Source organism: Rhineura floridana, chromosome 1 (genome assembly GCF_030035675.1).
Source record: "Rhineura floridana isolate rRhiFlo1 chromosome 1, rRhiFlo1.hap2, whole genome shotgun sequence".
Classification (NCBI taxonomy): Eukaryota; Metazoa; Chordata; class Lepidosauria; order Squamata; family Rhineuridae; genus Rhineura; species Rhineura floridana.
Genome location: NC_084480.1, coordinates 147,822,514 through 147,892,392, shown reverse-complemented (window position 1 = coordinate 147,892,392; position 69,879 = coordinate 147,822,514).

Sequence of the window (69,879 nt, the reverse complement as noted above, 5' to 3'; positions counted from 1 at the left end):
ACGATTTTTTCAAAAAAATGAAAAGTATCCAAAGCGTCTCAAACTCGCGTCATATGATGCCCGAGATCCGAAAGGGCAGAAAAAGTTTGCGGAACCTGTTTCCCTGCTCTAGATTCTGAACAAGCTGCAGAAACCTGAGTGCAGCTCAGGAAAGAAAAAGCAGGCAAAAAGTGTGACCCGCGGGTCAGGATTTTTTCAAAAAAATGAAAAGTATCCAAACCGTTTCAAACTCGCGTCATATGATGCCCGAGATCCGAAAGGGCAGAAAAAGTTTGCGGAACCTGTTTCCCTGCTCTAGATTCTGAACAAGCTGCAGAAACCTGAGTGCAGCTCAGGAGAGAAAAAGTATGCAAAAACTGTGACCCGCGGGTCAGGATTTTTTCAAAAAAAGGAAAAGTATCCAAAGCGTCTCAAACTCGCGTCATATGATGCCCGAGATCCAAAAGGGCAGAAAAAGTGTGCGGAACCTGTTTCCCAGCTCTAGATTCTGAACAAGATGCATAAACCTGAGTGCAGCTCAGGGAAGAAAAAGCAGGCAAAAAGTGTGACCCGCGGGTCAGGATTTTTTCAAAAAAATGAAAAGTATCCAAAGCGTCTCAAACTCGCGTCATATGATGCCCGAGATCCGAAAGGGCAGAAAAAGTTGGTGGAACCTGTTTCCCTGCTCTAGATTCTGAACAAGATGCAGAAACCTGAGTGCAGCTCCGGGAAGAAAAAGCAGGCAAAAACTGTGACCCGCGGGTCAGGATTTTTTCAAAAAAATGAAAAGTATCCAAAGCGTCTCAAACTCGCGTCATATGATGCCCGAGATCCGAAAGGGCAGAAAAAGTTTGCGGAACCTGTTTCCCTGCTCTAGATTCTGAACAAGCTGCAGAAACCTGAGTGCAGCTCAGGAGAGAAAAAGCATGCAAAAAGTGTGACCCGCGGGTCAGGATTTTTTCAAATAAATGAAAAGTATCCAAAGCGTCTCAAACTCACGTCATATGATGCCCGAGATCCGAAAGGGCAGAAAAAGTTTGCGGAACCTGTTTCCCTGCTCTAGATTCTGAACAAGCTGCAGAAACCTGAATGCAGTTCAGGAAAGAAAAAGCAGGCAAAAACTGTGACCCGCGGGTCAGGATTTTTTCAAAAAAATGAAAAGTATCCAAAGCGTCTCAAACTCACGTCATATGATGCCCGAGATCCGAAAGGGCAGAAAAAGTTTGCGGAACCTGTTTCCCTGCTCTAGATTCTGAACAAGATGCAGAAACCTGAGTGCAGCTCAGGAGAGAAAAAGAAGGCAAAAAGTGTGACGGGCGGGTCAGGATTTTTTCAAAAAAATGAAAAGTATCCAAAGCGTCTCAAACTCGTGTCATATGATGCCCGAGATCAGAAAGGGCAGAAAAAGTTTGCGGAACCTGTTTCCCAGCTCTAGATTCTGAACAAGCTGCAGAAACCTGAGTGCAGCTCAGGAAAGAAAAAGCAGGCAAAAAGTGTGACACGCGGCTCACGATTTTTTCAAAAAAATGAAAAGTATCCAAAGCGTCTCAAACTCGCGTCATATGATGCCCGAGATCCGAAAGGGCAGAAAAAGTTTGCGGAACCTGTTTCCCTGCTCTAGATTCTGAACAAGCTGCAGAAACTTGATTGCAGCTCAGGAGAGAAAAAGCATGCGAAAAGTGTGACCCGCGGGTCAGGATTTTTTCAAAAAAATGAAAAGTATCCAAAGTGTCTCAAACTCGCGTCATATGATGCCCGAGATCCGAAAGGGCAGAAAAAGTTTGCGGAACCTGTTTCCCTGCTCTAGATTCTGAACAAGCTGCAGAAACCTGAGTGCAGCTCAGGAAAGAAAAAGCAGGCAAAAAGTGTGACCCGCGGGTCAGGATTTTTTCAAAAAAATGAAAAGTATCCAAAGCGTCTCAAACTCGTGTCATATGATGCCCGAGATCCGAAAGGGCAGAAAAAGTTTGCGGAACCTGTTTCCCAGCTCTAGATTCTGAACAAGCTGCTGAAACCTGAGTGCAGCTCTGGAAAGAAAAAGCAGGCAAAAACTGTGACCCGCGGGTCAGGATTTTTTCCAAAAAATGAAAAGTAACCAAAGCGTCTCAAACTCGCGTCATATGATGCCCGAGATCCGAAAGGGCAGAAAAAGTTTGCGGAACCTGTTTCCCTGCTCTAGATTCTGAACAAGCTGCAGAAAACTGAGTGCAGCTCAGGAAAGAAAAAGCAGGCAAAAAGTGTGACCCGCGGGTCAGGATTTTTTCAAAAAAATGAAAAGTATCCAAAGCGTCTCAAACTCGTGTCATATGATGCCCGAGATCCGAAAGGGCAGAAAAAGTTTGCGGAACCTGTTTCCCTGCTCTAGATTCTGAACAAGCTGCAGAAACCTGAGTGCAGCTCAGGAAAGAAAAAGCAGGCAAAAAGTGTGACCCGCGGGTCAGGATTTTTTCAAAAAAATGAAAAGTATCCAAAGCGTCTCAAACTCGTGTCATATGATGCCCGAGATCCGAAAGGGCAGAAAAAGTTTGCGGAACCTGTTTCCCTGCTCTAGATTCTGAACAAGCTGCTGAAACCTGAATGCAGTTCAGGAAAGAAAAAGCAGGCAAAAACTGTGACCCGCGGGTCAGGATTTTTTCAAAAAAATGAAAAGTATCCAAAGCGTCTCAAACTCACGTCATATGATGCCCGAGATCCGAAAGGGCAGAAAAAGTTTGCGGAACCTGTTTCCCTGCTCTAGATTCTGAACAATCTGCAGAAACCTGAGTGCAGCTCAGGAGAGAAAAAGAAGGCCAAAACTGTGACCCGCGGGTCAGAATTTTTTCAAAAAAATGAAAAGTTTCTAAAGTGTCTCAAACTTGCGTCAAATGATGCCCGAGATCCGAAAGGGCAGAAGAAGTTGGTGGAACGTGTTTCCCTGCTCTAGATTCTGAACAATCTGCAGAAACATGAGTGCAGCTCAGGAAAGGAAAAGCAGGCAAAAAGTGTGACCCGCGGGTCAGGATTTTTTCAAAAAAATGAAAAGTATCCAACGCATCTCAAACTCGCGTCATATGATCCCCGAGATCCGAAAGGGCAGGAAAACTTTGCGGAACCTGTTTCCCTGCTCTAGATTCTGAACAAGCTGCAGAAACCTGAGTGCAGCTCAGGAGAGAAAAAGAAGGCAAAAAGTGTGACCCGCGGGTCAGGATTTTTTCAAAAAAATGAGTAGTATCCAAAGCGTCTCAAACTCGCGTCATATGATGCCCGAGATCCAAAAGGGCAGATAGAGTTTGCGGAACCTGTTTCACTGCTCTAGATTCTGAACAAGCTGCAGAAACCTGAGTGCACCTCAGGACAGAAATAGCAGGCAAAAAGTGTGACCGGCGGGTCACGATTTTTTCAAAAAAATGAAAAGTATCCAAAGCGTCTCAAACTCGCGTCATATGATGCCCGAGATCCGAAAGGGCAGAAAAAGTTTGCGGAACCTGTTTCCCTGCTCTAGATTTGGAACAAGCTGCAGAAACCTGAGTGCAGCTCAGGAAAGAAAAAGCAGGCAAAAAAGCGCGGGTCAGGATTTTTTCAAAAAAATGAAAAGTATCCAAAGCGTCTCAAACTCGCGTCATATGATGCCCGAGATCCGAAAGGGCAGAAAAAGTTTGCGGAACCTGTTTCCCTGCTCTAGATTCTGAACAAGCTGCAGAAACCTGAGTGCAGCTCAGGAGAGAAAAAGTATGCAAAAACTGTGACCCGCGGGTCAGGATTTTTTCAAAAAAAGGAAAAGTATCCAAAGCGTCTCAAACTCGCGTCATATGATGCCCGAGATCCAAAAGGGCAGAAAAAGTGTGCGGAACCTGTTTCCCAGCTCTAGATTCTGAACAAGATGCATAAACCTGAGTGCAGCTCAGGGAAGAAAAAGCAGGCAAAAAGTGTGACCCGCGGGTCAGGATTTTTTCAAAAAAATGAAAAGTATCCAAAGCGTCTCAAACTCGCGTCATATGATGCCCGAGATCCGAAAGGGCAGAAAAAGTTGGTGGAACCTGTTTCCCTGCTCTAGATTCTGAACAAGATGCAGAAACCTGAGTGCAGCTCCGGGAAGAAAAAGCAGGCAAAAACTGTGACCCGCGGGTCAGGATTTTTTCAAAAAAATGAAAAGTATCCAAAGCGTCTCAAACTCGCGTCATATGATGCCCGAGATCCGAAAGGGCAGAAAAAGTTTGCGGAACCTGTTTCCCTGCTCTAGATTCTGAACAAGCTGCAGAAACCTGAGTGCAGCTCAGGAGAGAAAAAGCATGCAAAAAGTGTGACCCGCGGGTCAGGATTTTTTCAAATAAATGAAAAGTATCCAAAGCGTCTCAAACTCACGTCATATGATGCCCGAGATCCGAAAGGGCAGAAAAAGTTTGCGGAACCTGTTTCCCTGCTCTAGATTCTGAACAAGCTGCAGAAACCTGAATGCAGTTCAGGAAAGAAAAAGCAGGCAAAAACTGTGACCCGCGGGTCAGGATTTTTTCAAAAAAATGAAAAGTATCCAAAGCGTCTCAAACTCACGTCATATGATGCCCGAGATCCGAAAGGGCAGAAAAAGTTTGCGGAACCTGTTTCCCTGCTCTAGATTCTGAACAAGATGCAGAAACCTGAGTGCAGCTCAGGAGAGAAAAAGAAGGCAAAAAGTGTGACGGGCGGGTCAGGATTTTTTCAAAAAAATGAAAAGTATCCAAAGCGTCTCAAACTCGTGTCATATGATGCCCGAGATCAGAAAGGGCAGAAAAAGTTTGCGGAACCTGTTTCCCAGCTCTAGATTCTGAACAAGCTGCAGAAACCTGAGTGCAGCTCAGGAAAGAAAAAGCAGGCAAAAAGTGTGACACGCGGCTCACGATTTTTTCAAAAAAATGAAAAGTATCCAAAGCGTCTCAAACTCGCGTCATATGATGCCCGAGATCCGAAAGGGCAGAAAAAGTTTGCGGAACCTGTTTCCCTGCTCTAGATTCTGAACAAGCTGCAGAAACTTGATTGCAGCTCAGGAGAGAAAAAGCATGCGAAAAGTGTGACCCGCGGGTCAGGATTTTTTCAAAAAAATGAAAAGTATCCAAAGTGTCTCAAACTCGCGTCATATGATGCCCGAGATCCGAAAGGGCAGAAAAAGTTTGCGGAACCTGTTTCCCTGCTCTAGATTCTGAACAAGCTGCAGAAACCTGAGTGCAGCTCAGGAAAGAAAAAGCAGGCAAAAAGTGTGACCCGCGGGTCAGGATTTTTTCAAAAAAATGAAAAGTATCCAAAGCGTCTCAAACTCGTGTCATATGATGCCCGAGATCCGAAAGGGCAGAAAAAGTTTGCGGAACCTGTTTCCCAGCTCTAGATTCTGAACAAGCTGCTGAAACCTGAGTGCAGCTCAGGAAAGAAAAAGCAGGCAAAAACTGTGACCCGCGGGTCAGGATTTTTTCCAAAAAATGAAAAGTAACCAAAGCGTCTCAAACTCGCGTCATATGATGCCCGAGATCCGAAAGGGCAGAAAAAGTTTGCGGAACCTGTTTCCCTGCTCTAGATTCTGAACAAGCTGCAGAAAACTGAGTGCAGCTCAGGAAAGAAAAAGCAGGCAAAAAGTGTGACCCGCGGGTCAGGATTTTTTCAAAAAAATGAAAAGTATCCAAAGCGTCTCAAACTCGTGTCATATGATGCCCGAGATCCGAAAGGGCAGAAAAAGTTTGCGGAACCTGTTTCCCTGCTCTAGATTCTGAACAAGCTGCAGAAACCTGAGTGCAGCTCAGGAAAGAAAAAGCAGGCAAAAAGTGTGACCCGCGGGTCAGGATTTTTTCAAAAAAATGAAAAGTATCCAAAGCGTCTCAAACTCGTGTCATATGATGCCCGAGATCCGAAAGGGCAGAAAAAGTTTGCGGAACCTGTTTCCCTGCTCTAGATTCTGAACAAGCTGCTGAAACCTGAATGCAGTTCAGGAAAGAAAAAGCAGGCAAAAACTGTGACCCGCGGGTCAGGATTTTTTCAAAAAAATGAAAAGTATCCAAAGCGTCTCAAACTCACGTCATATGATGCCCGAGATCCGAAAGGGCAGAAAAAGTTTGCGGAACCTGTTTCCCTGCTCTAGATTCTGAACAAGCTGCAGAAAACTGAGTGCAGCTCAGGAAAGAAAAAGCAGGCAAAAAGTGTGACCGGCGGGTCAGGATTTTTTCAAAAAAATGAAAAGTGCCCAAAGTGTCTCAAACTCACATTATATCATGCCCAAGATCCGAAAGGGCAGAAAAAGTGTGCGGAACTTGTCTCCCTGCTCTAGATTCTGAACAATCTGCAGAAACCTGAGTGCAGCTCAGGAGAGAAAAAGAAGGCCAAAACTGTGACCCGCGGGTCAGAATTTTTTCAAAAAAATGAAAAGTTTCTAAAGTGTCTCAAACTTGCGTCAAATGATGCCCGAGATCCGAAAGGGCAGAAGAAGTTGGTGGAACGTGTTTCCCTGCTCTAGATTCTGAACAATCTGCAGAAACATGAGTGCAGCTCAGGAAAGGAAAAGCAGGCAAAAAGTGTGACCCGCGGGTCAGGATTTTTTCAAAAAAATGAAAAGTATCCAACGCATCTCAAACTCGCGTCATATGATCCCCGAGATCCGAAAGGGCAGGAAAACTTTGCGGAACCTGTTTCCCTGCTCTAGATTCTGAACAATCTGCAGATACCTGAGTGCAGCTCAGGAGAGAAAAAGAAGGCCAAAACTATGACCCGCGGGTCAGAATTTTTTCAAAAAAATGAAAAGTTTCTAAAGTGTCTCAAACTTGCGTCAAATGATGCCCGAGATCCGAAAGGGCAGAAAAAGTTTGCGGAACCTGTTTCCCGGCTCCAGATTCTGAACAAGCTGCATAAACCTGAGTGCAGCTCAGGAGAGAAAAAGCATGCAAAAAGTGTGACGGGCGGGTCAGGATTTTTTCAAAAAAATGAAAAGTATCCAAAGCGTCTCAAACTCGCGTCATATGATGCCCGAGATCGGAAAGGGCAGAAAAAGTTTGCGGAACCTGTTTCCCTGCTCTAGATTCTGAACAAGATGCAGAAACCTGAGTGCAGCTCAGGAGAGAAAAAGAAGGCAAAAAGTGTGACCTGCGGGTCAGGATTTTTTCAAAAAAATGAAAAGTATCCAAAGCGTCTCAAACTCGTGTCATATGATGCCCGAGATCCGAAAGGGCAGAAAAAGTTTGCGGAACCTGTTTCCCTGCTCTAGATTCTGAACAAGCTGCAGAAACCTGAGTGCAGCTCAGGAAAGAAAAAGCAGGCAAAAAGTGTGACCCGCGGGTCAGGATTTTTTCAAAAAAATGAAAAGTATCCAAAGCGTCTCAAACTCGTGTCATATGATGCCCGAGATCCGAAAGGGCAGAAAAAGTTTGTGGAACCTGTTTCCCTGCTCTAGATTCTGAACAAGATGCAGAAACCTGAGTGCAGCTCAGGAGAGAAATGCAGGCAAAAAGTTTGACCCGCGGGTCAGGATTTTTTCAAAAAAATGAAAAGTATCCAAAGCATCTCAAACTCGCGTCATATGATGCCCGAGATCCGAAAGGGCAGAAAAAGTTTGCGGAACCTGTTTCCCTGCTCTAGATTCTGAATAAGCTACAGAAACCTGAGTGCAGCTCAGGAGAGAAAGAGCAGGCAAAAAGTGTGACCCGCGGGTCAGGATTTTTTCAAAAAAAGGAAAAGTATCCAAAGCGTCTCAAACTCGCGTCATATGATGCCCGAGATCGGAAAGGGCAGAAAAAGTTTGCGGAACCTGTTTCCCTGCTCTAGATTCTGAACAAGCTGCAGAAACCTGAGTGCAGCTCAGGAGAGAAAAAGCAGGCAAAAAGTGTGACCCGCGGGTCAGGAATTTTTCAAAAAAATGAAAAGTATCCAAAGCGTCTCAAACTCGCGTCATATGATGCCCCAGATCCGAAAGGGCAGAAAAAGTTTGCGGAACCTGTTTCCCTGCTCTAGATTCTGAACAAGCTGCAGAAACCTGAATGCAGTTCAGGAAAGAAAAAGCAGGCAAAAACTGTGACCCGCGGGTCAGGATTTTTTCAAAAAACTGAAAAGTATCCAAAGCGTCTCAAACTCGCGTCATATGATGCCCGAGATCCGAAAGGGCAGAAAAAGTTTGCGGAACCTGTTTCCCTGCTCTAGATTCTGAACAAGCTGCAGAAACCTGAGTGCACCTCAGGAGAGAAAAAGAAGGCAAAAAAGCGCGGGTCAGGATTTTTTCAAAAAGTGAAAAGTATCCAAAGCGTCTCAAACTCGCGTCATATGATGCCCGAGATCCGAAAGGGCAGAAAAAGTTTGCGGAACCTGTTTCCCTGCTCTAGATTCTGAACAAGCTACAGAAACCTGAGTGCAGCTCAGGAGAGAAAGAGCAGGCAAAAAGTGTGACCCGCGGGTCAGGATTTTTTCAAAAAAAGGAAAAGTATCCAAAGCGTCTCAAACTCGCGTCATATGATGCCCAATATCCGAAAGGGCAGAAAAAGTTTGCGGAACCTGTTTCCCTGCTCTAGATTCTGAACAAGCTGCAGAAACCTGAGTGCACCTCAGGAGATAAATAGCAGGCAAAAAGTGTGACGGGCGGGTCAGGATTTTTTCAAAAAAATGAAAAGTATCCAAAGCGTCTCAAACTCGCGTCATATGATGCCCGAGATCCGAAAGGGCAGAAAAAGTTTGCGGAACCTGTTTCCCTGCTCTAGATTCTGAACAAGCTGCAGAAACCTGAATGCAGTTCAGGAAAGAAAAAGCAGGCAAAAAGTGTGACGGGCGGGTCAGGATTTTTTCAAAAAAATGAAAAGTATCCAAAGCGTCTCAAACTCGCGTCATATGATGCCCGAGATCGGAAAGGGCAGAAAAAGTTTGCGGAACCTGTTTCCCTGCTCTAGATTCTGAACAAGATGCAGAAACCTGAGTGCAGCTCAGGAGAGAAAAAGAAGGCAAAAAGTGTGACCTGCGGGTCAGGATTTTTTCAAAAAAATGAAAAGTATCCAAAGCGTCTCAAACTCGTGTCATATGATGCCCGAGATCCGAAAGGGCAGAAAAAGTTTGCGGAACCTGTTTCCCTGCTCTAGATTCTGAACAAGCTGCAGAAACCTGAGTGCAGCTCAGGAAAGAAAAAGCAGGCAAAAAGTGTGACCCGCGGGTCAGGATTTTTTCAAAAAAATGAAAAGTATCCAAAGCGTCTCAAACTCGTGTCATATGATGCCCGAGATCCGAAAGGGCAGAAAAAGTTTGTGGAACCTGTTTCCCTGCTCTAGATTCTGAACAAGATGCAGAAACCTGAGTGCAGCTCAGGAGAGAAATGCAGGCAAAAAGTTTGACCCGCGGGTCAGGATTTTTTCAAAAAAATGAAAAGTATCCAAAGCATCTCAAACTCGCGTCATATGATGCCCGAGATCCGAAAGGGCAGAAAAAGTTTGCGGAACCTGTTTCCCTGCTCTAGATTCTGAATAAGCTACAGAAACCTGAGTGCAGCTCAGGAGAGAAAGAGCAGGCAAAAAGTGTGACCCGCGGGTCAGGATTTTTTCAAAAAAAGGAAAAGTATCCAAAGCGTCTCAAACTCGCGTCATATGATGCCCGAGATCGGAAAGGGCAGAAAAAGTTTGCGGAACCTGTTTCCCTGCTCTAGATTCTGAACAAGCTGCAGAAACCTGAGTGCAGCTCAGGAGAGAAAAAGCAGGCAAAAAGTGTGACCCGCGGGTCAGGAATTTTTCAAAAAAATGAAAAGTATCCAAAGCGTCTCAAACTCGCGTCATATGATGCCCCAGATCCGAAAGGGCAGAAAAAGTTTGCGGAACCTGTTTCCCTGCTCTAGATTCTGAACAAGCTGCAGAAACCTGAATGCAGTTCAGGAAAGAAAAAGCAGGCAAAAACTGTGACCCGCGGGTCAGGATTTTTTCAAAAAACTGAAAAGTATCCAAAGCGTCTCAAACTCGCGTCATATGATGCCCGAGATCCGAAAGGGCAGAAAAAGTTTGCGGAACCTGTTTCCCTGCTCTAGATTCTGAACAAGCTGCAGAAACCTGAGTGCACCTCAGGAGAGAAAAAGAAGGCAAAAAAGCGCGGGTCAGGATTTTTTCAAAAAGTGAAAAGTATCCAAAGCGTCTCAAACTCGCGTCATATGATGCCCGAGATCCGAAAGGGCAGAAAAAGTTTGCGGAACCTGTTTCCCTGCTCTAGATTCTGAACAAGCTACAGAAACCTGAGTGCAGCTCAGGAGAGAAAGAGCAGGCAAAAAGTGTGACCCGCGGGTCAGGATTTTTTCAAAAAAAGGAAAAGTATCCAAAGCGTCTCAAACTCGCGTCATATGATGCCCAATATCCGAAAGGGCAGAAAAAGTTTGCGGAACCTGTTTCCCTGCTCTAGATTCTGAACAAGCTGCAGAAACCTGAGTGCACCTCAGGAGATAAATAGCAGGCAAAAAGTGTGACGGGCGGGTCAGGATTTTTTCAAAAAAATGAAAAGTATCCAAAGCGTCTCAAACTCGCGTCATATGATGCCCGAGATCGGAAAGGGCAGAAAAAGTTTGCGGAACCTGTTTCCCTGCTCTAGATTCTGAACAAGCTGCAGAAACCTGAGTGCAGCTCAGGAGAGAAAAAGAAGGCAAAAAGTGTGACCTGCGGGTCAGGATTTTTTCAAAAAAATGAAAAGTATCCAAAGCGTCTCAAACTCGTGTCATATGATGCCCGAGATCCGAAAGGGCAGAAAAAGTTTGCGGAACCTGTTTCCCTGCTCTAGATTCTGAACAAGCTGCAGAAACCTGAGTGCAGCTCAGGAAAGAAAAAGCAGGCAAAAAGTGTGACCCGCGGGTCAGGATTTTTTCAAAAAAATGAAAAGTATCCAAAGCGTCTCAAACTCGTGTCATATGATGCCCGAGATCCGAAAGGGCAGAAAAAGTTTGCGGAACATGTTTCCCAGCTCTAGATTCTGAACAAGCTGCAGAAACCTGAGTGCAGCTCAGGAAAGAAAAAGCAGGCAAAAAGTGTGACCCGCGGGTCAGGATTTTTTCAAAAAAATGAAAAGTATCCAAAGCGTCTCAAACTCGTGTCATATGATGCCCGAGATCCGAAAGGGCAGAAAAAGTTTGCGGAACCTGATTCCCTGCTCTAGATTCTGAACAAGCTGCAGAAACCTGAGTGCAGCTCAGGAAAGAAAAAGCAGGCAAAAAGTGTGACCCGCGGGTCAGGATTTTTTCAAAAAAATGAAAAGTATCCAAAGCGTCTCAAACTCGTGTCATATGATGCCCGAGATCCGAAAGGGCAGAAAAAGTTTGCGGAACCTGTTTCCCTGCTCTAGATTCTGAACAAGCTGCAGAAACTTGATTGCAGCTCAGGAGAGAAAAAGCATGCAAAAAGTGTGACCCGCGGGTCAGGATTTTTTCAAAAAAATGAAAAGTATCCAAAGTGTCTCAAACTCGCGTCATATGATGCCCGAGATCCGAAAGGGCAGAAAAAGTTTGCGGAACCTGTTTCCCTGCTCTAGATTCTGAACAAGCTGCAGAAACCTGAATGCAGTTCAGGAAAGAAAAAGCAGGCAAAAACTGTGACCCGCGGGTCAGGATTTTTTCAAAAAAATGAAAAGTATCCAAAGCGTCTCAAACTCGCGTCATATGATGCGCGAGATCCGAAAGGGCAGAAAAAGTTTGCGGAACCTGTTTCCCTGCTCTAGATTTGGAACAAGCTGCAGAAACCTGAGTGCAGCTCAGGAAAGAAAAAGCAGGCAAAAAGTGTGACCCGCGGGTCAGGATTTTTTCAAAAAAATGAGTAGTATCCAAAGCGTCTCAAACTCGCGTCATATGATGCCCGAGATCCGAAAGGGCAGAAAAAGTTTGTGGAACCTGTTTCCCTGCTCTAGATTCTGAACAAGCTGTAGAAACCTGAGTGAACCTCAGGAGAGAAAAAGAAGGCAAAAAAGCGCGGGTCAGGATTTTTTCAAAAAAATGAAAAGTATCCAAAGCGTCTCAGTTTCGCGTCATATGATGCCCGAGATCCGAAAGTGCAGAAAAAGTTTGCGGAACCTGTTTCCCTGCTCTAGATTCTGAACAAGCTGCAGAAACCTGAGTGCACCTCAGGAGAGAAAAAGAAGGCAAAAAAGCGCGGGTCAGGATTTTTTCAAAAAAATGAAAAGTATCCAAAGCGTCTCAAACTCGCGTCATATGATGCCCGAGATCCGAAAGGGCAGAAAAAGTTTGCGGAACCTGTTTCCCTGCTCTAGATTCTGAACAAGCTACAGAAACCTGAGTGCACTTCAGGAGAGAAAGAGCAGGCAAAAACTGTGACCGGTGGGTCACAGTTTTTTCAAAAAAAGGAAAAGTATCCAAAGCGTCTCAAACTCGCGTCATATGATGCCCAAGATCCGAAAGGGCAGAAAAAGTTTGCGGAACCTGTTTCCCTGCTCTAGATTCTGAACAAGCTGCAGAAACCTGAGTGCAGCTCAGGAGAGAAAAAGCAGGCAAAAAGTGTGACCCGCAGGTCACGATTTTTTCAAAAAAATGAAAAGTATCCAAAGCGTCTCAAACTCGCGTCATATGATGCCCGAGATCCGAAAGGGCAGAAAAAGTTTGCGGAACCTGTTTCCCTGCTCTAGATTCTGAACAAGCTGCAGAAACTTGATTGCAGCTCAGGAGAGAAAAAGCATGCAAAAAGTGAGACCCGCGGGTCAGGATTTTTTCAAAAAAATGAAAAGTATCCAAAGTGTCTGAAACTCGCGTCATATGATGCCCGAGATCCGAAAGGGCAGAAAAAGTTTGCGGAACCTGTTTCCCTGCTCTAGATTCTGAACAAGCTGCAGAAACCTGAATGCAGTTCAGGAAAGAAAAAGCAGGCAAAAACTGTGACCCGCGGGTCAGGATTTTTTCAAAAAAATGAAAAGTCTCCAAAGCATCTCAAACTCACGTCATATGATGCCTGAGATCCGAAAGGGCAGAAAAAGTTTGCGGAACCTGTTTCCCTGCTCTAGATTCTGAACAAGATGCAGAAACCTGAGTGCAGCTCAGGAGAGAAAAAGAAGGCAAAAAGTGTGACCTGCGGGTCAGGATTTTTTCAAAAAAATGAAAAGTATCCAAAGCGTCTGAAACTCGTGTCATATGATGCCCGAGATCCGAAAGGGCAGAAAAAGTTTGCGGAACCTGTTTCCCTGCTCTAGATTCTGAACAAGCTGCAGAAACCTGAGTGCAGCTCAGGAAAGAAAAAGCAGGCAAAAAGTGTGACCCCGCGGGTCAGGATTTTTTCAAAAAAATGAAAAGTATCCAAAGCGTCTCAAACTCGTGTCATATGATGCCCGAGATCCGAAAGGGCAGAAAAAGTTTGCGGAACCTGTTTCCCAGCTCTAGATTCTGAACAAGCTGCAGAAAACTGAGTGCAGCTCAGGAAAGAAAAAGCAGGCAAAAAGTGTGACCCGCGGGTCAGGATTTTTTCGAAAAAATGAAAAGTATCCAAAGCCTCTCAAACTCGCGTCATATGATGCCCGAGATCCGAAAGGGCAGAAAAAGTTTGCGGAACCTGTTTCCCTGCTCTAGATTCTGAACAAGCTGCAGAAACCTGAGTGCACCTCAGGAGATAAATAGCAGGCAAAAGTGTGACGGGCGGGTCAGGATTTTTTCAAAAAAATGAAAAGTATCCAAAGCGTCTCAAACTCGCGTCATATGATGCCCAAGATCCGAAAGGGCAGAAAAAGTTTGCGGAACCTGTTTCCCTGCTCTAAATTCTGAACAAGCTGCAGAAACCTGAGTGCAGCTCAGGAGAGAAAAAGCAGGCAAAAAGTGTGACCCGCAGGTCAGGATTTTTTCAAAAAAATGAAAAGTATCCAAAGCGTCTCAAACTCGCGTCATATGATGCCCGAGATCCAAAAGGGCAGAAAAAGTTTGTGGAACCTGTTTCCCAGCTCTAGATTCTGAACAAGATGCAGAAACCTCAGTGCAGCTCAGGGAAGAAAAAGCAGGCAAAAAGTTTGACCCGCGGGTCAGGATTTTTTCAAAAAAATGAAAAGTATCCAAAGCATCTCAAACTCGCGTCATATGACGCCCGAGATCCGAAAGGGCAGAAAAAGTTGGTGGAACGTGTTTCCCTGCTCTAGATTCTGAACAAGCTGCAGAAACCTGAGTGCAGCTCAGGGAAGAAATAGCAGGCAAAAAGTGTGACCCGCGGGTCAGGATTTTTTCAAAAAAATGAAAAGTATCCAAAGCGTCTCAAACTCGCGTCATATGATGCCCGAGATCCGAAAGGGCAGAAAAAGTTTGCGGAACCTGTTTCCCTGCTCTAGATTCTGAACAAGCTGCAGAAACCTGAGTGCACCTCAGGAGAGAAAAAGAAGGCAAAAAAGCGCGGGTCAGGATTTTTTCAAAAAAATGAAAAGTATCCAAAGCGTCTCAAACTCACGTCATATGATGCCCGAGATCCGAAAGGGCAGAAAAAGTTTGCGGAACCTGTTTCCCTGCTCTAGATTCTGAACAAGATGCAGAAACCTGAGTGCAGCTCAGGAGAGAAAAAGAAGGCAAAAAGTGTGACCTGCGGGTCAGGATTTTTTCAAAAAAATGAAAAGTATCCAAAGCGTCTCAAACTCGTGTCATATGATGCCCGAGATCCGAAAGGGCAGAAAAAGTTTGCGGAACCTGTTTCCCTGCTCTAGATTCTGAACAAGCTGCAGAAACCTGAGTGCAGCTCAGGAAAGAAAAAGCAGGCAAAAAGTGTGACCCGCGGGTCAGGATTTTTTCAAAAAAATGAAAAGTATCTAAAGCGTCTCAAACTCGCGTCATATGATGCCCGAGATCCGAAAGGGCAGAAAAAGTTTGCGGAACCTGTTTCCCTGCTCTAGATTCTGAACAAGCTGCAGAAACTTTATTGCAGCTCAGGAGAGAAAAAGCATGCAAAAAGTGTGACTCGCGGGTCAGGATTTTTTCAAAAAAATGAAAAGTATCCAAACCATCTCAAACTCGTGTCATATGATGCCCGAGATCCGAAAGGGCAGAAAAAGTTTGCGGAACCTGTTTCCCTGCTCTAGATTCTGAACAAGCTACAGAAACCTGAGAGCAGCTCAGGAGAGAAAGAGCAGGCAAAAAGTGTGACCCGCGGGTCAGGATTTTTTCAAAAAAAGGAAAAGTATCCAAAGCGTCTCAAACTCGCGTCATATGATGCCCGAGATCCAAAAGGGCAGAAAAAAATTGCGGAACCTGTTTCCCTGCTCTGGATTCTGAACAAGCTGCAGAAACCTGAGTGCACCTCAGGAGAGAAAAAGCAGGCAAAAAGTGTGACCCGCGGGTCAGGATTTTTTCAAAAAAATGAAAAGTATCCAAAGCGTCTCAAACTCGTGTCATCTGATGCCCGAGATCCGAAAGGGCAGAAAAAGTTTGCGGAACCTGTTTCCCTGCTCTAAATTCTGAACAAGCTGCAGAAACTTGATTGCAGCTCAGGAGAGAAAAAGCATGCAAAAAGTGTGACTCGCGGGTCAGGATTTTTTCAAAAAAATGAAAAGTATCCAAAGCATCTCAAACTCGTGTCATATGATGCCCGAGATCCGAAAGGGCAGAAAAAGTTTGCGGAACCTGTTTCCCTGCTCTAGATTCTGAACAACCTACAGAAACCTGAGTGCAGCTCAGGAGAGAAAGAGCAGGCAAAAAGTGTGACCCGCGGGTCAGGATTTTTTCAAAAAAAGGAAAAGTATCCAAAGCATCTCAAACTCGTGTCATATGATGCCCGAGATCCGAAAGGGCAGAAAAAGTTTGCGGAACCTGTTTCCCGGCTCCAGATTCTGAACAAGCTGCATAAACCGGAGAGCAGCTCAGGAGAGAAAAAGAAGGCAAAAAGTGTGACCCGCGGGTCAGGATTTTTTCAAAAAAATGAAAAGTCCCCAAAGTGTCTCAAACTCACATTATATCATGCCCAAGATCGGAAAGGGCAAAAAAGTGTGCGGAACTTGTCTCCCTGCTCTAGATTCTGAACAATCTGCAGAAACCTGAGTGCAGCTCGGGAGAGAAAATGAAGGCATGCGCATCAGGATTTTTTCAAAAAACTGAAAATTTTCCAATGTGTCTCAAACTCACGTCATGTGATGCCCGAGATCCAAAAGGGCAGAAAAAGTGTGCGGAACTTGTCTCCCTGCTCTAGATTCTGAACAATCTGCAGAAACCTGAGTGCAGCTCAGGAGAGAAAAAGAAGGCCAAAACTGTGACCCGCGGGTCAGAATTTTTTCAAAAAAATGAAAAGTTTCTAAAGTGTCTCAAACTTGCGTCAAATGATGCCCGAGATCCGAAAGGGCAGAAAAAGTTTGCGGAACCTGTTTCCCGGCTCCAGATTCTGAACAAGCTGCATAAACCGGAGAGCAGCTCAGGAGGGAAAAAGAAGGCAAAAAGTGTGACCCGCGGGTCAGGATTTTTTCAAAAAAATGAAAAGTGCCCAAAGTGTCTCAAACTCACATTATATCATGCCCAAGATCCGAAAGGGCAGAAAAAGTGTGCGGAACTTGGCTCCCTGCTCTAGATTCTGAACAATCTGCAGAAACCTGAGTGCAGCTCGGGAGAGAAAAAGAAGGCATGCGCATCAGGATTTTTTCAAAAAACTGAAAATTTTCCAATGTGTCTCAAACTCACGTCATGTGATGCCCGAGATCCAAAAGGGCAGAAAAAGTGTGCGGAACTTGTCTCCCTGCTCTAGATTCTGAACAATCTGCAGAAACCTGAGTGCAGCTCAGGAGAGAAAAAGAAGGCCAAAACTGTGACCCGCGGGTCAGAATTTTTTCAAAAAAATGAAAAGTTTCTAAAGTGTCTCAAACTTGCGTCAAATGATGCCCGAGATCCGAAAGGGCAGAAAAAGTTTGCGGAACCTGTTTCCCTGCTCTAGATTCTGAACAAGCTGCAGAAACCTGAGTGAACCTCAGGAGAGAAAAAGAAGGCAAAAAAGCGCGGGTCAGGATTTTTTCAAAAAAATGAAAAGTATCCAAAGCATCTCAGTCTCGCGTCATATGATGCCCGAGATCCAAAAGGGCAGAAAAAGTTTGCGGAACCTGTTTCCCTGCTTTAGATTCTGAACAAGCTACAGAAACCTGAGTGCACCTCAGGAGAGAAAGAGCAGGCAAAAACTGTGACCCGTGGGTCACAGTTTTTTCAAAAAAATGAAAAGTATCCAAAGCGTCTCAAACTCGCGTCATATGATGCCCGAGATCCGAAAGGGCAGAAAAAGTTTGCGGAACCTGTTTCCCTGTTCTAGATTCTGAACAAGCTGCAGAAACCTGAGTGCAGCTCAGGAAAGAAAAAGCAGGCAAAAAGTGTGACCTGCGGGTCAGGATTTTTTCAAAAAAATGAAAAGTATCCAAAGCGTCTCAAACTCGCGTCATATGATGCCCGAGATCCGAAAGGGCAGAAAAAGTTTGCGGAACCTGTTTCCCTGCTCTAAATTCTGAACAAGCTGCAGAAACTTGATTGCAGCTCAGGAGAGAAAAAGCATGCAAAAAGTGTGACCCGCGGGTCAGGATTTTTTCAAAAAAATGAAAAGTATCCAAAGCATCTCAAACTCATGTCATATGATGCCCGAGATCCGAAAGGGCAGAAAAAGTTTGCGGAACCTGTTTCCCGGCTCCAGATTCTGAACAAGCTGCATAAACCGGAGAGCAGCTCAGGAGAGAAAAAGAAGGCAAAAAGTGTGACCGGCGGGTCAGGATTTTTTCAAAAAAATGAAAAGTGCCCAAAGTGTCTCAAACTCACATTATATCATGCCCAAGATCGGAAAGGGCAGAAAAAGTGTGCGGAACTTGTCTCCCTGCTCTAGATTCTGAACAATCTGCAGAAACCTGAGTGCAGCTCGGGAGAGAAAATGAAGGCATGCGCATCAGGATTTTTTCAAAAAACTGAAAATTTTCCAATGTGTCTCAAACTCACGTCATGTGATGCCCGAGATCCAAAAGGGCAGAAAAAGTGTGCGGAACTTGTCTCCCTGCTCTAGATTCTGAACAATCTGCAGAAACCTGAGTGCAGCTCAGGAGAGAAAAAGAAGGCCAAAACTGTGACCCGCGGGTCAGAATTTTTTCAAAAAAATGAAAAGTTTCTAAAGTGTCTCAAACTTGCGTCAAATGATGCCCGAGATCCGAAAGGGCAGAAAAAGTTTGCGGAACCTGTTTCCCGGCTCCAGATTCTGAACAAGCTGCATAAACCGGAGAGCAGCTCAGGAGGGAAAAAGAAGGCAAAAAGTGTGACCCGCGGGTCAGGATTTTTTCAAAAAAATGAAAAGTGCCCAAAGTGTCTCAAACTCACATTATATCATGCCCAAGATCCGAAAGGGCAGAAAAAGTGTGCGGAACCTGTTTCCCTGCTCTAGATTCTGAACAATCTGCAGAAACCTGAGTGCAGCTCGGGAGAGAAAAAGAAGGCATGCGCATCAGGATTTTTTCAAAAAACTGAAAATTTTCCAATGTGTCTCAAACTCACGTCATGTGATGCCCGAGATCCAAAAGGGCAGAAAAAGTGTGCGGAACTTGTCTCCCTGCTCTAGATTCTGAACAATCTGCAGAAACCTGAGTGCAGCTCAGGAGAGAAAAAGAAGGCCAAAACTGTGACCCGCGGGTCAGAATTTTTTCAAAAAAATGAAAAGTTTCTAAAGTGTCTCAAACTTGCGTCAAATGATGCCCGAGATCCGAAAGGGCAGAAAAAGTTTGCGGAACCTGTTTCCCTGCTCTAGATTCTGAACAAGCTGCAGAAACCTGAGTGAACCTCAGGAGAGAAAAAGAAGGCAAAAAAGCGCGGGTCAGGATTTTTTCAAAAAATGAAAAGTATCCAAAGCATCTCAGTCTCGCGTCATATGATGCCCGAGATCCGAAAGGGCAGAAAAAGTTTGCGGAACCTGTTTCCCTGCTTTAGATTCTGAACAAGCTACAGAAACCTGAGTGCACCTCAGGAGAGAAAGAGCAGGCAAAAACTGTGACCTGGGGGTCACAGTTTTTTCAAAAAAAGGAAAAGTATCCAAAGCGTCTCAAACTCGCGTCATATGATGCCCAAGATCCGAAAGGGCAGAAAAAGTTTGCGGAACCTGTTTCCCTGCTCTAGATTCTGAACAAGCTGCAGAAACCTGAGTGCAGCTCAGGAGAGAAAAAGCAGGCAAAAAGTGTGACCCGCAGGTCAGGATTTTTTCAAAAAAATGAAAAGTATCCAAAGCGTCTCAAACTCGCGTCATATGATGCCCGAGATCCAAAAGGGCAGAAAAAGTTTGTGGAACCTGTTTCCCAGCTCTAGATTCTGAACAAGATGCAGAAACCTGAGTGCAGCTCAGGGAAGAAAAAGCAGGCAAAAAGTTTGACCCGCGGGTCAGGATTTTTTCAAAAAAATGAAAAGTATCCAAAGCGTCTCAAACTCGCGTCATATGATGCCCGAGATCAGAAAGGGCAGAAAAAGTTTGCGGAACCTGTTTCCCTGCTCTAGATTCTGAACAAGCTGCAGAAACCTGAGTGCACCTCAGGAGAGAAAAAGAAGGCAAAAAAGCGCGGGTCAGGATTTTTTCAAAAAAATGAAAAGTATCCAAAGCGTCTCAAACTCGCGTCATATGATGCCCGCGATCCGAAAGGGCAGAAAAAGTTTGCGGAACCTGTTTCCCTGCTCTAGATTCTGAACAAGCTACAGAAACCTGAGTGCAGCTCAGGAGAGAAAGAGAAGGCAAAAAGTGTGACCCGCGGGTCAGGATTTTTTCAAAAAAATGAAAAGTATCCAAAGCGTCTCAAACTCGCGTCATATGATGCCCGAGATCGGAAAGGGCAGAAAAAGTTTGCAGAACCTGTTTCCCTGCTCTAGATTCTGAACAAGCTGCAGAAACCTGAGTGCAGCTCAGGAGAGAAAAAGCAGGCAAAAAGTGTGACCCGCGGGTCAGGATTTTTTCAAAAAAATGAAAAGTATCCAAAGTGTCTCAAACTCACGTCATATGATGCCCGAGATCCGAAAGGGCAGAAAAAGTTTGCGGAACCTGTTTCCCTGTTCTAGATTCTGAACAAGCTGCAGAAACCTGAGTGCAGCTCAGTAGAGAAAAAGCAGGCAAAAAGTGTGACCCGCAGGTCAGGATTTTTTCAAAAAAATGAAAAGTATCCAAAGCGTCTCAAACTCGCGTCATATGATGCCCGAGATCCGAAAGGGCAGAAAAAGTTGGCGGAACGTGTTTCCCTGCTCTAGATTCTGAACAAGCTACAGAAACCTGAGTGCAGCTCAGGAGAGAAAGAGCAGGCAAAAAGTGTGACCCGCGGGTCAGGATTTTTTCAAAAAAAGGAAAAGTATCCAAAGCGTCTCAAACTCGCGTCATATGATGCCCAATATCCGAAAGGGCAGAAAAAGTGTGCGGAACTTGTCTCCCTGCTCTAGATTCTGAACAATCTGCAGAAACCTGAGTGCAGCTCGGGAGAGAAAAAGAAGGCATGCAGATCAGGATTTTTTCAAAAAACTGAAAATTTTCCAATGTGTCTCAAACTCACATCATGTGATGCCCGAGATCCAAAAGGGCAGAAAAAGTGTGCGGAACTTGTCTCCCTGCTCTAGATTCTGAACAATCTGCAGAAACCTGAGTGCAGCTCAGGAGAGAAAAAGAAGGCCAAAACTGTGACCCGCGGGTCAGGATTTTTTCAAAAAAATGAAAAGTATCCAAAGCGTCTCAAACTCGCGTCATATGATGCCCGAGATCGGAAAGGGCAGAAAAAGTTTGCGGAACCTGTTTCCCTGCTCTAGATTCTGAACAAGATGCAGAAACCTGAGTGCAGCTCAGGAGAGAAAAAGAAGGCAAAAAGTGTGACCCGCGGGTCAGAATTTTTTCAAAAAAATGAAAAGTTTCTAAAGTGTCTCAAACTTGCGTCAAATGATGCCCGAGATCCGAAAGGGCAGAAAAAGTTTGCGGAACCTGTTTCCCGGCTCCAGATTCTGAACAAGCTGCATAAACCGGAGAGCAGCTCAGGAGGGAAAAAGAAGGCAAAAAGTGTGACCCGCGGGTCAGGATTTTTTCAAAAAAATGAAAAGTGCCCAAAGTGTCTCAAACTCACATTATATCATGCCCAAGATCCGAAAGGGCAGAAAAAGTGTGCGGAACCTGTTTCCCTGCTCTAGATTCTGAACAATCTGCAGAAACCTGAGTGCAGCTCGGGAGAGAAAAAGAAGGCATGCGCATCAGGATTTTTTCAAAAAACTGAAAATTTTCCAATGTGTCTCAAACTCACGTCATGTGATGCCCGAGATCCAAAAGGGCAGAAAAAGTGTGCGGAACTTGTCTCCCTGCTCTAGATTCTGAACAATCTGCAGAAACCTGAGTGCAGCTCAGGAGAGAAAAAGAAGGCCAAAACTGTGACCCGCGGGTCAGAATTTTTTCAAAAAAATGAAAAGTTTCTAAAGTGTCTCAAACTTGCGTCAAATGATGCCCGAGATCCGAAAGGGCAGAAAAAGTTTGCGGAACCTGTTTCCCTGCTCTAGATTCTGAACAAGCTGCAGAAACCTGAGTGAACCTCAGGAGAGAAAAAGAAGGCAAAAAAGCGCGGGTCAGGATTTTTTCAAAAAATGAAAAGTATCCAAAGCATCTCAGTCTCGCGTCATATGATGCCCGAGATCCGAAAGGGCAGAAAAAGTTTGCGGAACCTGTTTCCCTGCTTTAGATTCTGAACAAGCTACAGAAACCTGAGTGCACCTCAGGAGAGAAAGAGCAGGCAAAAACTGTGACCTGGGGGTCACAGTTTTTTCAAAAAAAGGAAAAGTATCCAAAGCGTCTCAAACTCGCGTCATATGATGCCCAAGATCCGAAAGGGCAGAAAAAGTTTGCGGAACCTGTTTCCCTGCTCTAGATTCTGAACAAGCTGCAGAAACCTGAGTGCAGCTCAGGAGAGAAAAAGCAGGCAAAAAGTGTGACCCGCAGGTCAGGATTTTTTCAAAAAAATGAAAAGTATCCAAAGCGTCTCAAACTCGCGTCATATGATGCCCGAGATCCAAAAGGGCAGAAAAAGTTTGTGGAACCTGTTTCCCAGCTCTAGATTCTGAACAAGATGCAGAAACCTGAGTGCAGCTCAGGGAAGAAAAAGCAGGCAAAAAGTTTGACCCGCGGGTCAGGATTTTTTCAAAAAAATGAAAAGTATCCAAAGCGTCTCAAACTCGCGTCATATGATGCCCGAGATCAGAAAGGGCAGAAAAAGTTTGCGGAACCTGTTTCCCTGCTCTAGATTCTGAACAAGCTGCAGAAACCTGAGTGCAGCTCAGGAAAGAAAAAGCAGGCAAAAAGTGTGACCCGCGGGTCAGGATTTTTTCAAAAAAATGAAAAGTATCCAAAGCGTCTCAAACTCGCGTCATATGATGCCCGAGATCCGAAAGGGCAGAAAAAGTTTGCGGAACCTGTTTCCCTGCTCTAGATTCTGAACAAGCTGCAGAAACCTGAATGCAGTTCAGGAAAGAAAAAGCAGGCAAAAACTGTGACCCGCGGGTCAGGATTTTTTCAAAAAAATGAAAAGTATCCAAAGCGTCTCAAACTCGCATCATATGATGCGCGAGATCCGAAAGGGCAGAAAAAGTTTGCGGAACCTGTTTCCCTGCTCTAGATTTGGAACAAGCTGCAGAAACCTGAGTGCAGCTCAGGAAAGAAAAAGCAGGCAAAAAGTGTGACCCGCGGGTCAGGATTTTTTCAAAAAAATGAAAAGTATCCAAAGCGTCTCAAACTCGCGTCATATGATGCCCGAGATCCGAAAGGGCAGAAAAAGTTTGCGGAACCTGTTTCCCTGCTCTAGATTCTGAACAAGCTGTAGAAACCTGAGTGAACCTCAGGAGAGAGAAAGAAGGCAAAAAAGCGCGGGTCAGGATTTTTTCAAAAAAATGAAAAGTATCCAAAGCGTCTCAGTCTCGCGTCATATGATGCCCGAGATCCGAAAGGGCAGAAAAAGTTTGCGGAACCTGTTTCCCTGCTCTAGATTCTGAACAAGCTGCAGAAACCTGAGTGCACCTCAGGAGAGAAAAAGAAGGCAAAAAAGCGCGGGTCAGGATTTTTTCAAAAAAATGAAAAGTATCCAAAGCGTCTCAAACTCGCGTCATATGATGCCCGAGATCCAAAAGGGCAGAAAAAGTTTGCGGAACCTGTTTCCCTGCTCTAGATTCTGAACAAGCTACAGAAACCTTAGTGCACCTCAGGAGAGAAAGAGCAGGCAAAAACTGTGACCGGTGGGTCACAGTTTTTTCAAAAAAAGGAAAAGTATCCAAAGCGTCTCAAACTCGCGTCATATGATGCCCAAGATCCGAAAGGGCAGAAAAAGTTTGCGGAACCTGTTTCCCTGCTCTAGATTCTGAACAAGCTGCAGAAACCTGAGTGCAGCTCAGGAGAGAAAAAGCAGGCAAAAAGTGTGACCCGCAGGTCACGATTTTTTCAAAAAAATGAAAAGTATCCAAAGCGTCTCAAACTCGCGTCATATGATGCCCGAGATCCGAAAGGGCAGAAAAAGTTTGCGGAACCTGTTTCCCTGCTCTAGATTCTGAACAAGCTGCAGAAACTTGATTGCAGCTCAGGAGAGAAAAAGCATGCAAAAAGTGTGACCCGCGGGTCAGGATTTTTTCAAAAAAATGAAAAGTATCCAAAGTGTCTGAAACTCGCGTCATATGATGCCCGAGATCCGAAAGGGCAGAAAAAGTTTGCGGAACCTGTTTCCCTGCTCTAGATTCTGAACAAGCTGCAGAAACCTGAATGCAGTTCAGGAAAGAAAAAGCAGGCAAAAAGTGTGACGGGCGGGTCAGGATTTTTTCAAAAAAATGAAAAGTATCCAAAGCATCTCAAACTCACGTCATATGATGCCTGAGATCCGAAAGGGCAGAAAAAGTTTGCGGAACCTGTTTCCCTGCTCTAGATTCTGAACAAGATGCAGAAACCTGAGTGCAGCTCAGGAGAGAAAAAGAAGGCAAAAAGTGTGACCTGCGGGTCAGGATTTTTTCAAAAAAATGAAAAGTATCCAAAGCGTCTGAAACTCGTGTCATATGATGCCCGAGATCCGAAAGGGCAGAAAAAGTTTGCGGAACCTGTTTCCCTGCTCTAGATTCTGAACAAGCTGCAGAAACCTGAGTGCAGCTCAGGAAAGAAAAAGCAGGCAAAAAGTGTGACCCCGCAGGTCAGGATTTTTTCAAAAAAATGAATAGTATCCAAAGCGTCTCAAACTCGCGTCATATGATGCCCGAGATCCGAAAGGGCAGAAAAAGTTGGTGGAACATGTTTCCCTGCTCTAGATTCTGAACAAGCTACAGAAACCTGAGTGCAGCTCAGGAGAGAAAGAGCAGGCAAAAAGTGTGACCCGCGGGTCAGGATTTTTTCAAAAAAAGGAAAAGTATCCAAAGCGTCTCAAACTCGCGTCATATGATGCCCAATATCCGAAAGGGCAGAAAAAGTTTGCGGAACCTGTTTCCCTGCTCTAGATTCTGAACAAGCTGCAGAAACCTGAGTGCACCTCAGGAGATAAATAGCAGGCAAAAAGTGTGACGGGCGGGTCAGGATTTTTTCAAAAAAAGGAAAAGTATCCAAAGCGTCTCAAACTCGCATCATATGATGCCCGAGATCGGAAAGGGCAGAAAAAGTGTGCGGAACTTGTCTCCCTGCTCTAGATTCTGAACAATCTGCAGAAACCTGAGTGCAGCTCGGGAGAGAAAAAGAAAGCATGCGCATCAGGATTTTTTCAAAAAACTGAAAATTTTCCAATGTGTCTCAAACTCACATCATGTGATGCCCGAGATCCAAAAGGGCAGAAAAAGTGTGCGGAACTTGTCTCCCTGCTCTAGATTCTGAACAATCTGCAGAAACCTGAGTGCAGCTCAGGAGAGAAAAAGAAGGCCAAAACTGTGACCCGCGGGTCAGAATTTTTTCAAAAAAATGAAAAGTTTCTAAAGTGTCTCAAACTTGCGTCAAATGATGCCCGAGATCCGAAAGGGCAGAAAAAGTTTGCGGAACCTGTTTCCCTGCTCTAGATTCTGAACAAGCTGCAGAAACCGGAGAGCAGCTCAGGAGGGAAAAAGAAGGCAAAAAGTGTGACCTGCGGGTCACGATTTTTTCAAAAAAATGAAAAGTATCCAAAGCGTCTCAAACTCGCGTCATATGATGCCCGAGATCCGAAAGGGCAGAAAAAGTTTGCGGAACCTGTTTCCCTGCTCTAGATTCTGAACAAGCTACAGAAACCTGAGTGCAGCTCAGGAGAGAAAGAGAAGGCAAAAAGTGTGACCCGCGGGTCAGGATTTTTTCAAAAAAATGAAAAGTATCCAAAGCGTCTCAAACTCGCGTCATATGATGCCCGAGATCGGAAAGGGCAGAAAAAGTTTGCGGAACCTGTTTCCCTGCTCTAGATTCTGAACAAGATGCAGAAACCTGAGTGCAGCTCAGGAGAGAAAAAGAAGGCAAAAAGTGTGACCTGCGGGTCAGGATTTTTTCAAAAAAATGAAAAGTATCCAAAGCGTCTCAAACTCGTGTCATATGATGCCCGAGATCCGAAAGGGCAGAAAAAGTTTGCGGAACCTGTTTCCCTGCTCTAGATTCTGAACAAGCTGCAGAAACCTGAGTGCAGCTCAGGAAAGAAAAAGCAGGCAAAAAGTGTGACCCGCGGGTCAGGATTTTTTCAAAAAAATGAAAAGTATCCAAAGCGTCTCAAACTCGTGTCATATGATGCCCGAGATCCGAAAGGGCAGAAAAAGTTTGCGGAACCTGTTTCCCTGCTCTAGATTCTGAACAAGCTGCAGAAACCTGAGTGCAGCTCAGGAGAGAAAAAGCAGGCAAAAAGTGTGACCCGCAGGTCAGGATTTTTTCAAAAAAATGAAAAGTATCCAAAGCGTCTCAAACTCGCGTCATATGATGCCCGAGATCCAAAAGGGCAGAAAAAGTTTGTGGAACCTGTTTCCCTGCTCTAGATTCTGAACAAGATGCAGAAACCTGAGTGCAGCTCAGGAGAGAAAAAGCAGGCAAAAAGTTTGACCCGCGGGTCAGGATTTTTTCAAAAAAATGAAAAGTATCCAAAGCGTCTCAAACTCGCGTCATATGATGCCCGAGATCCGAAAGGGCAGAAAAAGTTTGCGGAACCTGTTTCCCTGCTCTAGATTCTGAACAAGCTGCAGAAACCTGAGTGCAGCTCAGGAGAGAAAAAGCAGGCAAAAAGTGTGACCCGCGGGTCAGGAATTTTTCAAAAAAATGAAAAGTATCCAAAGCGTCTCAAACTCGCGTCATATGATGCCCGAGATCCGAAAGGGCAGAAAAAGTTTGCGGAACCTGTTTCCCTGCTCTAGATTCTGAACAAGCTGCAGAAACCTGAGTGCAGCTCAGGAGAGAACAAGCAGGCAAAAAGTGTGACCCGCGGGTCAGGATTTTTTCAAAAAAATGAAAAGTATCCAAAGCGTCTCAAACTCGCGTCATATGATGCCCGAGATCCAAAAGGGCAGAAAAAGTTTGCGGAACCTGTTTCCCTGCTCTAGATTCTGAACAAGCTGCAGAAACCTGAATGCAGTTCAGGAAAGAAAAAGCAGGCAAAAAGTGTGACGGGCGGGTCAGGATTTTTTCAAAAAAATGAAAAGTATCCAAAGCGTCTCAAACTCGCGTCATATGATGCCCGAGATCGGAAAGGGCAGAAAAAGTTTGCGGAACCTGTTTCCCTGCTCTAGATTCTGAACAAGATGCAGAAACCTGAGTGCAGCTCAGGAGAGAAAAAGAAGGCAAAAAGTGTGACCTGCGGGTCAGGATTTTTTCAAAAAAATGAAAAGTATCCAAAGCGTCTCAAACTCGTGTCATATGATGCCCGAGATCCGAAAGGGCAGAAAAAGTTTGCGGAACCTGTTTCCCTGCTCTAGATTCTGAACAAGCTGCAGAAACCTGAGTGCACCTCAGGAGAGAAAAAGAAGGCAAAAAAGCGCGGGTCAGGATTTTTTCAAAAAAATGAAAAGTATCCAAAGCGTCTCAAACTCGCGTCATATGATGCCCGAGATCCGAAAGGGCAGAAAAAGTTTGCGGAACCTGTTTCCCTGCTCTAGATTCTGAACAAGCTACAGAAACCTGAGTGCAGCTCAGGAGAGAAAGAGCAGGCAAAAAGTGTGACCCGCGGGTCAGGATTTTTTCAAAAAAAGGAAAAGTATCCAAAGCGTCTCAAACTCGCGTCATATGATGCCCGAGATCGGAAAGGGCAGAAAAAGTTTGCGGAACCTGTTTCCCTGCTCTAGATTCTGAACAAGCTGCAGAAACCTGAGTGCAGCTCAGGAGAGAAAAAGAAGGCAAAAAGTGTGACCTGCGGGTCAGGATTTTTTCAAAAAAATGAAAAGTATCCAAAGCGTCTCAAACTCGTGTCATATGATGCCCGAGATCCGAAAGGGCAGAAAAAGTTTGCGGAACCTGTTTCCCTGCTCTAGATTCTGAACAAGCTGCAGAAACCTGAGTGCAGCTCAGGAAAGAAAAAGCAGGTAAAAAGTGTGACCCGCGGGTCAGGAATTTTTCAAAAAAATGAAAAGTATCCAAAGCGTCTCAAACTCGTGTCATATGATGCCCGAGATCCGAAAGGGCAGAAAAAGTTTGCGGAACCTGTTTCCCAGCTCTAGATTCTGAACAAGCTGCAGAAACCTGAGTGCAGCTCAGGAAAGAAAAAGCAGGCAAAAAGTGTGACCCGCGGGTCAGGATTTTTTCAAAAAAATGAAAAGTATCCAAAGCGTCTCAAACTCGTGTCATATGATGCCCGAGATCCGAAAGGGCAGAAAAAGTTTGCGGAACCTGTTTCCCTGCTCTAGATTCTGAACAAGCTGCAGAAACCTGAGTGCAGCTCAGGAAAGAAAAAGCAGGCAAAAAGTGTGACCCGCGGGTCAGGATTTTTTCAAAAAAATGAAAAGTATCCAAAGCGTCTCAAACTCGCGTCATATGATGCCCGAGATCCGAAAGGGCAGAAAAAGTTTGCGGAACCTGTTTCCCTGCTCTAGATTCTGAACAAGCTGCAGAAACCTGAATGCAGTTCAGGAAAGAAAAAGCAGGCAAAAACTGTGACCCGCGGGTCAGGATTTTTTCAAAAAAATGAAAAGTATCCAAAGCGTCTCAAACTCGCATCATATGATGCGCGAGATCCGAAAGGGCAGAAAAAGTTTGCGGAACCTGTTTCCCTGCTCTAGATTTGGAACAAGCTGCAGAAACCTGAGTGCAGCTCAGGAAAGAAAAAGCAGGCAAAAAGTGTGACCCGCGGGTCAGGATTTTTTCAAAAAAATGAAAAGTATCCAAAGCGTCTCAAACTCGCGTCATATGATGCCCGAGATCGGAAAGGGCAGAAAAAGTTTGCGGAACCTGTTTCCCTGCTCTAGATTCTGAACAAGCTGTAGAAACCTGAGTGAACCTCAGGAGAGAGAAAGAAGGCAAAAAAGCGCGGGTCAGGATTTTTTCAAAAAAATGAAAAGTATCCAAAGCGTCTCAGTCTCGCGTCATATGATGCCCGAGATCCGAAAGGGCAGAAAAAGTTTGCGGAACCTGTTTCCCTGCTCTAGATTCTGAACAAGCTGCAGAAACCTGAGTGCACCTCAGGAGAGAAAAAGAAGGCAAAAAAGCGCGGGTCAGGATTTTTTCAAAAAAATGAAAAGTATCCAAAGCGTCTCAAACTCGCGTCATATGATGCCCGAGATCCAAAAGGGCAGAAAAAGTTTGCGGAACCTGTTTCCCTGCTCTAGATTCTGAACAAGCTACAGAAACCTTAGTGCACCTCAGGAGAGAAAGAGCAGGCAAAAACTGTGACCGGTGGGTCACAGTTTTTTCAAAAAAAGGAAAAGTATCCAAAGCGTCTCAAACTCGCGTCATATGATGCCCAAGATCCGAAAGGGCAGAAAAAGTTTGCGGAACCTGTTTCCCTGCTCTAGATTCTGAACAAGCTGCAGAAACCTGAGTGCAGCTCAGGAGAGAAAAAGCAGGCAAAAAGTGTGACCCGCAGGTCACGATTTTTTCAAAAAAATGAAAAGTATCCAAAGCGTCTCAAACTCGCGTCATATGATGCCCGAGATCCGAAAGGGCAGAAAAAGTTTGCGGAACCTGTTTCCCTGCTCTAGATTCTGAACAAGCTGCAGAAACTTGATTGCAGCTCAGGAGAGAAAAAGCATGCAAAAAGTGTGACCCGCGGGTCAGGATTTTTTCAAAAAAATGAAAAGTATCCAAAGTGTCTGAAACTCGCGTCATATGATGCCCGAGATCCGAAAGGGCAGAAAAAGTTTGCGGAACCTGTTTCCCTGCTCTAGATTCTGAACAAGCTGCAGAAACCTGAATGCAGTTCAGGAAAGAAAAAGCAGGCAAAAAGTGTGACGGGCGGGTCAGGATTTTTTCAAAAAAATGAAAAGTATCCAAAGCATCTCAAACTCACGTCATATGATGCCTGAGATCCGAAAGGGCAGAAAAAGTTTGCGGAACCTGTTTCCCTGCTCTAGATTCTGAACAAGATGCAGAAACCTGAGTGCAGCTCAGGAGAGAAAAAGAAGGCAAAAAGTGTGACCCGCGGGTCAGGATTTTTTCAAAAAAATGAAAAGTATCCAAAGCGTCTGAAACTCGTGTCATATGATGCCCGAGATCCGAAAGGGCAGAAAAAGTTTGCGGAACCTGTTTCCCTGCTCTAGATTCTGAACAAGCTGCAGAAACCTGAGTGCAGCTCAGGAAAGAAAAAGCAGGCAAAAAGTGTGACCCCGCGGGTCAGGATTTTTTCAAAAAAATGAAAAGTATCCAAAGCGTCTCAAACTCGTGTCATATGATGCCCGAGATCCGAAAGGGCAGAAAAAGTTTGCGGAACCTGTTTCCCAGCTCTAGATTCTGAACAAGCTGCAGAAAACTGAGTGCAGCTCAGGAAAGAAAAAGCAGGCAAAAAGTGTGACCCGCGGGTCAGGATTTTTTCAAAAAAATGAAAAGTATCCAAAGCCTCTCAAACTCGCGTCATATGATGCCCAAGATCCGAAAGGGCAGAAAAACTTTGCGGAACCTGTTTCCCTGCTCTAGATTCTGAACAAGCTGCAGAAACCTGAGTGCACCTCAGGAGATAAATAGCAGGCAAAAGTGTGACGGGCGGGTCAGGATTTTTTCAAAACAATGAAAAGTATCCAAAGCGTCTCAAACTCGCGTCATATGATGCCCAAGATCCGAAAGGGCAGAAAAAGTTTGCGGAACCTGTTTCCCTGCTCTAGATTCTGAACAAGCTGCAGAAACCTGAGTGCAGCTCAGGAGAGAAAAAGCAGGCAAAAAGTGTGACCCGCAGGTCAGGATTTTTTCAAAAAAATGAAAAGTATCCAAAGCGTCTCAAACTCGCGTCATATGATGCCCGAGATCCAAAAGGGCAGAAAAAGTTTGCGGAACCTGTTTCCCTGCTCTAGATTCTGAACAAGCTGCAGAAACCTGAGTGCAGCTCAGGAGAGAAAAAGAAGGCAAAAAGTGTGACCTGCGGGTCAGGATTTTTTCAAAAAAATGAAAAGTATCCAAAGCGTCTCAAACTCGTGTCATATGATGCCCGAGATCCGAAAGGGCAGAAAAAGTTTGCGGAACCTGTTTCCCTGCTCTAGATTCTGAACAAGCTGCAGAAACCTGAGTGCAGCTCAGGAAAGAAAAAGCAGGCAAAAAGTGTGACCCGCGGGTCAGGAATTTTAAAAAAAATGAAAAGTATCCAAAGCGTCTCAAACTCGTGTCATATGATGCCCGAGATCCGAAAGGGCAGAAAAAGTTTGCGGAACCTGTTTCCCAGCTCTAGATTCTGAACAAGCTGCAGAAACCTGAGTGCAGCTCAGGAAAGAAAAAGCAGGCAAAAAGTGTGACCCGCGGGTCAGGATTTTTTCAAAAAAATGAAAAGTATCCAAAGCGTCTCAAACTCGTGTCATATGATGCCCGAGATCCGAAAGGGCAGAAAAAGTTTGCGGAACCTGTTTCCCTGCTCTAGATTCTGAACAAGCTGCAGAAACCTGAATGCAGTTCAGGAAAGAAAAAGCAGGCAAAAACTGTGACCCGCGGGTCAGGATTTTTTCAAAAAAATGAAAAGTATCCAAAGCGTCTCAAACTCGCGTCATATGATGCGCGAGATCCGAAAGGGCAGAAAAAGTTTGCGGAACCTGTTTCCCTGCTCTAGATTTGGAACAAGCTGCAGAAACCTGAGTGCAGCTCAGGAAAGAAAAAGCAGGCAAAAAGTGTGACCCGCGGGTCAGGATTTTTTCAAAAAAATGAAAAGTATCCAAAGCGTCTCAAACTCGCGTCATATGATGCCCGAGATCCGAAAGGGCAGAAAAAGTTTGCGGAACCTGTTTCCCTGCTCTAGATTCTCAACAAGCTGTAGAAACCTGAGTGAACCTCAGGAGAGAAAAAGAAGGCAAAAAAGCGCGGGTCAGGATTTTTTCAAAAAAATGAAAAGTATCCAAAGCGTCTCAGTCTCGCGTCATATGATGCCCGAGATCCGAAAGGGCAGAAAAAGTTTGCGGAACCTGTTTCCCTGCTCTAGATTCTGAACAAGCTGCAGAAACCTGAGTGCACCTCAGGAGAGAAAAAGAAGGCAAAAAAGCGCGGGTCAGGATTTTTTCAAAAAAATGAAAAGTATCCAAAGCGTCTCAAACTCGCGTCATATGATGCCCGAGATCCGAAAGGGCAGAAAAAGTTTGCGGAACCTGTTTCCCTGCTCTAGATTCTGAACAAGCTACAGAAACCTTAGTGCACCTGAGGAGAGAAAGAGCAGGCAAAAACTGTGACCGGTGGGTCACAGTTTTTTCAAAAAAAGGAAAAGTATCCAAAGCGTCTCAAACTCGCGTCATATGATGCCCAAGATCCAAAAGGGCAGAAAAAGTTTGCGGAACCTGTTTCCCTGCTCTAGATTCTCAACAAGCTGTAGAAACCTGAGTGAACCTCAGGAGAGAAAAAGAAGGCAAAAAAGCGCGGGTCAGGATTTTTTCAAAAAAATGAAAAGTATCCAAAGCGTCTCAAACTCGCGTCATATGATGCCCGAGATCCGAAAGGGCAGAAAAAGTTTGCGGAACCTGTTTCCCTGCTCTAGATTCTGAACAAGCTGTAGAAACCTGAGTGAACCTCAGGAGAGAGAAAGAAGGCAAAAAAGCGCGGGTCAGGATTTTTTCAAAAAAATGAAAAGTATCCAAAGCGTCTCAGTCTCGCGTCATATGATGCCCGAGATCCGAAAGGGCAGAAAAAGTTTGCGGAACCTGTTTCCCTGCTCTAGATTCTGAACAAGCTGCAGAAACCTGAGTGCACCTCAGGAGAGAAAAAGAAGGCAAAAAAGCGCGGGTCAGGATTTTTTCAAAAAAATGAAAAGTATCCAAAGCGTCTCAAACTCGCGTCATATGATGCCCGAGATCCAAAAGGGCAGAAAAAGTTTGCGGAACCTGTTTCCCTGCTCTAGATTCTGAACAAGCTACAGAAACCTTAGTGCACCTCAGGAGAGAAAGAGCAGGCAAAAACTGTGACCGGTGGGTCACAGTTTTTTCAAAAAAAGGAAAAGTATCCAAAGCGTCTCAAACTCGCGTCATATGATGCCCAAGATCCGAAAGGGCAGAAAAAGTTTGCGGAACCTGTTTCCCTGCTCTAGATTCTGAACAAGCTGCAGAAACCTGAGTGCAGCTCAGGAGAGAAAAAGCAGGCAAAAAGTGTGACCCGCAGGTCACGATTTTTTCAAAAAAATGAAAAGTATCCAAAGCGTCTCAAACTCGCGTCATATGATGCCCGAGATCCGAAAGGGCAGAAAAAGTTTGCGGAACCTGTTTCCCTGCTCTAGATTCTGAACAAGCTGCAGAAACTTGATTGCAGCTCAGGAGAGAAAAAGCATGCAAAAAGTGTGACCCGCGGGTCAGGATTTTTTCAAAAAAATGAAAAGTATCCAAAGTGTCTGAAACTCGCGTCATATGATGCCCGAGATCCGAAAGGGCAGAAAAAGTTTGCGGAACCTGTTTCCCTGCTCTAGATTCTGAACAAGCTGCAGAAACCTGAATGCAGTTCAGGAAAGAAAAAGCAGGCAAAAAGTGTGACGGGCGGGTCAGGATTTTTTCAAAAAAATGAAAAGTATCCAAAGCATCTCAAACTCACGTCATATGATGCCTGAGATCCGAAAGGGCAGAAAAAGTTTGCGGAACCTGTTTCCCTGCTCTAGATTCTGAACAAGATGCAGAAACCTGAGTGCAGCTCAGGAGAGAAAAAGAAGGCAAAAAGTGTGACCTGCGGGTCAGGATTTTTTCAAAAAAATGAAAAGTATCCAAAGCGTCTGAAACTCGTGTCATATGATGCCCGAGATCCGAAAGGGCAGAAAAAGTTTGCGGAACCTGTTTCCCTGCTCTAGATTCTGAACAAGCTGCAGAAACCTGAGTGCAGCTCAGGAAAGAAAAAGCAGGCAAAAAGTGTGACCCCGCAGGTCAGGATTTTTTCAAAAAAATGAATAGTATCCAAAGCGTCTCAAACTCGCGTCATATGATGCCCGAGATCCGAAAGGGCAGAAAAAGTTGGTGGAACATGTTTCCCTGCTCTAGATTCTGAACAAGCTACAGAAACCTGAGTGCAGCTCAGGAGAGAAAGAGCAGGCAAAAAGTGTGACCCGCGGGTCAGGATTTTTTCAAAAAAAGGAAAAGTATCCAAAGCGTCTCAAACTCGCGTCATATGATGCCCAATATCCGAAAGGGCAGAAAAAGTTTGCGGAACCTGTTTCCCTGCTCTAGATTCTGAACAAGCTGCAGAAACCTGAGTGCACCTCAGGAGATAAATAGCAGGCAAAAAGTGTGACGGGCGGGTCAGGATTTTTTCAAAAAAAGGAAAAGTATCCAAAGCGTCTCAAACTCGCATCATATGATGCCCGAGATCGGAAAGGGCAGAAAAAGTGTGCGGAACTTGTCTCCCTGCTCTAGATTCTGAACAATCTGCAGAAACCTGAGTGCAGCTCGGGAGAGAAAAAGAAAGCATGCGCATCAGGATTTTTTCAAAAAACTGAAAATTTTCCAATGTGTCTCAAACTCACATCATGTGATGCCCGAGATCCAAAAGGGCAGAAAAAGTGTGCGGAACTTGTCTCCCTGCTCTAGATTCTGAACAATCTGCAGAAACCTGAGTGCAGCTCAGGAGAGAAAAAGAAGGCCAAAACTGTGACCCGCGGGTCAGAATTTTTTCAAAAAAATGAAAAGTTTCTAAAGTGTCTCAAACTTGCGTCAAATGATGCCCGAGATCCGAAAGGGCAGAAAAAGTTTGCGGAACCTGTTTCCCTGCTCTAGATTCTGAACAAGCTGCAGAAACCGGAGAGCAGCTCAGGAGGGAAAAAGAAGGCAAAAAGTGTGACCTGCGGGTCACGATTTTTTCAAAAAAATGAAAAGTATCCAAAGCGTCTCAAACTCGCGTCATATGATGCCCGAGATCCGAAAGGGCAGAAAAAGTTTGCGGAACCTGTTTCCCTGCTCTAGATTCTGAACAAGCTACAGAAACCTGAGTGCAGCTCAGGAGAGAAAGAGAAGGCAAAAAGTGTGACCCGCGGGTCAGGATTTTTTCAAAAAAATGAAAAGTATCCAAAGCGTCTCAAACTCGCGTCATATGATGCCCGAGATCGGAAAGGGCAGAAAAAGTTTGCGGAACCTGTTTCCCTGCTCTAGATTCTGAACAAGATGCAGAAACCTGAGTGCAGCTCAGGAGAGAAAAAGAAGGCAAAAAGTGTGACCTGCGGGTCAGGATTTTTTCAAAAAAATGAAAAGTATCCAAAGCGTCTCAAACTCGTGTCATATGATGCCCGAGATCCGAAAGGGCAGAAAAAGTTTGCGGAACCTGTTTCCCTGCTCTAGATTCTGAACAAGCTGCAGAAACCTGAGTGCAGCTCAGGAAAGAAAAAGCAGGCAAAAAGTGTGACCCGCGGGTCAGGATTTTTTCAAAAAAATGAAAAGTATCCAAAGCGTCTCAAACTCGTGTCATATGATGCCCGAGATCCGAAAGGGCAGAAAAAGTTTGCGGAACCTGTTTCCCTGCTCTAGATTCTGAACAAGCTGCAGAAACCTGAGTGCAGCTCAGGAGAGAAAAAGCAGGCAAAAAGTGTGACCCGCAGGTCAGGATTTTTTCAAAAAAATGAAAAGTATCCAAAGCGTCTCAAACTCGCGTCATATGATGCCCGAGATCCAAAAGGGCAGAAAAAGTTTGTGGAACCTGTTTCCCTGCTCTAGATTCTGAACAAGATGCAGAAACCTGAGTGCAGCTCAGGAGAGAAAAAGCAGGCAAAAAGTTTGACCTGCGGGTCAGGATTTTTTCAAAAAAATGAAAAGTATCCAAAGCGTCTCAAACTCGCGTCATATGATGCCCGAGATCCGAAAGGGCAGAAAAAGTTTGCGGAACCTGTTTCCCTGCTCTAGATTCTGAACAAGCTGCAGAAACCTGAGTGCAGCTCAGGAGAGAAAAAGCAGGCAAAAAGTGTGACCCGCGGGTCAGGAATTTTTCAAAAAAATGAAAAGTATCCAAAGCGTCTCAAACTCGCGTCATATGATGCCCGAGATCCGAAAGGGCAGAAAAAGTTTGCGGAACCTGTTTCCCTGCTCTAGATTCTGAACAAGCTGCAGAAACCTGAGTGCAGCTCAGGAGAGAACAAGCAGGCAAAAAGTGTGACCCGCGGGTCAGGATTTTTTCAAAAAAATGAAAAGTATCCAAAGCGTCTCAAACTCGCGTCATATGATGCCCGAGATCCAAAAGGGCAGAAAAAGTTTGCGGAACCTGTTTCCCTGCTCTAGATTCTGAACAAGCTGCAGAAACCTGAATGCAGTTCAGGAAAGAAAAAGCAGGCAAAAAGTGTGACGGGCGGGTCAGGATTTTTTCAAAAAAATGAAAAGTATCCAAAGCGTCTCAAACTCGCGTCATATGATGCCCGAGATCGGAAAGGGCAGAAAAAGTTTGCGGAACCTGTTTCCCTGCTCTAGATTCTGAACAAGATGCAGAAACCTGAGTGCAGCTCAGGAGAGAAAAAGAAGGCAAAAAGTGTGACCTGCGGGTCAGGATTTTTTCAAAAAAATGAAAAGTATCCAAAGCGTCTCAAACTCGCGTCATATGATGCCCGAGATCCAAAAGGGCAGAAAAAGTTTGCGGAACCTGTTTCCCTGCTCTAGATTCTGAACAAGCTGCAGAAACCTGAATGCAGTTCAGGAAAGAAAAAGCAGGCAAAAAGTGTGACGGGCGGGTCAGGATTTTTTCAAAAAAATGAAAAGTATCCAAAGCGTCTCAAACTCGCGTCATATGATGCCCGAGATCGGAAAGGGCAGAAAAAGTTTGCGGAACCTGTTTCCCTGCTCTAGATTCTGAACAAGATGCAGAAACCTGAGTGCAGCTCAGGAGAGAAAAAGAAGGCAAAAAGTGTGACCTGCGGGTCAGGATTTTTTCAAAAAAAGGAAAAGTATCCAAAGCGTCTCAAACTCGCGTCATATGATGCCCGAGATCCGAAAGGGCAGAAAAAGTTTGCGGAACCTGTTTCCCTGCTCTAGATTCTGAACAAGCTGCAGAAACCTGAGTGCAGCTCAGGAGAGAAAAAGCAGGCAAAAAGTGTGACCCGCAGGTCAGGATTTTTTCAAAAAAATGAAAAGTATCCAAAGCGTCTCAAACTCGCGTCATATGATGCCCGAGATCCAAAAGGGCAGAAAAAGTTTGTGGAACCTGTTTCCCAGCTCTAGATTCTGAACAAGCTGCAGAAACCTGAGTGCAGCTCAGGAAAGAAAAAGCAGGCAAAAAGTGTGACCCCGCGGGTCAGGATTTTTTCAAAAAAATGAAAAGTATCCAAAGTGTCTCAAACTCGTGTCATATGATGCCCGAGATCCGAAAGGGCAGAAAAAGTTTGCGGAACCTGTTTCCCAGCTCTAGATTCTGAACAAGCTGCAGAAAACTGAGTGCAGCTCAGGAAAGAAAAAGCAGGCAAAAAGTGTGACCCGCGGGTCAGGATTTTTTCAAAAAAATGAAAAGTATCCAAAGCCTCTCAAACTCGCGTCATATGATGCCCAAGATCCGAAAGGGCAGAAAAACTTTGCGGAACCTGTTTCCCTGCTCTAGATTCTGAACAAGCTGCAGAAACCTGAGTGCACCTCAGGAGATAAATAGCAGGCAAAAGTGTGACGGGCGGGTCAGGATTTTTTCAAAAAAATGAAAAGTATCCAAAGCGTCTCAAACTCGCGTCATATGATGCCCAAGATCCGAAAGGGCAGAAAAAGTTTGCGGAACCTGTTTCCCTGCTCTAGATTCTGAACAAGCTGCAGAAACCTGAGTGCAGCTCAGGAGAGAAAAAGCAGGCAAAAAGTGTGACCCGCAGGTCAGGATTTTTTCAAAAAAATGAAAAGTATCCAAAGCGTCTCAAACTCGCGTCATATGATGCCCGAGATCCAAAAGGGCAGAAAAAGTTTGTGGAACCTGTTTCCCAGCTCTAGATTCTGAACAAGATGCAGAAACCTGAGTGCAGCTCAGGGAAGAAAAAGCAGGCAAAAAGTTTGACCCGCGGGTCAGGATTTTTTCAAAAAAATGAAAAGTATCCAAAGCATCTCAAACTCGCGTCATATGACGCCCGAGATCCGAAAGGGCAGAAAAAGTTGGTGGAACGTGTTTCCCTGCTCTAGATTCTGAACAAGCTGCAGAAACCTGAGTGCAGCTCAGGAGAGAAAAAGCAGGCAAAAAGTGTGACCCGCAGGTCAGGATTTTTTCAAAAAAATGAAAAGTATCCAAAGCGTCTCAAACTCGCGTCATATGATGCCCGAGATCCAAAAGGGCAGAAAAAGTTTGTGGAACCTGTTTCCCAGCTCTAGATTCTGAACAAGATGCAGAAACCTGAGTGCAGCTCAGGGAAGAAAAAGCAGGCAAAAAGTTTGACCCGCGGGTCAGGATTTTTTCAAAAAAATGAAAAGTATCCAAAGCGTCTCAAACTCGCGTCATATGACGCCCGAGATCCGAAAGGGCAGAAAAAGTTGGTGGAACGTGTTTCCCTGCTCTAGATTCTGAACAAGCTGCAGAAACCTGAGTGCACCTCAGGAGATAAATAGCAGGCAAAAAGTGTGACGGGCGGGTCAGGATTTTTTCAAAAAAAGGAAAAGTATCCAAAGCATCTCAAACTCACGTCATATGATGCCCGAGATCCGAAAGGGCAGAAAAAGTTTGCGGAACCTGTTTCCCTGCTCTAGATTCTGAACAAGATGCAGAAACCTGAGTGCAGCTCAGGAGAGAAAAAGAAGGCAAAAAGTGTGACCTGCGGGTCAGGATTTTTTCAAAAAAATGAAAAGTATCCAAAGCGTCTCAAACTCGCGTCATATGATGCCCGAGATCCGAAAGGGCAGAAAAAGTTTGCGGAACCTGTTTCCCTGCTCTAGATTCTGAACAAGCTGCCGAAACTTGATTGCAGCTCAGGAGAGAAAAAGCATGCAAAAAGTGTGACTTGCGGGTCAGGATTTTTTCAAAAAAATGAAAAGTATCCAAACCGTCTCAAACTCGTGTCATATGATGCCCGAGATCCGAAAGGGCAGAAAAAGTTTGCGGAACCTGTTTCCCTGCTCTAGATTCTGAACAAGCTACAGAAACCTGAGAGCAGCTCAGGAGAGAAAGAGCAGGCAAAAAGTGTGACCCGCGGGTCAGGATTTTTTCAAAAAAATGAAAAGTATCCAAAGCGTCTCAAACTCGCGTCATATGATGCCCGAGATCCAAAAGGGCAGAAAAAAATTGCGGAACCTGTTTCCCTGCTCTGGATTCTGAACAAGCTGCAGAAACCTGAGTGCACGTCAGGAGAGAAAAAGCAGGCAAAAAGTGTGACCCGCGGGTCAGGATTTTTTCAAAAAAATGAAAAGTATCCAAAGCGTCTCAAACTCGTGTCATCTGATGCCCGAGATCCGAAAGGGCAGAAAAAGTTTGCGGAACCTGTTTCCCTGCTCTAGATTCTGAACAAGCTGCAGAAACCTGAGTGCAGCTCAGGAAAGAAAAAGCAGGCAAAAAGTGTGACCCGCGGGTCAGGATTTTTTCAAAAAAATGAAAAGTATCCAAAGCGTCTCAAACTCGCGTCATATGATGCCCGAGATCCGAAAGGGCAGAAAAAGTTTGCGGAACCTGTTTCCCTGCTCTAACTTCTGAACAAGCTGCAGAAACTTGATTGCAGCTCAGGAGAGAAAAAGCATGCAAAAAGTGTGACTCGCGGGTCAGGATTTTTTCAAAAAAATGAAAAGTATCCAAAGCATCTCAAACTCGTGTCATATGATGCCCGAGATCCGAAAGGGCAGAAAAAGTTTGCGGAACCTGTTTCCCTGCTCTAGATTCTGAACAAGCTACAGAAACCTGAGTGCAGCTCAGGAGAGAAAGAGCAGGCAAAAAGTGTGACCCGCGGGTCAGGATTTTTTCAAAAAAAGGAAAAGTATCCAAAGCATCTCAAACTCGTGTCATATGATGCCCGAGATCCGAAAGGGCAGAAAAAGTTTGCGGAACCTGTTTCCCGGCTCCAGATTCTGAACAAGCTGCATAAACCGGAGAGCAGCTCAGGAGAGAAAAAGAAGGCAAAAAGTGTGACCCGCGGGTCAGGATTTTTTCAAAAAAATGAAAAGTGCCCAAAGTGTCTCAAACTCACATTATATCATGCCCAAGATCGGAAAGGGCAGAAAAAGTGTGCGGAACTTGTCTCCCTGCTCTAGATTCTGAACAATCTGCAGAAACCTGAGTGCAGCTCGGGAGAGAAAATGAAGGCATGCGCATCAGGATTTTTTCAAAAAACTGAAAATTTTCCAATGTGTCTCAAACTCACGTCATGTGATGCCCGAGATCCAAAAGGGCAGAAAAAGTGTGCGGAACTTGTCTCCCTGCTCTAGATTCTGAACAATCTGCAGAAACCTGAGTGCAGCTCAGGAGAGAAAAAGAAGGCCAAAACTGTGACCCGCGGGTCAGAATTTTTTCAAAAAAATGAAAAGTTTCTAAAGTGTCTCAAACTTGCGTCAAATGATGCCCGAGATCCGAAAGGGCAGAAAAAGTTTGCGGAACCTGTTTCCCGGCTCCAGATTCTGAACAAGCTGCATAAACCGGAGAGCAGCTCAGGAGGGAAAAAGAAGGCAAAAAGTGTGACCCGTGGGTCAGGATTTTTTCAAAAAAATGAAAAGTGCCCAAACTGTCTCAAACTCACATTATATCATGCCCAAGATCCGAAAGGGCAGAAAAAGTGTGCGGAACTTGTCTCCCTGCTCTAGATTCTGAACAATCTGCAGAAACCTGAGTGCAGCTCAGGAGAGAAAAAGAAGGCCAAAACTGTGACCCGCGGGTCAGAATTTTTTCAAAAAAATGAAAAGTTTCTAAAGTGTCTCAAACTTGCGTCAAATGATGCCCGAGATCCGAAAGGGCAGAAAAAGTTTGCGGAACCTGTTTCCCTGCTCTAGATTCTGAACACGCTGCAGAAACCTGAGTGAACCTCAGGAGAGAAAAAGAAGGCAAAAAAGCGCGGGTCAGGATTTTTTCAAAAAAATGAAAAGTATCCAAAGCATCTCAGTCTCGCGTCATATGATGCCCGAGATCCAAAAGGGCAGAAAAAGTTTGCGGAACCTGTTTCCCTGCTTTAGATTCTGAACAAGCTACAGAAACCTGAGTGCACCTCAGGAGAGAAAGAGCAGGCAAAAACTGTGACCCGTGGGTCACAGTTTTTTGAAAAAAAGGAAAAGTATCCAAAGCGTCTCAAACTCGCGTCATATGATGCCCGAGATCCGAAAGGGCAGAAAAAGTTTGCGGAACCTGTTTCCCTGCTCTAGATTCTGAACAAGCTGCAGAAACCTGAGTGCAGCTCAGGAAAGAAAAAGCAGGCAAAAAGTGTGACCCGCGGGTCAGGATTTTTTCAAAAAAATGAAAAGTATCCAAAGCGTCTCAAACTCGCGTCATATGATGCCCGAGATCCGAAAGGGCAGAAAAAGTTTGCGGAACATGTTTCCCTGCTCTAAATTCTGAACAAGCTGCAGAAACTTGATTGCAGCTCAGGAGAGAAAAAGCATGCAAAAAGTGTGACTCGCGGGTCAGGATTTTTTCAACAAAATGAAAAGTATCCAAAGCATCTCAAACTCGTGTCATATGATGCCCGAGATCCGAAAGGGCAGAAAAAGTTTGCGGAACCTGTTTCCCTGCTCTAGATTCTGAACAAGCTACAGAAACCTGAGTGCAGCTCAGGAGAGAAAGAGCAGGCAAAAACTGTGACCCGCGGGTCAGGATTTTTTCAAAAAAAGGAAAAGTATCCAAAGCATCTCAAACTCGTGTCATATGATGCCCGAGATCCGAAAGGGCAGAAAAAGTTTGCGGAACCTGTTTCCCGGCTCCAGATTCTGAACAAGCTGCATAAACCGGAGAGCAGCTCAGGAGAGAAAAAGAAGGCAAAAAGTGTGACCCGCGGGTCAGGATTTTTTCAAAAAAATGAAAAGTGCCCAAAGTGTCTCAAACTCACATTATATCATGCCCAAGATCGGAAAGGGCAGAAAAAGTGTGCGGAACTTGTCTCCCTGCTCTAGATTCTGAACAATCTGCAGAAACCTGAGTGCAGCTCGGGAGAGAAAATGAAGGCATGCGTATCAGGATTTTTTCAAAAAACTGAAAATTTTCCAATGTGTCTCAAACTCACGTCATGTGATGCCCGAGATCCAAAAGGGCAGAAAAAGTGTGCGGAACTTGTCTCCCTGCTCTAGATTCTGAACAATCTGCAGAAACCTGAGTGCAGCTCAGGAGAGAAAAAGAAGGCCAAAACTGTGACCCGCGGGTCAGAATTTTTTCAAAAAAATGAAAAGTTTCTAAAGTGTCTCAAACTTGCGTCAAATGATGCCCGAGATCCGAAAGGGCAGAAAAAGTTTGCGGAACCTGTTTCCCGGCTCCAGATTCTGAACAAGCTGCATAAACCGGAGAGCAGCTCAGGAGGGAAAAAGAAGGCAAAAAGTGTGACCCGCGGGTCAGGATTTTTTCAAAAAAATGAAAAGTGCCCAAAGTGTCTCAAACTCACATTATATCATGCCCAAGATCCGAAAGGGCAGAAAAAGTGTGCGGAACTTGGCTCCCTGCTCTAGATTCTGAACAATCTGCAGAAACCTGAGTGCAGCTCGGGAGAGAAAAAGAAGGCATGCGCATCAGGATTTTTTCAAAAAACTGAAAATTTTCCAATGTGTCTCAAACTCACGTCATGTGATGCCCGAGATCCAAAAGGGCAGAAAAAGTGTGCGGAACTTGTCTACCTGCTCTAGATTCTGAACAAGCTGCAGAAACCTGAGTGCAGCTCAGGAGAGAAAAAGAAGGCCAAAACTGTGACCCGCGGGTCAGAATTTTTTCAAAAAAATGAAAAGTTTCTAAAGTGTCTCAAACTTGCGTCAAATGATGCCCGAGATCCGAAAGGGCAGAAAAAGTTTGCGGAACCTGTTTCCCTGCTCTAGATTCTGAACAAGCTGCAGAAACCTGAGTGAACCTCAGGAGAGAAAAAGAAGGCAAAAAAGCGCGGGTCAGGATTTTTTCAAAAAAATGAAAAGTATCCAAAGCATCTCAGTCTCGCGTCATATGATGCCCGAGATCCGAAAGGGCAGAAAAAGTTTGCGGAACCTGTTTCCCTGCTTTAGATTCTGAACAAGCTACAGAAACCTGAGTGCACCTCAGGAGAGAAAGAGCAGGCAAAAACTGTGACCCGGGGGTCACAGTTTTTTCAAAAAAAGGAAAAGTATCCAAAGCGTCTCAAACTCGCGTCATATGATGCCCAAGATCCGAAAGGGCAGAAAAAGTTTGCGGAACCTGTTTCCCTGCTCTAGATTCTGAACAAGCTGCAGAAACCTGAGTGCAGCTCAGGAGAGAAAAATCAGGCAAAAAGTGTGACCCGCAGGTCAGGATTTTTTCAAAAAAATGAAAAGTATCCAAAGCGTCTCAAACTCGCGTCATATGATGCCCGAGATCCGAAAGGGCAGAAAAAGTTTGCGGAACCTGTTTCCCTGCTCTAAATTCTGAACAAGCTGCAGAAACTTGATTGCAGCTCAGGAGAGAAAAAGCATGCAAAAAGTGTGACCCGCGGGTCAGGATTTTTTCAAAAAAATGAAAAGTATCCAAAGCATCTCAAACTCGTGTCATATGATGCCCGAGATCCGAAAGGGCAGAAAAAGTTTGCGGAACCTGTTTCCCGGCTCCAGATTCTGAACAAGCTGCATAAACCGGAGAGCAGCTCAGGAGGGAAAAAGAAGGCAAAAAGTGTGACCCGCGGGTCAGGATTTTTTCAAAAAAATGAAAAGTGCCCAAAGTGTCTCAAACTCACATTATATCATGCCCAAGATCCGAAAGGGCAGAAAAAGTGTGCGGAACTTGGCTCCCTGCTCTAGATTCTGAACAATCTGCAGAAACCTGAGTGCAGCTCGGGAGAGAAAAAGAAGGCATGCGCATCAGGATTTTTTCAAAAAACTGAAAATTTTCCAATGTGTCTCAAACTCACGTCATGTGATGCCCGAGATCCAAAAGGGCAGAAAAAGTGTGCGGAACTTGTCTCCCTGCTCTAGATTCTGAACAATCTGCAGAAACCTGAGTGCAGCTCAGGAGAGAAAAAGAAGGCCAAAACTGTGACCCGCGGGTCAGAATTTTTTCAAAAAAATGAAAAGTTTCTAAAGTGTCTCAAACTTGCGTCAAATGATGCCCGAGATCCGAAAGGGCAGAAAAAGTTTGCGGAACCTGTTTCCCTGCTCTAGATTCTGAACAAGCTGCAGAAACCTGAGTGAACCTCAGGAGAGAAAAAGAAGGCAAAAAAGCGCGGGTCAGGATTTTTTCAAAAAAATGAAAAGTATCCAAAGCATCTCAGTCTCGCGTCATATGATGCCCGAGATCCGAAAGGGCAGAAAAAGTTTGCGGAACCTGTTTCCCTGCTTTAGATTCTGAACAAGCTACAGAAACCTGAGTGCACCTCAGGAGAGAAAGAGCAGGCAAAAACTGTGACCCGGGGGTCACAGTTTTTTCAAAAAAAGGAAAAGTATCCAAAGCGTCTCAAACTCGCGTCATATGATGCCCAAGATCCGAAAGGGCAGAAAAAGTTTGCGGAACCTGTTTCCCTGCTCTAGATTCTGAACAAGCTGCAGAAACCTGAGTGCAGCTCAGGAGAGAAAAATCAGGCAAAAAGTGTGACCCGCAGGTCAGGATTTTTTCAAAAAAATGAAAAGTATCCAAAGCGTCTCAAACTCGCGTCATATGATGCCCGAGATCCAAAAGGGCAGAAAAAGTTTGTGGAACCTGTTTCCCAGCTCTAGATTCTGAACAAGATGCAGAAACCTGAGTGCAGCTCAGGGAAGAAAAAGCAGGCAAAAAGTTTGACCCGCGGGTCAGGATTTTTTCAAAAAAATGAAAAGTATCCAAACCGTCTCAAACTCGCGTCATATGATGCCCGAGATCAGAAAGGGCAGAAAAAGTTTGCGGAACCTGTTTCCCTGCTCTAGATTCTGAACAAGCTGCAGAAACCTGAGTGCACCTCAGGAGAGAAAAAGAAGGCAAAAAAGCGCGGGTCAGGATTTTTTCAAAAAAATGAAAAGTATCCAAAGCGTCTCAAACTCGCGTCATATGATGCCCGAGATCCGAAAGGGCAGAAAAAGTTTGCGGAACCTGTTTCCCTGCTCTAGATTCTGAACAAGCTACAGAAACCTGAGTGCAGCTCAGGAGAGAAAGAGAAGGCAAAAAGTGTGACCCGCGGGTCAGGATTTTTTCAAAAAAATGAAAAGTATCCAAAGCGTCTCAAACTCGCGTCATATGATGCCCGAGATCGGAAAGGGCAGAAAAAGTTTGCGGAACCTGTTTCCCTGCTCTAGATTCTGAACAAGCTGCAGAAACCTGAGTGCAGCTCAGGAGAGAAAAAGCAGGCAAAAAGTGTGACCCGCGGGTCAGGATTTTTTTAAAAAAATGAAAAGTATCCAAAGCGTCTCAAACTCACGTCATATGATGCCCGAGATCCGAAAGGGCAGAAAAAGTTTGCGGAACCTGTTTCCCTGCTCTAGATTCTGAACAAGCTGCAGAAACCTGAGTGCAGCTCAGTAGAGAAAAAGCAGGCAAAAAGTGTGACCCGCAGGTCAGGATTTTTTCAAAAAAATGAAAGGTATCCAAAGCGTCTCAAACTCGCGTCATATGATGCCCGAGATCCAAAACGGCAGAAAAAATTTGTGGAACCTGTTTCCCAGCTCTAGATTCTGAACAAGATGCAGAAACCTGAGTGCAGCTCAGGGAAGAAAAAGCAGGCAAAAAGTGTGACCCGCGGGTCAGGATTTTTTCAAAAAAATGAAAAGTATCCAAAGCGTCTCAAACTCGCGTCATATGATGCCCGAGATCCGAAAGGGCAGAAAAAGTTGGTGGAACATGTTTCCCTGCTCTAGATTCTGAACAAGCTGCAGAAACCTGAGTGCAGCTCAGGGAAGAAAAAGCAGGCAAAAAGTGTGACCCGCGGGTCAGAATTTTTTCAAAAAAATGAAAAGTTTCCAAAGTGTCTCAAACTTGCGTCAAATGATGCCCGAGATCCGAAAGGGCAGAAAAAGTTTGCGGAACCTGTTTCCCTGCTCTAGATTCTGAACAAGCTGCAGAAACCTGAGTGAACCTCAGGAGAGAAAAAGAAGGCAAAAAAGCGCGGGTCAGGATTTTTTCAAAAAAATGAAAAGTATCCAAAGCATCTCAGTCTCGCGTCATATGATGCCCGAGATCCGAAAGGGCAGAAAAAGTTTGCGGAACCTGTTTCCCTGCTTTAGATTCTGAACAAGCTACAGAAACCTGAGTGCACCTCAGGAGAGAAAGAGCAGGCAAAAACTGTGACCCGGGGGTCACAGTTTTTTCAAAAAAAGGAAAAGTATCCAAAGCGTCTCAAACTCGCGTCATATGATGCCCAAGATCCGAAAGGGCAGAAAAAGTTTGCGGAACCTGTTTCCCTGCTCTAGATTCTGAACAAGCTGCAGAAACCTGAGTGCAGCTCAGGAGAGAAAAATCAGGCAAAAAGTGTGACCCGCAGGTCAGGATTTTTTCAAAAAAATGAAAAGTATCCAAAGCGTCTCAAACTCGCGTCATATGATGCCCGAGATCCAAAAGGGCAGAAAAAGTTTGTGGAACCTGTTTCCCAGCTCTAGATTCTGAACAAGATGCAGAAACCTGAGTGCAGCTCAGGGAAGAAAAAGCAGGCAAAAAGTGTGACCCGCGGGTCAGGATTTTTTCAAAAAAATGAAAAGTATCCAAAGCGTCTCAAACTCGCGTCATATGATGCCCGAGATCAGAAAGGGCAGAAAAAGTTTGCGGAACCTGTTTCCCTGCTCTAGATTCTGAACAAGCTGCAGAAACCTGAGTGCACCTCAGGAGAGAAAAAGAAGGCAAAAAAGCACGGGTCAGGATTTTTTCAAAAAAATGAAAAGTATCCAAAGCGTCTCAAACTCGCGTCATATGATGCCCGAGATCCGAAAGGGCAGAAAAAGTTTGCGGAACCTGTTTCCCTGCTCTAGATTCTGAACAAGCTACAGAAACCTGAGTGCAGCTCAGGAGAGAAAGAGAAGGCAAAAAGTGTGACCCGCGGGTCAGGATTTTTTCAAAAAAATGAAAAGTATCCAAAGCGTCTCAAACTCGCGTCATATGATGCCCGAGATCGGAAAGGGCAGAAAAAGTTTGCAGAACCTGTTTCCCTGCTCTAGATTCTGAACAAGCTGCAGAAACCTGAGTGCAGCTCAGGAGAGAAAAAGCAGGCAAAAAGTGTGACCCGCGGGTCAGGATTTTTTCAAAAAAATGAAAAGTATCCAAAGTGTCTCAAACTCACGTCATATGATGCCCGAGATCCGAAAGGGCAGAAAAAGTTTGCGGAACCTGTTTCCCTGCTCTAGATTCTGAACAAGCTGCAGAAACCTGAGTGCAGCTCAGTAGAGAAAAAGCAGGCAAAAAGTGTGACCCGCAGGTCAGGATTTTTTCAAAAAAATGAAAAGTATCCAAAGCGTCTCAAACTCGCGTCATATGATGCCCGAGATCCAAAACGGCAGAAAAAGTTTGTGGAACCTGTTTCCCAGCTCTAGATTCTGAACAAGATGCAGAAACCTGAGTGCAGCTCAGGGAAGAAAAAGCAGGCAAAAAGTGTGACCCGCGGGTCAGGATTTTTTCAAAAAAATGAAAAGTATCCAAAGCGTCTCAAACTCGCGTCATATGATGCCCGAGATCCGAAAGGGCAGAAAAAGTTGGTGGAACATGTTTCCCTGCTCTAGATTCTGAACAAGCTGCAGAAACCTGAGTGCAGCTCAGGGAAGAAAAAGCAGGCAAAAAGTGTGACCCGCGGGTCAGGATTTTTTCAAAAATATGAAAAGTATCCAAAGTGTCTCAAACTCGCGTCATGTGATGCCCGAGATCCGAAAGGGCAGAAAAAGTTGGTGGAACCTGTTTCCCTGCTCTAGATTCTGAACAAGCTGCAGAAACCTGAGTGCAGCTCAGGGAAGAAATAGCAGGCAAAAAGTGTGACCCGCGGGTCAGGATTTTTTCAAAAAAATGAAAAGTATCCAAAGCGTCTCAAACTCGCGTCATATGATGCCCGAGATCGGAAAGGGCAGAAATAGTTGGGGGAACGTGTTTCCCTGCTCTAGATTCTGAACAAGCTGCAGAAACCTGAGTGCAGCTCAGGGAAGAAAAAGCAGGCAAAAAGTGTGACCCGCGGGTCAGGATTTTTTCAAAAAAATGAAAAGTGCCCAAAGTGTCTCAAACTCACATTATATCATGCCCAAGATCGGAAAGGGCAGAAAAAGTGTGCGGAACTTGTCTCCCTGCTCTAGATTCTGAACAATCTGCAGAAACCTGAGTGCAGCTCGGGAGAGAAAAAGAAGGCATGCGCATCAGGATTTTTTAAAAAACTGAAAATTTTCCAATGTGTCTCAAACTCACATCATGTGATGCCCGAGATCCAAAAGGGCAGAAAAAGTGTGCGGAACTTGTCTCCCTGCTCTAGATTCTGAACAATCTGCAGAAACCTGAGTGCAGCTCAGGAGAGAAAAAGAAGGCCAAAACTGTGACCCGTGGGTCACAGTTTTTTCAAAAAAAGGAAAAGTATCCAAAGCGTCTCAAACTCGCGTGATATGATGCCCGAGATCCAAAAGGGCAGAAAAAGTTTGTGGAACCTGTTTCCCAGCTCTAGATTCTGAACAAGATGCAGAAACCTGAGTGCAGCTCAGGGAAGAAAAAGCAGGCAAAAAGCGTGACCCGCGGGTCAGGATTTTTTCAAAAAAATGAAAAGTATTCAAAGCGTCTCAAACTCGCGTCATATGATGCCCGAGATCCGAAAGGGCAGAAAAAGTTGGTGGAACGTGTTTCCCTGCTCTAGATTCTGAACAAGCTGCAGAAACCTGAGTGCAGCTCAGGAGAGAAAAAGCAGGCAAAAAGTGTGACCCGCAGGTCAGGATTTTTTCAAAAAAATGAAAAGTATCCAAAGCGTCTCAAACTCGCGTCATATGATGCCCGAGATCCAAAAGGGCAGAAAAAGTTTGTGGAACCTGTTTCCCAGCTCTAGATTCTGAACAAGATGCAGAAACCTGAGTGCAGCTCAGGGAAGAAAAAGCAGGCAAAAAGTGTGACCCACGGGTCAGGATTTTTTCAAAAAAATGAAAAGTATCCAAAGCGTCTCAAACTCGCGTCATATGATGCCCGAGATCCGAAAGGGCAGAAAAAGTTGGTGGAACATGTTTCCCTGCTCTAGATTCTGAACAAGCTGCAGAAACCTGAGTGCAGCTCAGGGAAGAAAAAGCAGGCAAAAAGTGTGACCCGCGGGTCAGGATTTTTTCAAAAATATGAAAAGTATCCAAAGCGTCTCAAACTCGCGTCATATGATGCCCGAGATCCGAAAGGGCAGAAAAAGTTGGTGGAACGTGTTTCCCTGCTCTAGATTCTGAACAAGCTGCAGAAACCTGAGTGCAGCTCAGGGAAGAAATAGCAGGCAAAAAGTGTGACCCGCGGGTCAGGATTTTTTCAAAAAAATGAAAAGTATCCAAAGCGTCTCAAACTCGCGTCATATGATGCCCGAGATCGGAAAGGGCAGAAATAGTTGGGGGAACGTGTTTCCCTGCTCTAGATTCTGAACAAGCTGCAGAAACCTGAGTGCAGCTCAGGGAAGAAAAAGCAGGCAAAAAGTGTGACCCGCGGGTCAGGATTTTTTCAAAAAAAGGAAAAGTATCCAAAGTGTCTCAAACTCACATTATATCATGCCCAAGATCGGAAAGGGCAGAAAAAGTGTGCGGAACTTGTCTCCCTGCTCTAGATTCTGAACAATCTGCAGAAACCTGAGTGCAGCTCGGGAGAGAAAAAGAAGGCATGCGCATCAGGATTTTTTCAAAAAACTGAAAATTTTCCAATGTGTCTCAAACTCACATCATGTGATGCCCGAGATCCAAAAGGGCAGAAAAAGTGTGCGGAACTTGTCTCCCTGCTCTAGATTCTGAACAATCTGCAGAAACCTGAGTGCAGCTCAGGAGAGAAAAAGAAGGCCAAAACTGTGACCCGCGGGTCAGAATTTTTTCAAAAAAATGAAAAGTTTCTAAAGTGTCTCAAACTTGCGTCAAATGATGCCCGAGATCCGAAAGGGCAGAAAAAGTTTGCGGAACCTGTTTCCCTGCTCTAGATTCTGAACAAGCTGCAGAAACCGGAGAGCAGCTCAGGAGGGAAAAAGAAGGCAAAAAGTGTGACCTGCGGGTCAGGATTTTTTCAAAAAAATGAAAAGTATCCAAAGCGTCTCAAACTCGCGTCATATGATGCCCGAGATCCGAAAGGGCAGAAAAAGTTTGCGGAACCTGTTTCCCTGCTCTAGATTCTGAACAAGCTGCAGAAACCTGAGTGCAGCTCAGGAAAGGAAAAGCAGGAAAAAGTGTGACCCGCGGGTCAGGATTTTTTCTAAAAAATGAAAAGTATCCAAAGCATCTCAAACTCGCGTCATATGATGCCCGAGATCCAAAAGGGCAGATAGAGTTTGCGGAACCTGTTTCCCTGCTCTAGATTCTGAACAAGCTGCAGAAACCTGAGTGCACCTCAGGAAAGAAAAAGCAGGCAAAAAGTGTGACCCGCGGGTCAGGATTTTTTCAAAAAAATGAAAAGTATCCAAAGCGTCTCAAACTCGCGTCATATGATGCCCGAGATCCGAAAGGGCAGAAAAAGTTTGCGGAACCTGTTTCCCTGCTCTAGATTCTGAACAAGCTGCAGAAACCTGAGTGAACCTCAGGAGAGAAAAAGAAGGCAAAAAAGGTCGGGTCAGGATTTTTTCAAAAAAATGAAAAGTATCCAAAGCGTCTCAGTCTCGCGTCATATTATGCCCAACATCCGAAAGGGCAGAAAAAGTTTGCGGAACCTGTTTCCCTGCTTTAGATTCTGAACAAGCTACAGAAACCTGAGTGCACCTCAGGAGAGAAAGAGCAGGCAAAAACAGTGACCCGTGGGTCACAGTTTTTTCAAAAAAAGGAAAAGTATCCAAAGCGTCTCAAACTCGCGTGATATGATGCCCGAGATCCAAAAGGGCAGAAAAAGTTTGTGGAACCTGTTTCCCAGCTCTAGATTCTGAACAAGATGCAGAAACCTGAGTGCAGCTCAGGGAAGAAAAAGCAGGCAAAAAGCGTGACCCGCGGGTCAGGATTTTTTCAAAAAAATGAAAAGTATTCAAAGCGTCTCAAACTCGCGTCATATGATGCCCGAGATCCGAAAGGGCAGAAAAAGTTGGTGGAACATGTTTCCCTGCTCTAGATTCTGAACAAGCTGCAGAAACCTGAGTGCAGCTCAGGGAAGAAAAAGCAGGCAAAAAGTGTGACCCGCGGGTCAGGATTTTTTCAAAAATATGAAAAGTATCCAAAGTGTCTCAAACTCGCGTCATATGATGCCCGAGATCCGAAAGGGCAGAAAAAGTTGGTGGAACCTGTTTCCCTGCTCTAGATTCTGAACAAGCTGCAGAAACCTGAGTGCAGCTCAGGGAAGAAATAGCAGGCAAAAAGTGTGACCCGCGGGTCAGGATTTTTTCAAAAAAATGAAAAGTATCCAAAGCGTCTCAAACTCGCGTCATATGATGCCCGAGATCGGAAAGGGCAGAAATAGTTGGGGGAACGTGTTTCCCTGCTCTAGATTCTGAACAAGCTGCAGAAACCTGAGTGCAGCTCAGGGAAGAAAAAGCAGGCAAAAAGTGTGACCCGCGGGTCAGGATTTTTTCAAAAAAATGAAAAGTGCCCAAAGTGTCTCAAACTCACATTATATCATGCCCAAGATCGGAAAGGGCAGAAAAAGTGTGCGGAACTTGTCTCCCTGCTCTAGATTCTGAACAATCTGCAGAAACCTGAGTGCAGCTCGGGAGAGAAAAAGAAGGCATGCGCATCAGGATTTTTTAAAAAACTGAAAATTTTCCAATGTGTCTCAAACTCACATCATGTGATGCCCGAGATCCAAAAGGGCAGAAAAAGTGTGCGGAACTTGTCTCCCTGCTCTAGATTCTGAACAATCTGCAGAAACCTGAGTGCAGCTCAGGAGAGAAAAAGAAGGCCAAAACTGTGACCCGTGGGTCACAGTTTTTTCAAAAAAAGGAAAAGTATCCAAAGCGTCTCAAACTCGCGTGATATGATGCCCGAGATCCAAAAGGGCAGAAAAAGTTTGTGGAACCTGTTTCCCAGCTCTAGATTCTGAACAAGATGCAGAAACCTGAGTGCAGCTCAGGGAAGAAAAAGCAGGCAAAAAGCGTGACCCGCGGGTCAGGATTTTTTCAAAAAAATGAAAAGTATTCAAAGCGTCTCAAACTCGCGTCATATGATGCCCGAGATCCGAAAGGGCAGAAAAAGTTGGTGGAACGTGTTTCCCTGCTCTAGATTCTGAACAAGCTGCAGAAACCTGAGTGCAGCTCAGTAGAGAAAAAGCAGGCAAAAAGTGTGACCCGCAGGTCAGGATTTTTTCAAAAAAATGAAAAGTATCCAAAGCGTCTCAAACTCGCGTCATATGATGCCCGAGATCCAAAAGGGCAGAAAAAGTTTGTGGAACCTGTTTCCCAGCTCTAGATTCTGAACAAGATGCAGAAACCTGAGTGCAGCTCAGGGAAGAAAAAGCAGGCAAAAAGTGTGACCCGCGGGTCAGGATTTTTTCAAAAATATGAAAAGTATCCAAAGCGTCTCAAACTCGCGTCATATGATGCCCGAGATCCGAAAGGGCAGAAAAAGTTGGTGGAACGTGTTTCCCTGCTCTAGATTCTGAACAAGCTGCAGAAACCTGAGTGCAGCTCAGGGAAGAAATAGGAGGCAAAAAGTGTGACCCGCGGGTCAGGATTTTTTCAAAAAAATGAAAAGTATCCAAAGTGTCTCAAACTCGCGTCATATGATGCCCGAGATCGGAAAGGGCAGAAATAGTTGGGGGAACGTGTTTCCCTGCTCTAGATTCTGAACAAGCTGCAGAAACCTGAGTGCAGCTCAGGGAAGAAAAAGCAGGCAAAAAGTGTGACCCGCGGGTCAGGATTTTTTCAAAAAAATGAAAAGTGCCCAAAGTGTCTCAAACTCACATTATATCATGCCCAAGATCGGAAAGGGCAGAAAAAGTGTGCGGAACTTGTCTCCCTGCTCTAGATTCTGAACAATCTGCAGAAACCTGAGTGCAGCTCGGGAGAGAAAAAGAAGGCATGCGCATCAGGATTTTTTCAAAAAACTGAAAATTTTCCAATGTGTCTCAAACTCACATCATGTGATGCCCGAGATCCAAAAGGGCAGAAAAAGTGTGCGGAACTTGTCTCCCTGCTCTAGATTCTGAACAATCTGCAGAAACCTGAGTGCAGCTCAGGAGAGAAAAAGAAGGCCAAAACTGTGACCCGCGGGTCAGAATTTTTTCAAAAAAATGAAAAGTTTCTAAAGTGTCTCAAACTTGCGTCAAATGATGCCCGAGATCCGAAAGGGCAGAAAAAGTTTGCGGAACCTGTTTCCCTGCTCTAGATTCTGAACAAGCTGCAGTAACCGGAGAGCAGCTCAGGAGGGAAAAAGAAGGCAAAAAGTGTGACCTGCGGGTCAGGACTTTTTCAAAAAAATGAAAAGTATCCAAAGCGTCTCAAACTCGCGTCATATGATGCCCGAGATCCGAAAGGGCAGAAAAAGTTTGCGGAACCTGTTTCCCTGCTCTAGATTCTGAACAAGCTGCAGAAACCTGAGTGCAGCTCAGGAAAGGAAAAGCAGGAAAAAGTGTGACCCGCGGGTCAGGATTTTTTCTAAAAAATGAAAAGTATCCAAAGCATCTCAAACTCGCGTCATATGATGCCCGAGATCCAAAAGGGCAGATAGAGTTTGCGGAACCTGTTTCCCTGCTCTAGATTCTGAACAAGCTGCAGAAACCTGAGTGCACCTCAGGAAAGAAAAAGCAGGCAAAAAGTGTGACCCGCGGGTCAGGATTTTTTCAAAAAAATGAAAAGTATCCAAAGCGTCTCAAACTCGCGTCATATGATGCCCGAGATCCGAAAGGGCAGAAAAAGTTTGCGGAACCTGTTTCCCTGCTCTAGATTCTGAACAAGCTGCAGAAACCTGAGTGAACCTCAGGAGAGAAAAAGAAGGCAAAAAAGGTCGGGTCAGGATTTTTTCAAAAAAATGAAAAGTATCCAAAGCGTCTCAGTCTCGCGTCATATGATGCCCAACATCCGAAAGGGCAGAAAAAGTTTGCGGAACCTGTTTCCCTGCTTTAGATTCTGAACAAGCTACAGAAACCTGAGTGCACCTCAGGAGAGAAAGAGCAGGCAAAAACAGTGACCCGTGGGTCACAGTTTTTTCAAAAAAAGGAAAAGTATCCAAAGCGTCTCAAACTCGCGTGATATGATGCCCGAGATCCAAAAGGGCAGAAAAACTTTGTGGAACCTGTTTCCCAGCTCTAGATTCTGAACAAGATGCAGAAACCTGAGTGCAGCTCAGGGAAGAAAAAGCAGGCAAAAAGCGTGACCCGCGGGTCAGGATTTTTTCAAAAAAATGAAAAGTATTCAAAGCGTCTCAAACTCGCGTCATATGATGCCCGAGATCCGAAAGGGCAGAAAAAGTTGGTGGAACGTGTTTCCCTGCTCTAGATTCTGAACAAGCTGCAGAAACCTGAGTGCAGCTCAGGGAAGAAAAAGCAGGCAAAAAGTGTGACCCGCGGGTCAGGATTTTTTCAAAAAAATGAAAAGTATCCAAAGCGTCTCAAACTCGCGTCATATGATGCCCGAGATCGGAAAGGGCAGAAAAAGTTTGCAGAACCTGTTTCCCTGCTCTAGATTCTGAACAAGCTGCAGAAACCTGAGTGCAGCTCAGGAGAGAAAAAGCAGGCAAAAAGTGTGACCCGCGGGTCAGGATTTTTTCAAAAAAATGAAAAGTATCCAAAGCGTCTCAAACTCGCGTCATATGATGCCCGAGATCCAAAAGGGCAGAAAAAGTTTGCGGAACCTGTTTCCCTGCTATAGATTCTGAACAAGCTGCAGAAACCTGAGTGCACCTCAGGAGAGAAAAAGAAGGCAAAGAAGCGCGGGTCAGGATTTTTTCAAAAAAATGAAAAGTATCCAAAGCATCTCAAACTCGCGTCATATGATGCCCGAGATCCAAAAGGGCAGAAAAAGTTTGCGGAACCTGTTTCCCTGCTCTAGATTCTGAACAAGCTGCAGAAACCTGAGTGCACCTCAGGAGAGAAAAAGAAGGCCAAAAAGCGCGGGTCAGGATTTTTTCAAAAAAATGAAAAGTATCCAAAGCGTCTCAAACTCGCGTCATATGATGCCCGAGATCCGAAAGGGCAGAAAAGTTTGCGGAACCTGTTTCCCTGCTCTAGATTCTGAACAATCTGCAGAAACCTGAGTGCAGCTCGGGAGAGAAAAAGAAGGCATGCGCATCAGGATTTTTTCAAAAAACTGAAAATTTTCCAATGTGTCTCAAACTCACATCATGTGATGCCCGAGATCCAAAAGGGCAGAAAAAGTGTGCGGAACTTGTCTCCCTGCTCTAGATTCTGAACAATCTGCAGAAACCTGAGTGCAGCTCAGGAGAGAAAAAGAAGGCCAAAACTGTGACCCGCGGGTCAGAATTTTTTCAAAAAAATGAAAAGTTTCTAAAGTGTCTCAAACTTGCGTCAAATGATGCCCGAGATCCGAAAGGGCAGAAAAAGTTTGCGGAACCTGTTTCCCTGCTCTAGATTCTGAACAAGCTGCAGAAACCGGAGAGCAGCTCAGGAGGGAAAAAGAAGGCAAAAAGTGTGACCTGCGGGTCAGGACTTTTTCAAAAAAATGAAAAGTATCCAAAGCGTCTCAAACTCGCGTCATATGATGCCCGAGATCCGAAAGGGCAGAAAAAGTTTGCGGAACCTGTTTCCCTGCTCTAGATTCTGAACAAGCTGCAGAAACCTGAGTGCAGCTCAGGAAAGGAAAAGCAGGAAAAAGTGTGACCCGCGGGTCAGGATTTTTTCTAAAAAATGAAAAGTATCCAAAGCATCTCAAACTCGCGTCATATGATGCCCGAGATCCAAAAGGGCAGATAGAGTTTGCGGAACCTGTTTCCCTGCTCTAGATTCTGAACAAGCTGCAGAAACCTGAGTGCACCTCAGGAAAGAAAAAGCAGGCAAAAAGTGTGACCCGCGGGTCAGGATTTTTTCAAAAAAATGAAAAGTATCCAAAGCGTCTCAAACTCGCGTCATATGATGCCCAAGATCCGAAAGGGCAGAAAAAGTTTGCGGAACCTGTTTCCCTGCTCTAGATTCTGAACAAGCTGCAGAAACCTGAGTGAACCTCAGGAGAGAAAAAGAAGGCAAAAATGGTCGGGTCAGGATTTTTTCAAAAAAATGAAAAGTATCCAAAGCGTCTCAGTCTCGCGTCATATGATGCCCAACATCCGAAAGGGCAGAAAAAGTTTGCGGAACCTGTTTCCCTGCTTTAGATTCTGAACAAGCTACAGAAACCTGAGTGCACCTCAGGAGAGAAAGAGCAGGCAAAAACAGTGACCCGTGGGTCACAGTTTTTTCAAAAAAAGGAAAAGTATCCAAAGCGTCTCAAACTCGCGTGATATGATGCCCGAGATCCAAAAGGGCAGAAAAACTTTGTGGAACCTGTTTCCCAGCTCTAGATTCTGAACAAGATGCAGAAACCTGAGTGCAGCTCAGGGAAGAAAAAGCAGGCAAAAAGCGTGACCCGCGGGTCAGGATTTTTTCAAAAAAATGAAAAGTATTCAAAGCGTCTCAAACTCGCGTCATATGATGCCCGAGATCCGAAAGGGCAGAAAAAGTTGGTGGAACGTGTTTCCCTGCTCTAGATTCTGAACAAGCTGCAGAAACCTGAGTGCAGCTCAGGGAAGAAAAAGCAGGCAAAAAGTGTGACCCGCGGGTCAGGATTTTTTCAAAAAAATGAAAAGTATCCAAAGCGTCTCAAACTCGCGTCATATGATGCCCGAGATCGGAAAGGGCAGAAAAAGTTTGCAGAACCTGTTTCCCTGCTCTAGATTCTGAACAAGCTGCAGAAACCTGAGTGCAGCTCAGGAGAGAAAAAGCAGGCAAAAAGTGTGACCCGCGGGTCAGGATTTTTTCAAAAAAATGAAAAGTATCCAAAGCGTCTCAAACTCGCGTCATATGATGCCCGAGATCCAAAAGGGCAGAAAAAGTTTGCGGAACCTGTTTCCCTGCTATAGATTCTGAACAAGCTGCAGAAACCTGAGTGCACCTCAGGAGAGAAAAAGAAGGCAAAGAAGCGCGGGTCAGGATTTTTTCAAAAAAATGAAAAGTATCCAAAGCATCTCAAACTCGCGTCATATGATGCCCGAGATCCAAAAGGGCAGAAAAAGTTTGCGGAACCTGTTTCCCTGCTCTAGATTCTGAACAAGCTGCAGAAACCTGAGTGCACCTCAGGAGAGAAAAAGAAGGCCAAAAAGCGCGGGTCAGGATTTTTTCAAAAAAATGAAAAGTATCCAAAGCGTCTCAAACTCGCGTCATATGATGCCCGAGATCCGAAAGGGCAGAAAAGTTTGCGGAACCTGTTTCCCTGCTCTAGATTCTGAACAAGCTACAGAAACCTGAGTGCAGCTCAGGAGAGAAAGAGCAGGCAAAAACTGTGACCCGCGGGTCACAGTTTTTTCAAAAAAGGAAAAGTATCCAAAGCGTCTCAAACTCGTGTCATATGATGCCCGAGATCCAAAAGGGCAGAAAAAGTTGATGGAACGTGTTTCCCTGCTCTAGATTCTGAACAAGCTGCAGAAACCTGAGTGCAGCTCAGGGAAGAAATAGCAGGCAAAAAGTGTGACCCGCGGGTCAGGATTTTTTCAAAAAAATGAAAAGTATCCAAAGCGTCTCAAACTCGTGTCATATGATGACCGAGATCGGAAAGGGCAGAAAAAGTTTGCAGAACCTGTTTCCCAGCTCTAGATTCTGAACAAGCTGCAGAAACCTGAGTGCATCTCAGGAAAGAAAAAGCAGGCAAAAAGTGTAACCCGCGGGTCAGGATTTTTTCAAAAAAATGAAAAGCATCCAAAGCGTCTCAAACTCGCGTCATATGATGCCCGAGATCCGAAAGGGCAGAAAAAGTTTGCGGAACCTGTTTCCCTGCTCTAGATTCTGAACAAGCTGCAGAAACCTGAGTGCACCTCAGGAGAGAAAAAGAAGGCAAAAAAGCGCGGGTCAGGATTTTTTCAAAAAAATGAAAAGTATCCAAAGCGTCTCAAACTTGCGTCATATGATGCCCGAGATCCGAAAGGGCAGAAAAAGTTTGCGGAACCTGTTTCCCTGCTCTAGATTCTGAACAAGCTACAGAAACCTGAGTGCACCTCACGAGAGAAAGAGCAGGCAAAAACTGTGACCCGCGGTTCACAGTTTTTTCAAAAAAGGAAAAGTATCCAAAGCGTCTCAAACTCGCGTCATATGATGCCCAAGATCCGAAAGGGCAGAAAAAGTTTGCGGAACGTGTTTCCCTGCTCTAGATTCTGAACAAGCTGCAGAAACCTGAGTGCAGCTCAGGAGAGAAAAAGCATGCAAAAAGTGTGACCCGCGGGTCAGGATTTTTTCAAAAAAATGAAAAGTATCCAAAGCGTCTCAAACTCGCGTCATATGATGCCCGAGATCGGAAAGGGCAGAAATAGTTGGGGGAACGTGTTTCCCTGCTCTAGATTCTGAACAAGCTGCAGAAACCTGAGTGCAGCTCAGGGAAGAAAAAGCAGGCAAAAAGTGTGACCCGCGGGTCAGGATTTTTTCAAAAAAATGAAAAGTGCCCAAAGTGTCTCAAACTCACATTATATCATGCCCAAGATCGGAAAGGGCAGAAAAAGTGTGCGGAACTTGTCTCCCTGCTCTAGATTCTGAACAATCTGCAGAAACCTGAGTGCAGCTCGGGAGAGAAAAAGAAGGCATGCGCATCAGGATTTTTTCAAAAAACTGAAAATTTTCCAATGTGTCTCAAACTCACATCATGTGATGCCCGAGATCCAAAAGGGCAGAAAAAGTGTGCGGAACTTGTCTCCCTGCTCTAGATTCTGAACAATCTGCAGAAACCTGAGTGCAGCTCAGGAGAGAAAAAGAAGGCCAAAACTGTGACCCGCGGGTCAGAATTTTTTCAAAAAAATGAAAAGTTTCTAAAGTGTCTCAAACTTGCGTCAAATGATGCCCGAGATCCGAAAGGGCAGAAAAAGTTTGCGGAACCTGTTTCCCTGCTCTAGATTCTGAACAAGCTGCAGAAACCGGAGAGCAGCTCAGGAGGGAAAAAGAAGGCAAAAAGTGTGACCTGCGGGTCAGGATTTTTTCAAAAAAATGAAAAGTATCCAAAGCGTCTCAAACTCGCGTCATATGATGCCCGAGATCCGAAAGGGCAGAAAAAGTTTGCGGAACCTGTTTCCCTGCTCTAGATTCTGAACAAGCTGCAGAAACCTGAGTGCAGCTCAGGAAAGGAAAAGCAGGAAAAAGTGTGACCCGCGGGTCAGGATTTTTTCTAAAAAATGAAAAGTATCCAAAGCATCTCAAACTCGCGTCATATGATGCCCGAGATCCAAAAGGGCAGATAGAGTTTGCGGAACCTGTTTCCCTGCTCTAGATTCTGAACAAGCTGCAGAAACCTGAGTGCACCTCAGGAAAGAAAAAGCAGGCAAAAAGTGTGACCCGCGGGTCAGGATTTTTTCAAAAAAATGAAAAGTATCCAAAGCGTCTCAAACTCGCGTCATATGATGCCCGAGATCCGAAAGGGCAGAAAAAGTTTGCGGAACCTGTTTCCCTGCTCTAGATTCTGAACAAGCTGCAGAAACCTGAGTGAACCTCAGGAGAGAAAAAGAAGGCAAAAAAGCTCGGGTCAGGATTTTTTCAAAAAAATGAAAAGTATCCAAAGCGTCTCAGTCTCGCGTCATATGATGCCCAACATCCGAAAGGGCAGAAAAAGTTTGCGGAACCTGTTTCCCTGCTTTAGATTCTGAACAAGCTACAGAAACCTGAGTGCACCTCAGGAGAGAAAGAGCAGGCAAAAACTGTGACCCGTGGGTCACAGTTTTTTCAAAAAAAGGAAAAGTATCCAAAGCGTCTCAAACTCGCGTGATATGATGCCCGAGATCCAAAAGGGCAGAAAAACTTTGTGGAACCTGTTTCCCAGCTCTAGATTCTGAACAAGATGCAGAAACCTGAGTGCAGCTCAGGGAAGAAAAAGCAGGCAAAAAGCGTGACCCGCGGGTCAGGATTTTTTCAAAAAAATGAAAAGTATTCAAAGCGTCTCAAACTCGCGTCATATGATGCCCGAGATCCGAAAGGGCAGAAAAAGTTGGTGGAACGTGTTTCCCTGCTCTAGATTCTGAACAAGCTGCAGAAACCTGAGTGCAGCTCAGGGAAGAAAAAGCAGGCAAAAAGTGTGACCCGCGGGTCAGGATTTTTTCAAAAAAATGAAAAGTATCCAAAGCGTCTCAAACTCGCGTCATATGATGCCCGAGATCGGAAAGGGCAGAAAAAGTTTGCAGAACCTGTTTCCCTGCTCTAGATTCTGAACAAGCTGCAGAAACCTGAGTGCAGCTCAGGAGAGAAAAAGCAGGCAAAAAGTGTGACCCGCGGGTCAGGATTTTTTCAAAAAAATGAAAAGTATCCAAAGCGTCTCAAACTCGCGTCATATGATGCCCGAGATCCAAAAGGGCAGAAAAAGTTTGCGGAACCTGTTTCCCTGCTATAGATTCTGAACAAGCTGCAGAAACCTGAGTGCACCTCAGGAGAGAAAAAGAAGGCAAAGAAGCGCGGGTTAGGATTTTTTCAAAAAAATGAAAAGTATCCAAAGCATCTCAAACTCGCGTCATATGATGCCCGAGATCCAAAAGGGCAGAAAAAGTTTGCGGAACCTGTTTCCCTGCTCTAGATTCTGAACAAGCTGCAGAAACCTGAGTGCACCTCAGGAGAGAAAAAGAAGGCCAAAAAGCGCGGGTCAGGATTTTTTCAAAAAAATGAAAAGTATCCAAAGCGTCTCAAACTCGCGTCATATGATGCCCGAGATCCGAAAGGGCAGAAAAGTTTGCGGAACCTGTTTCCCTGCTCTAGATTCTGAACAAGCTACAGAAACCTGAGTGCAGCTCAGGAGAGAAAGAGCAGGCAAAAACTGTGACCCGCGGGTCACAGTTTTTTCAAAAAAGGAAAAGTATCCAAAGCGTCTCAAACTCGTGTCATATGATGCCCGAGATCCAAAAGGGCAGAAAAAGTTGATGGAACGTGTTTCCCTGCTCTAGATTCTGAACAAGCTGCAGAAACCTGAGTGCAGCTCAGGGAAGAAATAGCAGGCAAAAAGTGTGACCGGCGGGTCAGGATTTTTTCAAAAAAATGAAAAGTATCCAAAGCGTCTCAAACTCGTGTCATATGATGACCGAGATCGGAAAGGGCAGAAAAAGTTTGCAGAACCTGTTTCCCAGCTCTAGATTCTGAACAAGCTGCAGAAACCTGAGTGCATCTCAGGAAAGAAAAAGCAGGCAAAAAGTGTAACCCGCGGGTCAGGATTTTTTCAAAAAAATGAAAAGCATCCAAAGCGTCTCATACTCGCGTCATATGATGCCCGAGATCCGAAAGGGCAGAAAAAGTTTGCGGAACCTGTTTCCCTGCTCTAGATTCTGAACAAGCTGCAGAAACCTGAGTGCACCTCAGGAGAGAAAAAGAAGGCAAAAAAGCGCGGGTCAGGATTTTTTCAAAAAAATGAAAAGTATCCAAAGCGTCTCAAACTTGCGTCATATGATGCCCGAGATCCGAAAGGGCAGAAAAAGTTTGCGGAACCTGTTTCCCTGCTCTAGATTCTGAACAAGCTACAGAAACCTGAGTGCACCTCACGAGAGAAAGAGCAGGCAAAAACTGTGACCCGCGGTTCACAGTTTTTTCAAAAAAGGAAAAGTATCCAAAGCGTCTCAAACTCGCGTCATATGATGCCCAAGGTCCAAAAGGGCAGAAAAAGTTTGCGGAACCTGTTTCCCTGCTCTAGATTCTGAACAAGCTGCAGAAACCTGAGTGCAGCTCAGGAGAGAAAAAGCAGGCAAAAAGTGTGACCGGCGCGTCAGGATTTTTTCAAAAAAATGAAAAGTATCCAAAGCGTCTCAAACTCGCGTCATATGATGCCCGAGATCCAAAAGGGCAGAAAAAGTTTGTGGAACCTGTTTCCCAGCTCTAGATTCTGAACAAGATGCAGAAACCTGAGTGCAGCTCAGGGAAGAAAAAGCAGGCAAAAAGTGTGACCCGCGGGTCAGGATTTTTTCAAAAAAATGAAAAGTATCCAAAGCGTCTCAAACTCGCGTCATATGATGCCCGAGATCCGAAAGGGCAGAAAAAGTTTGCGGAACCTGTTTCCCTGCTCTAGATTCTGAACAAGCTGCAGAAACCTGAGTGCAGCTCAGGAAAGAAAAAGCAGGCAAAAAGTGTGACCCGCGGGTCAGGATTTTTTCAAAAAAATGAAAAGTATCCAAAGCGTCTCAAACTCGCGTCATATGATGCCCGAGATCCAAAAGGGCAGAAAAAGTGTGCGGAACCTGTCACCCTGCTCTAGATTCTGGACAATGTGCCATCCAAAACTGTCTACCAGTTGTCTACCGGGCCCAATTCAAGGTGTTGGTGTTGACCCTTAAAACCCTATATGTTTTCGGCCCAGTATATCTGAATGAAGGCCTGCAGAATCACCGATTCTGCCGCCTGACGAGATCAGCCTCGCAAGACCTTCTCTCGGTCCCACCGGTGAGAAAAGCTCTGCTGGTACGGACCAGAGAGAGGGCATTCTCCGTTGTGGCCCCCACCCTCTGGAACTCTCTTCCTTTCGATCTCAGACATGAGTGCAGCTCAGGAGAGAAAAAGAAGGCCAAAACTGTGACCCACGTGTCAGGATTTTTTCAAAAAAATGAAAAGTATCCAAAGCGTCTCAAACTCGCGTCATATGATGCCCGAGATCGGAAAGGGCAGAAAAAGTTTGCGGAACCTGTTTCCCTGCTCTAGATTCTGAACAAGCTGCAGAAACCTGAGTGCAGCTCAGGAAAGAAAAAGCAGGCAAAAAGTGTGACCCGCGGGTCAGGATTTCTTCAAAAAAATGAAAAGTATCCAAAGCGTCTCAAACTCGTGTCATATGATGCCCGAGATCCGAAAGGGCAGAAAAAGTTTGCGGAACCTGTTTCCCAGCTCTAGATTCTGAACAAGCTGCAGAAACCTGAGTGCAGCTGAGGGAAGAAAAAGCAGGCAAAAAGTGTGACCCGCGGGTCAGGATTTTTTCAAAAAAATGAAAAGTATCCAAAGCGTCTCAAACTCGCGTCATATGATGCCCGAGATCCGAAAGGGCAGAAAAAGTTTGCGGAACCTGTTTCCCTGCTCCAGATTCTGAACAAGCTGCATAAACCGGAGAGCAGCTCAGGAAAGAAAAAGAAGGCAAAAAGTGTGACCCGCGGGTCAGGATTTTTTCAAAAAACTGAAAATTTTCCAATGTGTCTCAAACTCACGTCATGTGATGCCCGAGATCCAAAAGGGCAGAAAAAGTTTGCGGAACCTGTTTCCCAGCTCCAGGTTCTGAACAAGCTGCAGAAACCGGAGAGCAGCTTAGGAGAGAAAAAGAAGGCAAAAACTGTGGTAAGGTTTCTTCAAAAAACTGAAAAGTGTCCAAAGTGTCTCAAACTCGCGTCATATGATGCCCGAGATCCGAAAGGGCAGAAAAAGTTTGCGGAACCTGTTTCCCTGCTCTGGATTCTGAACAAGATGCAGAAACCTGAGTGCAGCTCTGGAGAGAAAAATCAGGCAAAAAGTGTGAACCGTGGGTCAGGATTTTTTCAAAAAGTGAAAAGTATCCAAAGCGTCTCAAACTCACGTCATATGATGCCCGAGATCCAAAAGGGTAGAAAAAAATTGCGGAACCTGTTTCCCTGCTCTAGATTCTGAACAATCTGCAGAAACCTGAGCGCTGCTCGGGAGAGAAATTTTTTTCAAAACAATGAAAAGTGTCCAAAGTGTCTCAAAGTCGCCTCAAATGATGCCTGAGATCCGGAAGTGCCGAAAAAGTGTGCGGAACCTGTCACCCTGCTCTAGATTCTGGACAATCTGCCATCCAAAACTGTCTACCAGTTGTCTACCGGGCCCAATTTAAGGTGTTGGTGTTGACCCTTAAAACCCTATACGTTTTCGGCCCAGTATATCTGAAGGAAGGCCTGCAGAATCACCGATTCTGCCGCCTGACGAGATCAGCCTCGCAAGACCTTCTCTCGGTCCCACCGGTCAGAAAAGCTATGCTGGTACGGACCAGAGAGACGGCATTCTCTGTTGTGGCCCCCACACTCTGGAACTCTCTCCCTTTCGATCTCAGACATGAGTGCAGCTCAGGAGAGAAAAAGAAGGCCAAAACAGTGACCCGCGGGTCAGGATTTTTTCAAAAAATTGAAAAGTATCCAAAGCGTCTCAAACTCGCGTCATATGATGCCCGAGATCCGAAAGGGCAGAAAAAGTTTGCGGAACCTGTTTCCCTGCTCTAGATTCTGAACAAGCTGCAGAAACCTGAGTGCAGCTCAGGAAAGAAAAAGCAGGCAAAAAGTGTGACCCGCGGGTCAGGATTTTTTCAAAAAAATGAAAAGTATCCAAAGCGTCTCAAACTCGCGTCATATGATGCCCGAGATCCAAAAGGGCAGAAAAAGTGTGCGGAACCTGTCACCCTGCTCTAGATTCTGGACAATGTGCCATCCAAAACTGTCTACCAGTTGTCTACCGGGCCCAATTCAAGGTGTTGGTGTTGACCCTTAAAACCCTATATGTTTTCGGCCCAGTATATCTGAATGAAGGCCTGCAGAATCACCGATTCTGCCGCCTGACGAGATCAGCCTCGCAAGACCTTCTCTCGGTCCCACCGGTGAGAAAAGCTCTGCTGGTACGGACCAGAGAGAGGGCATTCTCCGTTGTGGCCCCCACCCTCTGGAACTCTCTTCCTTTCGATCTCAGACATGAGTGCAGCTCAGGAGAGAAAAAGAAGGCCAAAACTGTGACCCACGTGTCAGGATTTTTTCAAAAAAATGAAAAGTATCCAAAGCGTCTCAAACTCGCGTCATATGATGCCCGAGATCGGAAAGGGCAGAAAAAGTTTGCGGAACCTGTTTCCCTGCTCTAGATTCTGAACAAGCTGCAGAAACCTGAGTGCAGCTCAGGAAAGAAAAAGCAGGCAAAAAGTGTGACCCGCGGGTCAGGATTTCTTCAAAAAAATGAAAAGTATCCAAAGCGTCTCAAACTCGTGTCATATGATGCCCGAGATCCGAAAGGGCAGAAAAAGTTTGCGGAACCTGTTTCCCAGCTCTAGATTCTGAACAAGCTGCAGAAACCTGAGTGCAGCTGAGGGAAGAAAAAGCAGGCAAAAAGTGTGACCCGCGGGTCAGGATTTTTTCAAAAAAATGAAAAGTATCCAAAGCGTCTCAAACTCGCGTCATATGATGCCCGAGATCCGAAAGGGCAGAAAAAGTTTGCGGAACCTGTTTCCCTGCTCCAGATTCTGAACAAGCTGCATAAACCGGAGAGCAGCTCAGGAAAGAAAAAGAAGGCAAAAAGTGTGACCCGCGGGTCAGGATTTTTTCAAAAAACTGAAAATTTTCCAATGTGTCTCAAACTCACGTCATGTGATGCCCGAGATCCAAAAGGGCAGAAAAAGTTTGCGGAACCTGTTTCCCAGCTCCAGGTTCTGAACAAGCTGCAGAAACCGGAGAGCAGCTTAGGAGAGAAAAAGAAGGCAAAAACTGTGGTAAGGTTTCTTCAAAAAACTGAAAAGTGTCCAAAGTGTCTCAAACTCGCGTCATATGATGCCCGAGATCCGAAAGGGCAGAAAAAGTTTGCGGAACCTGTTTCCCTGCTCTGGATTCTGAACAAGATGCAGAAACCTGAGTGCAGCTCTGGAGAGAAAAATCAGGCAAAAAGTGTGAACCGTGGGTCAGGATTTTTTCAAAAAGTGAAAAGTATCCAAAGCGTCTCAAACTCACGTCATATGATGCCCGAGATCCAAAAGGGTAGAAAAAAATTGCGGAACCTGTTTCCCTGCTCTAGATTCTGAACAATCTGCAGAAACCTGAGCGCTGCTCGGGAGAGAAATTTTTTTCAAAACAATGAAAAGTGTCCAAAGTGTCTCAAAGTCGCCTCAAATGATGCCTGAGATCCGGAAGTGCCGAAAAAGTGTGCGGAACCTGTCACCCTGCTCTAGATTCTGGACAATCTGCCATCCAAAACTGTCTACCAGTTGTCTACCGGGCCCAATTTAAGGTGTTGGTGTTGACCCTTAAAACCCTATACGTTTTCGGCCCAGTATATCTGAAGGAAGGCCTGCAGAATCACCGATTCTGCCGCCTGACGAGATCAGCCTCGCAAGACCTTCTCTCGGTCCCACCGGTCAGAAAAGCTATGCTGGTACGGACCAGAGAGACGGCATTCTCTGTTGTGGCCCCCACACTCTGGAACTCTCTCCCTTTCGATCTCAGACATGAGTGCAGCTCAGGAGAGAAAAAGAAGGCCAAAACAGTGACCCGCGGGTCAGGATTTTTTCAAAAAATTGAAAAGTATCCAAAGCGTCTCAAACTCGCGTCATATGATGCCCGAGATCCGAAAGGGCAGAAAAAGTTTGCGGAACCTGTTTCCCTGCTCTAGATTCTGAACAAGCTGCAGAAACCTGAGTGCAGCTCAGGAAAGAAAAAGCAGGCAAAAAGTGTGACCCGCGGGTCAGGATTTTTTCAAAAAAATGAAAAGTATCCAAAGCGTCTCAAACTCGCGTCATATGATGCCCGAGATCCAAAAGGGCAGAAAAAGTGTGCGGAACCTGTCACCCTGCTCTAGATTCTGGACAATGTGCCATCCAAAACTGTCTACCAGTTGTCTACCGGGCCCAATTCAAGGTGTTGGTGTTGACCCTTAAAACCCTATATGTTTTCGGCCCAGTATATCTGAATGAAGGCCTGCAGAATCACCGATTCTGCCGCCTGACGAGATCAGCCTCGCAAGACCTTCTCTCGGTCCCACCGGTGAGAAAAGCTCTGCTGGTACGGACCAGAGAGAGGGCATTCTCCGTTGTGGCCCCCACCCTCTGGAACTCTCTTCCTTTCGATCTCAGACATGAGTGCAGCTCAGGAGAGAAAAAGAAGGCCAAAACTGTGACCCACGTGTCAGGATTTTTTCAAAAAAATGAAAAGTATCCAAAGCGTCTCAAACTCGCGTCATATGATGCCCGAGATCGGAAAGGGCAGAAAAAGTTTGCGGAACCTGTTTCCCTGCTCTAGATTCTGAACAAGCTGCAGAAACCTGAGTGCAGCTCAGGAAAGAAAAAGCAGGCAAAAAGTGTGACCCGCGGGTCAGGATTTCTTCAAAAAAATGAAAAGTATCCAAAGCGTCTCAAACTCGTGTCATATGATGCCCGAGATCCGAAAGGGCAGAAAAAGTTTGCGGAACCTGTTTCCCAGCTCTAGATTCTGAACAAGCTGCAGAAACCTGAGTGCAGCTGAGGGAAGAAAAAGCAGGCAAAAAGTGTGACCCGCGGGTCAGGATTTTTTCAAAAAAATGAAAAGTATCCAAAGCGTCTCAAACTCGCGTCATATGATGCCCGAGATCCGAAAGGGCAGAAAAAGTTTGCGGAACCTGTTTCCCTGCTCCAGATTCTGAACAAGCTGCATAAACCGGAGAGCAGCTCAGGAAAGAAAAAGAAGGCAAAAAGTGTGACCCGCGGGTCAGGATTTTTTCAAAAAACTGAAAATTTTCCAATGTGTCTCAAACTCACGTCATGTGATGCCCGAGATCCAAAAGGGCAGAAAAAGTTTGCGGAACCTGTTTCCCAGCTCCAGGTTCTGAACAAGCTGCAGAAACCGGAGAGCAGCTTAGGAGAGAAAAAGAAGGCAAAAACTGTGGTAAGGTTTCTTCAAAAAACTGAAAAGTGTCCAAAGTGTCTCAAACTCGCGTCATATGATGCCCGAGATCCGAAAGGGCAGAAAAAGTTTGCGGAACCTGTTTCCCTGCTCTGGATTCTGAACAAGATGCAGAAACCTGAGTGCAGCTCTGGAGAGAAAAATCAGGCAAAAAGTGTGAACCGCGGGTCAGGATTTTTTCAAAAAGTGAAAAGTATCCAAAGCGTCTCAAACTCACGTCATATGATGCCCGAGATCCAAAAGGGTAGAAAAAAATTGCGGAACCTGTTTCCCTGCTCTAGATTCTGAACAATCTGCAGAAACCTGAGCGCTGCTCGGGAGAGAAATTTTTTTCAAAACAATGAAAAGTGTCCAAAGTGTCTCAAAGTCGCCTCAAATGATGCCTGAGATCCGGAAGTGCCGAAAAAGTGTGCGGAACCTGTCACCCTGCTCTAGATTCTGGACAATCTGCCATCCAAAACTGTCTACCAGTTGTCTACCGGGCCCAATTTAAGGTGTTGGTGTTGACCCTTAAAACCCTATACGTTTTCGGCCCAGTATATCTGAAGGAAGGCCTGCAGAATCACCGATTCTGCCGCCTGACGAGATCAGCCTCGCAAGACCTTCTCTCGGTCCCACCGGTCAGAAAAGCTATGCTGGTACGGACCAGAGAGACGGCATTCTCTGTTGTGGCCCCCACACTCTGGAACTCTCTCCCTTTCGATCTCAGACATGAGTGCAGCTCAGGAGAGAAAAAGAAGGCCAAAACAGTGACCCGCGGGTCAGGATTTTTTCAAAAAATTGAAAAGTATCCAAAGCGTCTCAAACTCGCGTCATATGATGCCCGAGATCCGAAAGGGTAGAAAAAGTATGCGGAACCTGTTTCCCGGCTCCAGGTTCTGAACAAGCTGCAGAAACCGGAGAGCAGCTTAGGAGAGAAAAAGAAGGCAAAAACTGTGGTAAGGTTTCTTCAAAAAACTGAAAAGTGTCCAAAGTGTCTCAAACTCGCGTCATATGATGCCCGAGATCCGAAAGGGCAGAAAAACTTTGCTTAACCTGTTTCCCTGCCCTAGATTTGGAACAAGCTGCAGAAACCTGACTGCAGCTCAGGAAAGAAAAAGCAGGCAAAAAGTGTGACCCGCGGGTCAGGATTTTTTCAAAAAAATGAAAAGTATCCAAAGCGTCTCAAACTCGCGTCATATGATGCCCGAGATCCGAAAGGGCAGAAAAAGTTTGCGGAACCTGTTTCCCTGCTCTAGATACTGAACAAGCTGCAGAAACCTGAGTGCAGCTCAGGAGAGAAAAAGCAGGCAAAAAGTGTGACCCGCGGGTCAGGATTTTTTCAAAAAAATGAAAAGTATCCAAAGCGTCTCAAACTCGTGTCATATGATGCCTGAGATCCGAAAGGGCAGAAAAAGTTTGCGGAACCTGTTTCCCTGCTCTAAATTCTGAACAAGCTGCAGAAACTTGATTGCAGCTCAGGAGAGAAAAAGCATGCAAAAAGTGTGACCCGCGGGTCAGGATTTTTTCAAAAAAATGAAAAGTATCCAAAGCATCTCAAACTCGTGTCATATGATGCCCGAGATCCGAAAGGGCAGAAAAAGTTTGCGGAACCTGTTTCCCGGCTCCAGATTCTGAACAAGCTGCATAAACCAGAGAGCAGCTCAGGAGAGAAATAGAAGGCAAAAAGCGTGACCCGCGGGTCAGGATTTTTTCAAAAAAATGAAAAGTGCCCAAAGTGTCTCAAACTCACATTATATCATGCCCAAGATCCGAAAGGGCAGAAAAAGTGTGCGGAACTTGTCTCCCTGCTCTAGCTTCTGAACAATCTGCAGAAACCTGAGTGCAGCTCGGGAGAGAAAAAGAAGGCATGCGCATCAGGATTTTTTCAAAAAAAAGAAAAGTATCCAAAGCGTCTCAAACTCGCATCATATGATGCCCGAGATCCAAAAGGGCAGAAAAAGTTTCTGGAACCTGTTTCCCAGCTCTAGATTCTGAACAAGATGCAGAAACCTGAGTGCAGCTCAGGAGAGAAAAAGAAGCCAAAAAGTGTGACCTGCGGGTCAGGATTTTTTCAAAAAAATGAAAAGTATCCAAAGCGTCTCAAACTCGCGTCATATGATGCCCGAGATCCGAACGGGCAGAAAAAGTTTGCGGAACCTGTTTCCCTGCTCTAGATTCTGAACAAGCTGCAGAAACCTGAGTGCACCTCAGGAGAGAAAAAGCAGGCAAAAAGTGTGACCCGCGGCTCAGGATTTTTTCAAAAAAATGAAAAGTATCCAAAGCGTCTCAAACTCACGTCATATGATGCCCGAGATCCAAAAGGGCAGAAAAAAATTGCGGAACCTGTTTCCCTCCTCTGGATTCTGAACAAGCTGCAGAAACCTGAGTGCACCTCAGGAGAGAAAAAGCAGGCAAAAAGTGTGACCCGCGGGTCAGGATTTTTTCAAAAAAATGAAAAGTATCCAAAGCGTCTCAAACTCGCATCATATGATGCCCGAGATCCAAAAGGGCAGAAAAAGTTTCTGGAACCTGTTTCCCAGCTCTAGATTCTGAACAAGATGCAGAAACCTGAGTGCAGCTCAGGAGAGAAAAAGCAGGCAAAAAGTGTGACCTGCGGGTCAGGATTTTTTCAAAAAAATGAAAAGTATCCAAAGCGTCTCAAACTCGCGTCATATGATGCCCGAGATCCGAAAGGGCAGAAAAAGTTTGCGGAACCTGTTTCCCGGCTCCAGATTCTGAACAAGCTGCATAAACCGGAGAGCAGC